Source organism: Vipera ursinii, assembly GCF_947247035.1.
Source record: "Vipera ursinii genome assembly, chromosome: 2".
Lineage (NCBI taxonomy): Eukaryota > Metazoa > Chordata > Lepidosauria > Squamata > Viperidae > Vipera > Vipera ursinii.
This window is the reverse complement of record NC_139513.1, coordinates 278,726,293-278,798,381: the sequence shown is the minus strand read 5'-3', so window position 1 is coordinate 278,798,381 and position 72,089 is coordinate 278,726,293. Positions and strand designations below refer to the sequence as shown.

Genomic DNA, 72,089 nt, shown 5'->3' with positions numbered 1-72,089 from the left:
TCCTCGTCCCCCGTCCACCCTGCCGGGGCCTGGCTGCTGCAGAGCCTACACACAGGGCTGGGTAGTGGTGGTGGGGGGGTGGGGTGGAAAGAAGAGAGGCACACATCTTCTTCTCCAGCCAAGCTCCCTTCCCGGCTATGGCTCATCGCCGAGCCCCGCAAAGGAACGACGAGGAGGAGCCGCCGCCGCCGCCACCGCCACCGCCGCGGTCGCCTCTCGCTCGGCTCCGGGCCCGCAAGCTGGAGAGCTTCCCCGCTGGAGTCTAAGCGCCGGCGGCCTCCGGCGGGAAGACAACCGGGAACCGGCTTGGAAAGGGCCAGCCCAGGCCGCTGGTGCTCTCGCCGGCCGAGGGAGAAAAGCAAGCCGCGCTCGCCTCCCGGCGCAGGCGCCGAAGATATAAGGCCGGAGACGCGCTCCCAGTTTTTCAGAGGCGGCTTCGGCCGGAGGACTGGCGAGCCTGGGTTCGCTGGAGCTCGGGGAGGCCTCGGGGCTGCTTGGAGCGTTTGGCTTGAGGTTTTTTTGAGCGCGCCCGCCTGGAAGGCGTAAAGAGCTGGTTGGCAGCCGCTAGAAAATGGTTGACTGAGCAAGGCCTCGGTCGGCGGTGCCTGGCAGAGGCGCTTTTTCCTTCTTCCCCGCAAAGCCGCCTCGTTTTGTCTCTTTCTGCAAAGCCCAGCAGGCCCACCGGGAGCGTAGGGCATTGCTGGCAAGGGTGTCCATGGGGTGACTTTTTCAGGCCCTCATCCTGCCCTCCCCAGAGCATCAGCCAAGCCTGTGCCCATTTGCTGGAGGCTCCCGTAAATTTTCACTGAGGATTTCTCTCAAGGTAACGCTGGGGTAGCTTTTTTTGCTGGCCCTCTCAGCCTTGTTGGAAAGACGTGAAGGTGGGAAGAGAGGATCGGATAGTTTGGAGTTGGAGGGGGCTACGGATATCACCCGGTTAAAGGCTTTTCTCAACACGCAGGAAAAGCAAATGGTTCTGAGAGCAGCCTGTCCAGGTTATTCTTAAACATTTCCAAAGATGGAGAACCCACATGCTCTATAGGAGATGTGATCATTAAGTTTTCCCTTATAGTTAAATCTAGGTAGCTACACCTTACTTCCTTTATTTCTGGCTGTGGTTCTTGGCCATCTGCCCTGTAAAACAGGAACAGTTTGTTAACCAAATAAGCTTTTATTTATTTTAAACATTTATATCGATGTTGAAGTACATTTTGGAGCTAAGAGAGATAGGCCTCAAATCAGATGTGGAAGACCACATGGAAGAGGTCACATTGTCTTAACATTGTTGTAGGCCCAACCGAACATATCTGTTATAATCATAAGGCATCTAGAGGGTGTCGGGTTGGGGAGTCATGTTATCTCTCCTCCCCATGACAAAGCATGAGCAAAGAGATACTATGACTTGGGTGCTTAGGGAATTGGGTGGTCTTGACCCATTTATTAGTTGCTTGGTGAATGTGATGATCAACTTTTATTTCCAGATACTCTGATCCACAGGACTGGAAACAAAGGAATTAAGATTCTAGATGTGTGACTTTGAGTCATCTGAATTTTGAAATGAATATTTTTGGGTGGATAGAATCTCACTCTTGACACGGAGCGATTGAGATTGAAATGCACTTAGGTAGAAGAGTTTGAGCCAATCCTTATTTGTCACTGCCTATTTGAGTTATTGAAGGGAAACTCTTTGTTAGACATAACCCTTTGGATAAGAATATGAGATAACAATGTAGTAAATGGGTGATGCCAGAACCTCATTTCTAGGTGGTTATGGCTGCACAATGCAAAGATGGTGAACAATGCAAATGCCAGTGACAAGATTGTTTTTCATGTTGATAGCTATAATAGGGGTGGTAACAATAATGTGGGAGCCACATATTTGGCATAATTCTAAGTTGGGCGTTTTTTCCATTCATTACTACCACCAACATGGAGAAGTTGCTCTGCAAACAGCAGCTGAATATTTGCAAATGTTCAAATAATTGCATTATTCCAGTCCACTGTACTGGTCCATCTAGCTTTTCAGTATGCTCTCCAGCCCTTCTTATACTGTTGTCTTCAAGCTGGTGTCCTCCAATTTCAGTTCCCATGGGGAATACAAGTTCAGGAAACTATCGGTTCTGATTGTCGATCTCCCAGTTCTTATAACAATGGTCTTTACCATCACATAACAGGAGATAACAGAGGCTGAAACTGGTCCTTTTGCTTGTAAGAGTGGACGCTTCCACTAATCTATAGGTCGATCAGAGGTTATGGTTATTCAGAACAATGTCTGTATACTTGTGAGGTGGAGATATTAGCAAGGGAACAGAAGGACAGTGGTACATAAAAAGGTGCAGCTTGCTGAGAAAGTGATAATCGTAAGGAAAATATAATGGAGAAATGTATGTCTGATGTCACAGTTGTTTGGTGGAATCATTGCCATTGCAGAATTGTTCCTCTATGGTTGATCACTATTGTGCGGCAGAACTTACTTGTGAAGGAGTTGGTTGAATCCAAATGTAGAGTCAGAAGGAGATTAGCATGAGGTGAATCTGGGCTTCCTTGTGAGACAGATCTCTGCATTATATTTAAGAATGTGAGAATAGCTTGTAGATCAGGCTTAAACCCTTCTAACCATCATTCCTTTTGATGTGGTAGTTTATCAAATGTATCTAAGAAAAGATAGGAGATCAGTGGAGCCTTCCTCTCCCATTGTTGCTACTCTGGACCTAATACTTAAAATTGAGCTGCCCTACGTCCATTCATCAGAGCCAGAGGACATTGACTGAACTGTTCTTTAAGAATATGTCTAATCTTCATTTGACGTATATAAAATAAAGGCCAGCATCAGATCTTGCAGTAGTCATTTAATAAGTTGATTACATGCTACATGAATAAATATTTCCTTTTATTACTTTTAAATCTACTTATTATCTTCATTGGGTGGCCTCTAGTTCTAGTATTGTGGGAGATGGGAAAGTTTTCCCCAGTTTAGTCTTTCTTTACATGTATAATCTTAAAAACCTTAATTTTAATCTTTGTATTTCTTTTTTCTAAATCAAACTTCAGTCATTCTATCTTGTCTTCAAGCCCCCTGATCATCTTGATTGTCCTATTCTGTATCTTATTCAGTTCCATAATATCACTCCTGAAATGTGGAGACCAGAGATGTGACACACAATAGGAAAGGAGGGGTCCGTTGAGGTCCTATTTGTGGGCTTCCTGAATGCATCTGGTGAACCACCATGTGAGGTGGAAAGCTATATATTTGATTGATGTACTGTTGGAGCCAACCACTAGTACTTGCATTGGCATCCTTCTTACAGAGACAGCCAGCAAATCAGTCCTGCCATTATAATATGACTGAGAAGTGAAGGGTAAGAGTTTATGGTAATTTATACTTAAATTCTCATAGGGAGCATTTGTGTAATGATGACAGAAACTACTGGATGGTGATAGGCAATTTTATCAAAATGGCGGATTCTGTTCTTCTGTTGAATGGCAGCGATTGTCAGGGATTGAGAAATTCTGGTTTTTTAAGATATTGAAGTGCAATAAACAACAGTTCCATCAGTATGATTGGTGGTGAGAGTAGCTGGAAGCTATATTTTTCCCATATTCACTGGGCCAAAATTCCCATAACAACAACCAGTAAATGACTGGAAAGCTGCCCAGAATGATTATGTGTAATCTGTAATTCTTGGAGGAGACAAACAGAATAAGACTCTTTTCTAGTTTAAAATCTGCCATTGAGGAGGGTTTGAATTATGGAAACGAGGTTTTAGTCTATAGAAATTAAGGAATCTTTACTGCTGTTAAGCTTGAATTTGGAAGCCATTTTAGTAAGGAGAAGAAGGAAGGAAGATCTCTGAATGATAATATGAATGCCGTAACTTAAGGATGCCAGGCAGAGATAAGGAATTTCTTCCAAAAGGAAGGAATTATGGTTAGGACTGGGAATTTTGAAAGCTGCTGTTCCAACACATCTAGAAAACACCAAGTTGGAAAATGGTGTCTTATGGGCATCTGTATTTTAATATTGCAGAAGGATGCGTCAACTTCTCATGGCACCTTGCTTCAAATTGCAGAAAAACAACATTTGCTGATGTTATCTAATATTATATAGAGACGAACCTCAATGAGGCACATGGAACTTTTGCATGACAGGGTGGACATCTTGTGAGGAAGGGGTCTTGCATAGGTGAAGAGAAGGCCTTGTGGTTGTAACAACTGTTGCTATGATACATGTAAGTTACTAGTGACTTGCAAGAGGATAGACAAGGTTGGCCATGAGCCCTTTGTGAAGAGCAAGGACTATTTTATAGCCACTCCAAATGTTCTACAGATGTGGGGTCTGAAAACATGGAAATCCAGCTTGTAAATGCCCCAATGTTGAGAGTGCATAGGGAAGTATGTCACTCAATTGAAGCATCTCCCTCTCTTGGGGAACAGAAGTGGAAGTGGGGGGGGAGTTTGCCTGCTCTTGTGGCCGAGTATCCTTCATGCAGCAAAGGAGATCCTGTGAGCATTAAAAAAAACAACAACCAACAACAACTGCAGTCTCTCTTTGTTAGCTTCAAGACATACACAGCTTTTCACCCAGGTTTTGGAAGGTAAGTTCTGGGCAGCAAAGAGAAAAAGCTAAAAATGTCAAATGTTTCTGTCTTTCTTTCTCTCAGTGTAAGGGGGCTGTGATTGAAATTGCAGGGGATGGGCTGCGGGGAGAAACCAAACCAAAATTATCTTCACACCAGAGACGAAAACAACTGAACCACTCTGGTTTTCAGGATTTGTTGGCAACTCAGCGAGGGTTGCCATAGCTTTCTACGTAGGGTGACCAGAACCGGCTGAAACTGGTTTGAGGCAGTTCAGCTCCTGAACACAATGCAGTTATTGAGATGGCTTCCTCCCGCCCTCCCTTCATGGCACCAAAAGCAGAGGATCTTGCAGAACAGATACCGTCCCCTAACAATATGTGAATGCACACTTTTAGACACACAGCTCTGGTATGTGGCTACTATAACAGTCATAAAGGTTTCTGTGTATGTATGTGCCTATTTGCAATGGCTGATGACTTTGGCTGGTTCATACCTTTAGAAAATAACAATGGTAATGCTATAAAAGAATGGACCGTGGCTGAAGTTTATCACCCTTATTAAGAAGAAAGAAAGAAAATTGTTTCCTTTGCTAAGTGGGACACTTTGATATCTTGGTGCTTGTTTTGTTTTTAAACAGCAAAATAAAAATGGGTTGGATTGCATTTCCCTTTTATGCATGTGGCTCAGGATTGCTACTTTGCTCTGTCTGTCTCTTTCTTTTTTTAACTGTGGTTGTATTGTGGATTTCTTTTGTGGGGAAAAAATGAAATCTGTGTCTGCGTATATCTATATGTGCAAAAGGCCAAAAAAACAGTGGTGTTGTAAAATTGCGCATGAAAGCCTTTGCAAAATAAGCTTTAAGAGGCATGCTCTTGTTTTGCTTTCAGGCCTATTGATTAGGGCTGCCTTTAACTCTTTCAGGTTTGCTGGGCTTGTGCAACCTTCATCGGCATCATTGGCATTTAAAAAATTGTCACAAGGCAAAATACACAAGGTGAGCTGCAGTGCTTCTTAAGGGTGTAACAATCTGAGCATGGGCATAACATTGTAACAAAGCCTGAACACAATGTGTGATTCCATACCGAGACACACTAGACTAGAGAATAACCAGTAGTCTGAGTTAAGAGAGGAAATGCTATTAAACTGATTTCAGATAACCTAGGATTAGAACTATTGTTTATAAAGACTTAACCACAATCAATCTTTTTTTTGGTACACCTTATAGGAAGACATTTCCTTGCTACTGTTAAATCATAAAGGAAGAGGGCCCCGTATGATAGTCATAAATTGGGGTCCATATAGCAGGGAGCTGTTTTGAATTACTTGATCATTAAACTTTTAACATCTTTTTCCTCCATCCTATCAACATGACTTCTTATCCCTTCTCTCTCTTTTTTTTTGTTGGCTCAAATGAGATAACCTTGCTTTGATCTGGAAGTCAAAGACGGTTTTAAGACAGACTGTACATTTTATACAAATTAGCATATGTACGTCTTCCTGACATCCTGTGAATTTTGCTAATTAAATAATCTTGCGCTGAACATTTTAGCAATCCAGAGGAGGGGATCTGTTTCGAAAGGTTTGCAGAACTCCAGTGGATTACTAGTAGGCTAAATTGCAATATTCTCACATTAATGACATTCAAATAGGAACCGGATGGACAGTGCATCAGCTGGTAAGCAATGTCTCCTCCTAACTCAAAGCTTCACAGCCTTAGATTGTGGATGATATTCGCTTTCCTTCTCTTAAAAAAAAAAGAAAAGAAATGTATACCTAGATAAAGAGCAGACATTTTGCATCTTATGCTGAAGCTGGAGGCTCCAGGGAAAGGGTGTGGGAACTAAGATGAAGCAGTAATGAAATGGCAAAGGGAAGAACAAAGGCTCTTAAAGAAGGTATTGGAGGACTTTTATTTTTGTTTGCATCGGTGGTTATTTTGCTAGAAACTGTGACTTCCTAAAACAGGAAATCATCAGTAACCCTGGAATTTTATGTGCATTGTGAAGTTACAGCAATCCACCCTGTCGTGGCTGACAATTGGCATTATGAATGTACAGTCATGGAAAATAATAACTAAGGATAGAGGACAAACAGTTGAGGGAAAGAAAATGTGCTCTGATGGAGTTTAATATTTAGGGTGTCTGTTGTATTCCAGCGGAATAAAGTAGACAATCTTAAAAGCCCTGGGAGTCTTTTGATTGGGCAAGTTCCATGGAAGCTGATGACAGGCAGGACTCGCTACTTTAGAGGGTGACACAAGCATTAAGGAACCTCTTTATTTCCTGATTTTGCAGCAGATGACATAAGGTATTTAAGGAATAAATTGTAGTGTATTGAAAAATTGCATGTGATGTGTTAAGCCTGAAAATGTTTGGTCTGGTGTTTTAATGTACTGTGCTTCTCAATTCTGACAGGGCATTGAATAGCTTGCATGAAGGAGCCCAGGATGCTGTGATACCATCTTTGTGTTAGTGTTTAATAATACCAATATACAATAGCTCTAGTATTTAACTGTGGATGTCTGTCTTAGAAACCACCAGTCCCTGTTACGTGGTGGGGAAAAATAGATGGCTGTTCTGCAGTGAGGCTTTTTCTAAGGGTCAGCTCCAATCCATGGGGGTGGGGGCAGATGTTCACCTACATATTGTAGGCTTTTTCTAAAGTTGTGAGTAACAGTGCTTTGTCTTGAGACGATATCCTTCAGTCAGCTTAGGTTTGGAAGTAGTATTTCACCATACATGCTTCGGGTTGTTTGCATGTTGCCTTCATTTGATCTTTCTTGCTGCAAAGGTTGCTTTCTTCCCCTTTCATTCAAACATGCTGGAAATTCTTTCCTATCACAGTAGAAAACTGAACAGATACTGTTTATGTTTCTTCGGCTGTTTCTATTTAAATTATACAAACATTGTAGAGAAGAAATTTAGGGGAGGGTTGTTGTTTTTTAAAGCCATGTAGGCCATTTTTTTTAGGCAGAAAATGCAGATTGATGCATAAGGACTGGCCTTTCGCCTTCTCCCAGTAGCTGATTCTGAGCAAGGCACAATAATTTAATGACAGCATGGGGAGAATCTGGCCTGCAGGCCCAATTTAGGCAGGTTTTGTGTCCTTTTCTGAAATGAAATACTTTTCCTTCCTTTTCACTGGATGATACAGTGATCAAAGGTTAGAAGATAGACATGGATGTTTCTTTGTCTTAGCAGGTTTGAATGTATTCATCATACGTCTTTATATATTTCAGGTTCTTTTTTTTTTCTTTTTTTGGGGAGTTACCAGGACTTGTCTTCTTACACAAAAAAATTGTCTATGGCTTTTGCTCTGTTTGCTTTAGCAAAGGAAATAAAGGAAACCACAACAGAATGTTTTTTTGGTTTGTCTTGTCTTCTTGACTACAGATCTAAAGCATTTCAAAGCACTCAAGGTGATAATAAATACACTTCCAAATTCTGTCCACCGGTGTCTTCTCCTAGGGCATTGCAGGCCATTCCAGAACATTCCCTGACTTTCAAGGTGTGGCTGACAGAGCTAGAAAGGAGAGAGATATTAGGACTCTCTGCCAAACTTAAGTTTGGCAAATAGGCAAAATTTTGAACCAGGAGGCAACATCTAGCTGACACTGACTGATCTAGAAATTTAAGCCCTGGCTAGTACTTCCAAGTAAGGGGAGATCCAGGACTGTCGTTAGACTGGAAAGTCAAGAAAACATCCTAAAAGAAAGCAATGGAAAACCACTTGTATTATACTGCCAAGATGAGTTTCTGTATATTTTTAAAGGCCAAAAATAAAAAAAACCCCTGCAATTTCCGTTTAGGATTTTGAACAGCTGGTCCAGGAATGCCTGCCCGATATAAGACGCGAAAACTTGAATGTACAAAACATTTGCTGCTCTCTTACCATAGATTACTGTTTCCATGGGAGAAAAGAAAATCCCAAGTACAAATTTATGCAATATAAGTATGTCAAGTGGAAGAGTTAAACCAGGACAAAATCTGAAGCAGTACTATAGAACTATATGATTTTGGTGATGCAAATCATTTATTTATGATCTTACTTTTTTACTTTCCCTGCCCACTTTGTATGCACTTATTTAGCTACCAGATTCTCAGAGCTACTTATTATTCCTTAATTTTAATGTTTCACTGGATCTCAGAAGATTGGCATGATGTAAATCTTTCCCTATTAGCAATTGAAACTAAAGTATAAAACTTTTTATTTTTCTAGTAACGGTGATTTTCCAAGACCCTAGAAGGATTGGAATAACATTGGCAACTTAGTTGTTTGAAAGACTAGGCTTGTTGTTGATATCCAGATAATAGAAAAATTGTTTAGAAGTCTGCATGGTGGTTTCTTAATTAATATGAAAAATATGTTTAGAAACTGGGAACATGGTTTGAGGCCCAGCGCATGTAGAATCTGGAGATGGATTTAGCTCATGTCTGCCTTTTGTTTCTTCAAAGCAGCACGTCCCAGATCTTACTATCCAAACAGGGAGAGAAAACTTGGGTTTTCTATTGCAGGTTGCATTCAGTGGAGATCCCCTGTTCTTGCTAACAGAAGAACAGTGCTATAACCAAATGACCATCGAACTCAGAATGCTGTTAATATTATAGCCTGCCAGCTCCTAAAGGAAAGGTTAGAAGCCTAATTTTAAGGCAAACCTGGTATCTAATCTCAACTCAAATTATATTACTGTGATCACAAATCAGCATATTGAAATAAAACAAAAGCAAAAAGATAAAAGTAGAATTAGTGATATGACTCCACCCTGGCAGATGTTTTCATATTTGCAGCCATAAAAATATTTGTCCATTGAGTTGATCTGCCCTTTATCTAGGATTCTATTATAAGGTGACAGGTCTTATAATAGAAGACCCTGTAATTTTCTTGGCAAGAGGACAGAAGAGCTTTCCTTGTTTTTCTTTTCCCAGTCTCTTGCAGCCCAGGTACACCCAACCCAATTCTGCTTACCTTCCAAACCAAGAGAAGATCTTATGGCATTGCCATCTGCTGAGGCATTCCATCGTGTGATTTTATTTTATTTTATTTTATTTAATGGTTCTGAACATCGAAGATGTATCGGAGTGGCCTTGCTAATGATCACTGATAATCTGGCCACATCTAGCTCACTTCTCAACTTCTCAAGTAATCCAAGCTATGGCTACTGTTATGATGTAATCCTTCATTCTCCACCATAGTTGCATTTTATTTCTGTCTACATCAGCTGTTTTATCACAGCTGAGTTCGCACGTTTAGGGAATCTGGGATGATTGTGGCTTTCTTCTGCTCATGGCTACAAGGGATGATAGGATTGCATTTAGGCACATCACAGGATTTCTCCACGAATCGGGGAGGGGGGATGGTTTCGGTTCGCTCACTTACCCGCTGCTCACCTCCAGCTGTGCAGCCTGGTTCCCAACAGGCCACGTACCATGACCAGTCTGTGGCCTGGGGGTTGGGGACCCCTGCTCTATAATACGGTGGACAGTGAGGTAAGCATTGTGGAACACCTTTCCTCTTTGGGATGTTCTTTAGACTTCTAGGTAGGAATTCTGGGAATTATCACAACACATGAGATTACAGAAGAACTAGAATGACAGTCTCAAGATTGAGATTTAACCTTATTAAAAATCTTGTGGATTTATTTTGTTCGTGTAAAATATTCGTACTACCACCTCTCTTAGTTCCTTTCCAAGCAATGTACAGAATTAAACAAGGCAGGTAGTCCTGGACTTACAAAGGTTCATTCAGTGTTGCAATGGCCCTGAAAAAAGGGACTTATGACCATTTTTCAGTTACGACCTTTGCAGCATCCCCATGGTCAAAATGCAGATGCTTGTCAGCCGATTCATATTTATGACCATTGCAGTGTCTAGTTTAATAGCAGAATTGTGCGTGCTATTTCTAGGGCAGAAGCATTCTAATCAATGGGAATGGCTTCGAGAGGCCATTATTTATAGATGCATTTAATGCCTCCATTTTATTTTTAGAAATGCAAAGGATAGTCAGTGATCAACACTGTTGCTGTGGTTGGGGAAAAACAACTGGTTTGGTCTGAAACAGTTGGAAATAGGACGCGGAAAGGTATGATGAAGGAGACCGTAGCTGAAAACACAAGACTGGAGAGAAATACAGCATAGAAAGGAAAGGAAGCCAAATATTAATCAGCTGCAATAAGTAATATTGTGATTAGTTTGGTTTTTGCTTAACATAGGGTGTGAATCTGGCCAATATACTTGTAAATCACGATATATGGCTTACTGGTGCCTGTGAATTATTTAATAAGCCAAGGTTAAACAAATTATGACTTAATTTAATATTGGTTGTGCAGCTTGGTGTATGAGTAAAAAGGTAAAGGTTTCCTCTGTCCAGTCGTGTCCAACTAGGGCAGACATGTCAAACACAAGGCCCGGGGGCCGGATCCGGCCCGCGAAGTGGTTTCATGTGGCCCGCGAAGCCATCCTGGATACAGTGAGGGAATGGCCCCTGCTGCCTTGGCCGAGGCCCAGAAACCCTCCTTCTGCCAGAGACCCTCAGATCTCTCCCACTCCTGCCCAGGCCCCCATAGGCACCCTTGATGCCAATGATGTAGAGCTGGCCACGCCCACCCAGTAGGCCACGCCTACCCTGGCCATACCCACCTGGCCCCTTGAGGACAACCGCAATGCTGATGCGGCCCTCAATGAAATTGAGTTTGACACCCCTGAACTAGGGCATAGTGCTCATCTCCGTTTCTTGGCTAAGGGAGTCAACATTATACAAAGACATTTTCCTGTCACATGGCCAGCAGGGCTATACGCCAAAGGCGCATGGAACGCTGTTACCTTTCCACCGAAGTGGTACCTGTTAATCTACTTGCATTTGCATGCTTCTGAACTGCTAATTGGGCAGGAGATGGGACAAGTAACAGGAACTCACTCACACCTTGCGTCTCGAACCTGGACAAGCTCAAGTCTTTAACCACTGACCCATCACTGAGCCCCTTGATTAGTACCAATAGTCAAATTACATTTGGAGTCTTTTCCCACCTATGGTTTGCCTCTACAGGTAGTCCTCGATTTACAACCACAATCGATCCCAAAATTTCTGTTGCTAGCAGGACAATTGTTAAGTGGGCTTTGCCCCGCTTTACGACCTCTTTTGCCGCAGTTAAGTGAGTCACTGCAATTGTTAAGTTACTAGCATGGTTGTTAAGTGAATTTGGCTTCCCCATTGACTTTGCTTGTCAGAAGGTCGCAAAAGGTGATCACATGATCCCTGGACTCTGCAACCGTCATAAATATGAGTCAGTTCCCAAGCATCCAAATTTTGGATCACATGACCATGCTGCAATGGTCGTAAGTGTGAAAAACAGTCATTTCTCACTGCCATTGTAACTGCTAATGGTCACTAAACCAATGGTTCTAAGTTGAGGGGTATCTGTATACAGTTGGAAATTCCTGGCTATTTTGACTGAATAAGACACAGCCCCTTTTAAGACTCCTCACTTCAGTCCTTAACAACTTTGCCTACAGGGCTTATTGGGAAAGTGAGTTCTCTAATCACAATACTTGAACAAATATTTTATAAGCTCCAGTAACTGGAGAGAAGACATTGAAGAGGAAAAGGGAAAATGCTACTTAAGTTTGCTTTTATCTTTTTCATTAAATAAGCATTTGTTTAGTTTCAACTTCTGCTGGTTTGTGCTTTAATTATAATACTCTTACTGTTATGATGAGGGTGTCAAAGGTGAAACTTTGGCAGCTACGTGCCTCTGCATTTCAACTTGCCTTCAGATTAAGGGAGGGAGGGAGGCATTACTTTCAAATGTGCAAATCACTTTTCAAGATCCTGAAGGAGTGTTGTATAGAACAAAGCCATCTTTATACTTAAACAGAAAAAACCCTTCTATTGTTCCATAGTCCAAGACAGGGCTTTTCAACCTTTTCACCCATTGTACCACTTTTAGGATATGGCAACATCCGAGTACCACCAGTCACCTTGCAAGGTGTCAAAAACCTAATGACCAAAAATGGGGAAAAATGTGATGAAGTACAGGTAGTCCTTGACTTACAACGGTTTGCTTAGTGACTGTTCGAAGTTACAATGGCACTGAAAAAAGTGCTCCTCAAGCCACAGCCGAGCAAGACACCTGCCTGCCCGCCCGGCGGCGCTCTTCCTCCTTTCCAAGGTTTTCAATGTTGTGAGCATTTTTGTTGAGGATTTGCAGCAGGGGTGTGGGGGGGAGGGGGGTGTTTGGTTTTTATTCCCCCATCTGCTGGGTGCTTGCAGCAGGTTTTGGTCACTTCACATGACCCTGGGACACTGTGACCATCATAAATATGAATCAGTTGCCAAGCATCTGAATGTAAATCACAAGAGCCTGGAGATGCTGCAACATTCCAGCTGATTGGCACTTCTTCTGGGCTCAACAGATGTGCTGGGATCAGTGCTGAGCTCCAGCTGAAGCCTGGCGCTGATCCTGGCGCTTCCGCTGAGCCCTGACAGCCCTGCAGCTCCAGCCGTCTCTCACTCAGGCTTGTGCGGTGCCTCCACCGGTTCAGCTCATTCCCCTCCCCCGCTACCACTTTTCTAGGATGGTCGCCTACCACCTGCCAGGTGCCAATGTACCACAGGTGGTACCCGTACCTCTGGTTGAAAAGCCCTGGTCCAAGACACAAGTTCAGTTAGAGCAGGGTTTCCCAATGTTGGCAACTCTTAAGACATGTGGACTTCAACTCTCAGAATTTCCCCATGCTGGTTGGGGAACTCTGGAAGTTGAAGTCTACACATCTTACAGACACCAACATTGGAAAATCCTGAATTAGAGATGAGATTTATTCAGTGAAATGTTAAATGTTAAGAAAAACTTCCAGGAATGGTAAGAGCAGGTTGACAGTGGAACTAATGGTTGAGAGAGTTGATGGGCTTCTTTCTATGGGGACATTTTTTTAAAGAAGGAGCTGGACAGCCATCTGTCACAGATGCTTTCATTTGAATTTCTCCCCGAACAAAAGGGGGACTCCTTCCAATATTATGATTCTAGTGTTCAAACCTAAACCTTGTGGTTATTGCTTAAGATTTGTTTTGCAAAGACAGCCTTAGACATCTAGTTAAGGTATGATGTATTAGCTGATATGAAAGTAATTATGAACCACATTTACATGAAGTGTATCCTGCTGTTCACAAAACTGATGGTGTATACTGTCTCAATATGCTATGGGAAACAATACATAAAAAGGTTGCAAATGATGATCAAATCCCTAGAGTTGGAACAGACTATTTAGGGCAGACATGTCAAACACAAGGCCCGGGGGCGAAGTGGTTTCATGCGGCCCGCAAAGCCATCCTGGAAACAGTGAGGGAACGGCCCCCGCTGCCTTGTCCCTGGCCCAGAGACCCTCCTTCTGCCAGAGACCCTCAGATCTGTCCCACTCCTGCCCAGGCCCCCATAGGCACCCTTGATGCGAACGATGTAGAGCTGGCCATTCCCACCCAGTAGGCCATACACACTCTAGCCACGCCCACCCAGTAGGCCACGCCCACCCAGTAGGCCACGCCCACCCAGGCCATACTCACCCGGCCCCCTGAGGGCAACCGCAATGCTGATGCGGCCCTCAATGAAATTTAATTTAATTTAATAATTTGATTTCTATACCACCCTTCTCCTGAAGGACTCAGGGCGGTGAACAGGGCAATACACAATAAAAATCGAATACAAAAATTAAAAAGCCATTAAACATCATGCCCATAAAATCAATACATATTAAAGTTAAAACTAGTTTTAAAAACCCAACCCCATCCCGTCAGACCAGGCCAGCTTGTTCAAAAAAGAATGTTTTGAGATTGCGCTGGAAGGAGCGAAGGTCGGGGGCCATCCAGAGCTCAACCGGTAAGCGGTTCCAAAGGTCTGGCGCGCCCACAGAGAACGCTCTCCCCCTGGAGGGTCACCAGTCGGCATTCTTTGATCGGCGGCACTCTCTGTCGGAGCGCACTGGACGGAGGGAAGTTGACGCCGGCCGCAGGTGTTGCCGTAGGTAATCCGGACCCATGCCATGAAGGGCTTTGTAAGTCATAACTAACACCTTGAACCTCACCCGGAGAGCAACCGGTAGCCAATGCAGCTCGCGGAGCAAAGGTGTAACATGGGAGTATCGGGAAACTCCCAAGACAACTCGCGCGGCTGCATTCTGCACAAGTTGGAGTCTCCGGGTGGACCTCAAGGGCAGCCCCATGTAGAGAGCATTACAGTAGTCTAGACGAGAGGTCATGAGCGCATGAGTGACTGTGCGCAAGGCATCCCTGTCTAGATAGGGCCGCAACTGGCGCACCAGGCGAACCTGGGCAAAGGCCCCCCTAGTCACAGCTCCAATATGCTCTTCCAAAGAGAGCTGTGAGTCTAGAAGGACCCCCAAGTTGCGGGCCCTATCTATGGGGGGTAATAGCTCACCCCCCATGGCCAATGATGGAATAATCGGAATTTCCCGGGATGCCGGCACGAACAGCCACTCAGTCTTGTCAGGGTTGAGTCGAAGCCTGTTCCTCCCCATCCAGACCCGGACCGCCTCCAGGCAACGGGACATCATGTCGAGGGCATCGCTGGGGTGGTTTGGGGTTGAAATAAAAAGCTGGGTATCAGCATATTGGTGATACCCAACTCCAAAACCACGAATGATCTCACCCAGCGGCTTCATATAGATGTTGAACAGGAGAGGCGAGAGAACCGATCCCTGAGGGACTCCACAAATGAGAGGTCTCAAGGTCGATCTCTGCCCCCCTGCCAACACCGACTGCGAACGTCCCAGAAGGTAAGAGGAGAACCACTGGAGAACTGTGCCTCCCACTCCTAACCCTCTGAGATGTCGCAGCAGGATACCATGGTCGATGGTATCAAAAGCTGCTGAGAGGTCTAAAAGGACTAGGACAGAGGAGCAACCTCTGTCCCGAGCCCGCCAGAGATCATTCACCAGCGCGACCAATGAGTTTGACACCCCTGATTTAGGGCATTAAATCCAAGCTCCTGCTTAATGTTGATTTCTAAATTTAAAGTATCCCTCACAGAAATCTTTCCATGTTACTACTAAATCACAGTTGATTAATTTAACCCCCTTGAAAATTAAAGCAGATTAGTTACCCCTGTTGATTTTTTAAAAAATAAATAAAAAAATAAACAAACCTTATTCTAGTTTAGTGTGTTATCTAAATTCAACTGCCTGTCCAGATGCATTTTTTTTCTAATCTTCTCTTTCAAATAAAACAATTCCATTTTTGTAGCATTTCATGTATTGTTGGAACATATACAGTACTCTCCTGTCAAGATCCCTAGTTGAAAGCATTAAATAAGAATAAACCAAGATGCGTGCATTAGTACTGCATTGCAGGATCTTACAACATCTTAAGCTAGAGTGGCATCTATTATTAAGTATATTGGCCAACCTGAGCTGCCATGGCAATGCTAGATGTATCCTTAGTATGTGTTCATTAGCACCCCTTTCTTTCAAGTTAAAAATGAAACTTAGCAAATGGTTGTATATAAGTAAGACAACCTGATTTTCATAACATTTATAATAAAGCCATAAATCCATGTAAACCTGAATTTTGTATCCCCAACAGTCTATGCAGTAACATATGCTTTATGAACCCCACTGTCTGGGTCCTTTGCTAGTTACCAAAAAAAAAAAAAACCCCAAACCACCCAGGAGTCTGGGTTCTTTTTCTGACTAACACATTTTATTAAAAGGCAGACGTGCAGCTCAGATGTACAGAGCGCTGAGCCAGATTTAGGATTTACATTGGGCAGAACTGTGAGGAAGGGAAGGAGAAAACAGGTTGGTGATTCATATGCAGGTTATGTGTGAGATAGATTACAAGTACATTATCAATTAGCAATTGTAGCATGTTAAAAAAAAATCCATTGTGGCCCTTGCAGTGTTTTGAAACTGCCTTAAACATTTTGCAGTTCAGCAACCATCCACCGAGTGGCCCTATTAGAGTCTAAATTTTTCCAAAATTACCATTTTGAAGTCTGCCATACAGTAACCTGGGAGAATGGATATTCTTTGATATTCCTTTATTTGTATTTATTGCAATAAATAAAAGAGCCTTGGTGGAGCAGTGGGCTAATGCCTCCTTAAGTAACACCAGCTGCCTGCAATTAGTGCAGGTTCGCATCCCACCAGGCTCAAGGTTGACTCAGCCTTCCATCCTTCCGAGGTAGGTAAAATGAGGACCCAGATTGTTGGGGGCAATAAGTTGACTTTGTAATAATGCCACGGGGGGGTGGGGGGTGAAAGCCCTAATAAAGCAGGCATATACATAGAATGAAGGCTATTGCTAAGCACATTGATTTGTGCTTTAAATTGTAAGCCGCCCTGAGTCTTCGGAGAAGGGCGGGATATAAATGGGATTTAAAAAAAAAAAGACTGTATAACTTGACTTTTTCTGATCACAGCAGTTTACCAGAAAGCCACCCGCTACTCTGTCATGCCCTCTGGAGTGAGATGCTGTCTCGGCTTCTGGTCAGGAGGGCACTCTTCCAAAAGAAACCATGTATGTTTTCTAAAAATATTTTAATATCATGGGCTCAGAGGGCATTGTAAATAAGGCACCTAGAGGATCATACAGGTCTGTTGAGTAGGCTGGCCTGCCGTTTATTTAAAAACATGAATTTAATTTGAAAAACAGATTAAAAAGGCAGGTGGGCAGGGAGACTGGTAGACACTAGGAGTGGTCACAGGGAGCACATTGGCACTCTGGATAGTACATGAAGGAAATCCCAGATTTCTTTTTTTCAAACTCTGCTTCAAGGAAAAAAGAGAAAAACACTGGTTGAAGTTGACCTTTGTGTTCATTTTAAAGGATACTTAAAATGTGTGTGTGTGTGTGTCTGTGTGTAGTTGCAGTCTGACCCAATTGTGCTTTGAAGCAACCGAGAATATAAGTAGATCCTGCTTGCTTTGAGTAAGATGTATTGCTCTGTTCTGTGGCATATTTCCAATTTTGTAAGCTCAGAGAATGCTAGACCGAGGATAAATACTTGCTTGCAGAAGACATGAGACTTTCCTGGTGAAAAAACATGGTGTCCACTGAGGATCTAAATCGGGTGTCAAATTGCCGGTCTGCGGGCTGGATGCGTCATCCGGAAGCCGTGCCCACCCCATTGCTGGCAATGGCAAAACCGTTCCGATACATTGCACGATGTCACATGACGTCGCAAGTTTATTTTATATCAGACATGTCAAACACAAGGCCCGGGGGCCAGATCCGGCCCGCGAAGTGGTTTCATGTGGCCCGCAAAGCCATCCTGGAAACAGTGAGGGAATGGCCCCCTCTGCCTTGGCCCAGAGACCCTCCTTCTGCCAGAGACCCTTAGATCTATCTCACTCCTGCTCAGGCCCCCATAGGCACCCTTGATGCAAACGATGTACAGCTGGCCACGCCCACCCAGTAGGCCATACGCACTCTAGCCACGCCCACCCAGTAGGCCACACCCACCCTGGCCATACCCACCCGGCCCCCTGAGGGCAACTGCAATGCTGATGCGGCCCTCAATGAAATTGAGTTTGACACCCCTGTTTTATATTTTTTATTTTAATTCCATTTATATCCCGCCCTTCTCCGAAGACTCAGGGCGGCTTACAAACTTAGCAGTAGCCTTCATTCTATGTATATACCTGCTTATTAGGGCTTTTCACACACACCCCAAGCGGCATTATTACAAAGTCAGCTTAATTGCCCCCAACAATCTGGGTCCTCATTTTACCTACCTCGGAAGGATGGAAGGCTGAGTCAACCTTGAGCCTGGTGGGATGCGAACCTGCACTAATTGCAGGCAGCTGGTGTTACTTAAGGAGGCATTAGCCCACTGCTCCACCAAGGCCCTTCAAATTTGACATGTCTGATCTAAATTATGACAAATCTGTTTCAATTTTTTTAAAAAAAATCTTTTGAAATGTTGTGAGCTAGCCACATAATCTCTGTAGTCCTTTGTAAGATCTTCTGAAGTATCAGCTGTTTTTAATTGAATATCTGTTTGATGTAAAACAAAACGAAAACTATTTTGGAATTGTGACGTGGCACAAAGTCCCCCAGAGGTGTCCACTGTTTGCAGTTGAATATTGCAATAGGAAGGAGAAACAATTCTCACTCCATTCCAGTTGCTTATTTTCAAGTCAGAGCTTGCATTGCTGGTTGTTTCTTGCCCTTTTCACCAGCAGTTTTAAAACAATTGTTGCAGAAGATGGGTGCAATAGTAGGAAAATGTTGGGCGATTACAAAGTTACTGCCATATTATCAGGATCCTCAAAAATTCCATAAAGCAAGCAGGGCAATTGTACAATAAAATCTTGCGTAGAAATGGTTTTACTGAGGCCTGGAAACTAGACTGCGTGGTCCTGTCTAAGGACAATGTAAGAAAGGTCTCGTAGGGCTTAATGAACAAGATAAGAAGCCATCCTATACTGATCTCCCATGATTTCTTACCTTGAGATCAATTCCACTGCAGTTAACAAGAGCATATTTCCACATGGAGAGGATGGGACTACAAAGCCAACAAGGTTGCTTAAGGCCTGTTGCCTAAGCAACCCTCATTTGCCAATGTGACAAAGCTTCCATCTTTTCCACAGCAAGTTGTAAAAGAAATAATTGAGGAAGAATTGTAGAACTAGATCTGTACAATGCTAATGCATTTCAGACAATATTGTTTTTATGAGAGGGAAAAAAAGCAATTATTTACTTCTCCATGTTTGATTGAATACAGATAGTTCTTGACTTACAGCAGTTCCTTTAGTGACTGTTCAAAGTTACAACCCCATTGAAAAAAGTGATTTACAAATGTTTTTTTTATACTTGGGCCATTGTAGCATCCCCATGGTCATGTGATCAAAATTCAGACACTTGGCCACTGGGTCATATTTATTATGGTTGCAGTGTCCTGGGGCCTTGTGATCCACTTTTTGTGACCTACTGTTCTGTACCAGCCTGCTACCGGCCCTGCAGAAAAGGCAGGGACAACCCCTTTTACAAGAAGGCAAGAGGCTGGAATTACGCCTGCCAAATTTATTACTACAAAAACAAACGGAACAAGACAAACCAAGAAACAGGAGCTTTAAGAAACATGAACCATCCGAGCAGTTGCCTTCAGCAAACCAGCCCTCCCCACACATTCCCCTTATATAGAGTTCAGGGCGTGGCTTCTCTCTGCCTCCTTCCGAGAAGCCCCATTGCCTTCCTCTGTTTACTCCTAATTGACTGCCTCCTGCCTCGGGCGTCCTTGAACAGGGCCAGCTGTGGGTCATCTTCATCCACGCTGTCAGGCTCACACAGCTGGGTCTCCGTGGTGACCAAGTGGGAGGGGCCTGGCTGAGGGCTCTCATCAGCAAGATCTTCAACCCCCTCAGCAAGGTCTTCAACACCCCCCTCCTCCTCCTCTGAGTCGTGCGACCCAACTGCCGAACCCACAGGCTGACCCTGAATCACAACACCTTCTGACAAGCAAAGTGACAACCCTGACGACCGTGTTACTAAGTTAACAACTGCACTGATTTACTTAACAAATGTGGCAAGAATGATTGTAAAATGGGGCAAAACTTGCTTAAATGTCTCAGCAACAGAAATCTTAGGGTCAGTTGTGGTCTTTAATCAAGGACTACCAGTGTATTGATGCAATTGTTTGGAAATTCTGTTTGGGAAAATATTTCCCACATTCCTTGTATGTAGTCACAGTACATTGGTGAGGTGTGAGATCTTCCATGGTCATGAAGTAACTTGAGAGACAAGGATTGGTTGAACTTGGTATGGATTGGACTCTGTCTATTCAGCAACAGCAGTAGCACTTAAGACTTATATACTGCTACATAGTGCTTTACAGCAGGGGTCCCCAACTTCCAGGCCATAGCCCACTACCGGGCCACGGCCTATTTGAAACCAGGCTGCTCAAGTGGTGTGCAAACTCCCCTCATGCAAGCGGTAGCCACTCGTGTTGCCAGCTTGCCCTTGCATGCAGAGCTCCCCTTGCATGCGAAGGTCCTGCCACTCGGGGGGGGGAACTACCCCCTCTCCTTCCCGCTGGGCGCCAAGCCAGAAGGGTTGGCGACCGCAGTTTTACAGCACTAATCTATTTACAAATTCAGCCTATTGCCCCCAACAATCTGGGTCCTCTTTTCACCAACCTCAGAAGGATGGAAGGCTGAGTCAACCTTGATCTGGTGAGGATCGAACTGCTGGCAGTCGGCAGAGTTAGCCTGCAATACTACATTCTAACCACTGCTCCATCCAGTTTAATCAGATTAATTCATTTAAAGATTTATTCAATGAATATGTGAATTCATTAAGTAAAGCAGATTTCTTCCCTCCACTTTATTTTTTTTAACTGTGAAAGTGGGGAATGAAAGGTCATATCTTGCAACCAATGATAAGAGTTCACTGATTCCCATCTCTGGTGACTGGATCTCAACATCATTTGATTCTATATTGGTTAATAGTATTTTGGATGGAAGGATTAGTATCCAAAGGTATCTGGGCATTGTACAGTTAGTGCTCAATGTATAATCACAATTCAGCCCAACATTTCTGTTGCTAAGTGAGACACTTGTTAAGTGTTATGCCCTATTTTACAGCCTTTCTTACCACAGTTGATAAGTGAATCACTGCAGTTGTTATGTTAGTAACACTGTTATTAAGTGAATCTGGCTTTCCCATTGACTTTGCTTGTTAGATGGTCACAGAAGGTGGCCACATGACCCTGGGATACTGCAACTGTCACAAATGCATACCAGTTGCAAATGTCCAAATTTTTATCATGTGACCATGGGGATGCTACAACAGTGGTAAGTATGAAAAATGGACATAAGTCACTTTTTTTCTGTGATGTTGCAACTTTGAAAGGTCACTCAACGAACTGTAGATCTTAAATTAGTAACAAGATTGTTAAGTGAATCTGATTTCCACATTGACTTTGTTTGTCAGAGGAGCGCAAAAAAGATCACATGACCCTGGAACTTTGTAACTGTCATAAATACGAGTCAGTTGCCAAGCATTTGAATTTTGATCACATGATCTATGGAGGATGCTGCAACAGTCATAAGTGTGAAAAATAGTCATAAGCCACTTTTTTCAGTGACGTTGCAAGTTTGAAAGGTCACTAAACAAACTGTTGTAAGTCAAGGACTACCTGTACGGTGTTTTGGATTTGATTCAGAAAAAAGTGATTCATCAAAATAGTATATGTGTCTCAAACTCTTTAAATGAGTTGGGCTCAGATGGGTCCCCTTTGCAGCCGTTGCTACAATTTTTGGAATTGGATCTAAACTACTGCACAGCCTTAATACACACACATGCAAATGACTAGCATGTGGGTATATAAAAGGATTTTATTTGATGGGTTATTTTATCTTTTTGGCATTTATAAAGATCATCCTTCGGTAAATGTAACTATGATAATCTCTGTTTCGCAATAATAATTGGAAAGAGTGAGTTACATACCCACTGCAGCATTGCAAACGGACTGAAGTCTTTTTTTTTCAGTTTTTCAAGATTACCAATTGGTTTTGTCAATATACCTAATGTAGGGAGAGCACATTCAATAAAAAGGCAAAAAATATTGGAGGAAATATTTTTGTTCTTAGATATTGTAATGGAAAATTTGGATAAAGCAAGAAGGAGTGATGGATAAATTGAGCCTCATAATTTGCAGTTAATAAGATTTTTGAGTCACCTGGCATGTACACTGTTCATTCCAACCCTTCATTTTGCCTATGATATTCAGATGTTTATAACTCAGATATAAGTAGGTTGCTCAAATAATCTTGCCAAGCCAATTTAAAATTACACCGAATCACTAGCAACTTGTTTACCACAGTAGGTGCTTTCAGAGCATAATAAGCTGCAATTTATAAAGATAAAAGAGAAAGAGAGGAGATAAACTGTTTGTTCATATTTCTTCCCTACCAGCTATTTTTGCTTCTACAGTATTTTGATTTAGCATTAGACTGAACTTTATGTTTAAGATGGATTATGATTTAGTTTGAAACAAGGATTTTTTTAAGCAAAATTTAAAATGTGCCTGAGCTTTTACAGCTGGATGTTTTGAGACGCCAGTATGGTTCTCATCTCCAAACACCATTTGTTCCCTCTGGTTTACAGCAGAGATCATCACCTAGAGCAGGGGTCTTCAGACTTGGCCCTTTTATGACTTGTGGACTTCAACTCTCAGAATTCCTCAGCCAGCCTGTCTGGCTGAGGAATTCTGGGAGCTGAAGTCCACTAGTCATAAAACGGCCAGGTTTGAAGACCCCTGAACTAGAATCACTCCCAACGCATGATCATCTCTGTGGAACCCCCAATTTAAATATAAACTATTTTTAATAGCAAGAGCAGGCAAAGTTTGCAAATCTCAAATGAAAACATCCAGGTTTTCAAGATACCATGTGTGAATGCATGAGATTCCGTGCATTGCCAAAACCACACCATGTTTGCAAAGGATTTTGCAAGAGTTTCACCCTTGTTAGTATTTAGTATTTTGGTGCTCATACCTGGAGTGTTTTTGCCAAATCCTGGTTTACAGTGATAGTCTGCCATTGCAGTTATCTCCTTGATGTGGTTTAAAAATGCTTTATTTGTGTCAAAACAACATAGGCAGGCAAAATGTCCCAGCATTGAGTATTTTTACCCCAAAATAAACTGTTCTGACTTTGGAATAAATTACTGCATTCCAAGTACAGGAAGTGCTCAGTTTACAACCATTTGTTTGCCAACCATTCAAAGTTACAATGACACTGAAAAAAGTTAGTTACTTTTGTGTGATCATCATTTCCAAATTTCCCAGCCAGCTTCCGAAGAGCAGAGTCAAAGGGGAAAGCCATATATTCACTTAACAGCTGCAATGATTACTTAGCAGCTGCAATGATTCCCTTAACAGTGATGGCAAAATAGGTCATAAAGTCAGACTTGACTCACTTAACAAATGTCTTAGCAATTAAAATTCTGGTCCCATTTATGGTCGTATGTTGAGGATTATCTATGTTAACAAAAGTGGCCAGATCTCCAAATGAACCAATCCATGGGTCAGCACCTTTGCGGAACACTCAGATTGGTTGATTCCAAGGTTGGAATAATCCATTCTAGGATTGGAGCATTCCATTATATTTTACATGCCCCTACTTAATACCTAGCAGTTCAAAAGCATACAAGTGCAAATGTCATGGTTCCAATAGGTGAGACCAGTAGAAATAAGAACTCCGAGGTAATTGCTTTCCTCAAAGAGCACATTTATTGGCTACATAGTATCGGCATAAACAAAGGTGAAACCAAGACTGAAATTCCCCCCCCCAAGGTTACAAAGTAAAAAGTTAAACTCCCCACCCCTGCAGTATATCATAAATCACAATCCCCAATTAACTACTTTGGCGGGCTTTGTAACGGTAGCTTTAGCCCACCAAAACTTAGGCACCTTGACCTTGGTTCCCACAGAACAGTTTATTGTTATATCTAAGCTAAGAGAATACATCACTGTGGCAACCGAAAATGAAGTGAAGATGGCTACAGCCAAATTTGTATGAAGGTTAACAGCAAGTAGTTAATTAATAGATAGCACTTTGGTGGGACAGTAATAGCGTTCCATGTTCCTTTGGTGTGCAGCCATGCTAGCCACAAGACCACAGAAATTGTCTTCTGGCTCCCTTGCCCAAAAAATGGAGATGAACCCTGCACCCTAGAGTGGGACATGACTGGACAGGGAAACCTTTTCCTTTATACTTAACCCATTGCTGCCCACTGCTGAGGTTGACTTTTGAAATTAGACATAAAATCCTAAAATTAAATTATCATTGGATGTACGGTGCTTTTTTACATGTGCATGTATTAAGTTAGGGACGCGGTGGCTCACTGGGTTAGGATGCTAAGCTTGTCGATCAGAAGGTCAGCAGTTTGGTGGGTCGAATCCCGAGTGCCACATAACAGAGTGAGTGCCTGTTACTCGTCCCAGCTTCTGCCAACCTAGCAGTTCGAAAGCACGTAAAAATGCAAAGTAGAAAAATAGGGACCACTACGGTGGGAAGGTAACAGCGTTCCGTGCACCTTTGGCATCTAGTCATGCCGGCCACATGACCACGGAGATGTCCTCGGACAAGCGCTGGCTCTTCGGCTTTGAAACAGAGATGAGCACCGGCCCCTAGAGTCGGAAACGACTAGCACGCATGTGCGGGGGAACCTTTACCTTTACTTTATATTATTCTGTATAAGCTTCTTATTAGCTAGCTAGCTATATTTTATTTTTATGTCATCAGTATGCAGAATTATATATTTTTCATTGTGGATATGTTGGTATAATTTGAATGCATCCATATTAAACATAGTTTCCATTTTTGTATGTAGCATAAGGAGGATTTGGTACATACAAATTAATCCCTCTCCCCCTTCATTTGACAAAGGAATATCTTTCAATAATTTTTGTCCCATTGCTGGAACATACATTGTCATTCTTTCTTTGGTATTCATTGGACCCTGAATATACTTATTTAGAACTATTATACTAATTTCTGTTTCTGTTAGGAATTTTTCTCCTGAAACTTTTTTCCTGTACAAATCAGACATTATAATTACGATTCTCCAATAGGTGTTTTCTTGTCTCATATTCCTAGAGAGGGACACAAATTTCTTTTTTGTGTTAGGATGCTGAACAAATTGAGCTACCCTGAGTATTGAGTACTGAGTTTGAGTTAAATGTTTTAATAGAATTTTGTGATACTGTTTTAAAATATTAAGCTCAGTAAAGAACGTGGATAAGAATTTTTCAGTGAAATGCATACAGTAATTTTATTCAGATACTCTGTGCTAATTACCTTTTTCATTCGATGCAATGTGGTGAACTCATTAAATAGAGCTAAAATTAGTAGTTTTCATCACTTTGATGATGTAGTGCTGATATGTTTTATCTGTATAGTATATTAAATATTTCTGGTATGATTAGTTAAAATTGTAACAGTTTCCATAGTTGTGAGTTTTCAATAAAAATTAGAGAAGTTAGACCATTCGCTAATGGATTGGAAGAATAGTCAGTTAAAAAAAAAAGCACTTAAGCTTTATTTCCATTGATAGTTTTAAAAATGTATTTAAAAATGGAAGATTTGTTTAAAAAAATCAGTAGGGTACTGTTTGAAGCATTGATAGTGCTTTGAAAGAACAAAAGGTGCTGATATTAAACATATTTTGTTTCGTTTTGCAGATTGACTCCTAAAAAGCTAACGTGACCATGGGAGATATGAAGACTCCAGACTTTGATGATCTGCTTGCAGCCTTTGACATACCAGATATGGTTGATCCAAAAGCGGCTATTGAATCTGGCCATGAGGATCACGAGAGCCACATAAAGCAGAATGTCCATCCTGAGGACGATTCCCATGCACCATCCTCATCTGACGTCGGTGTTAGTGTCATTGTGAAAAATGTGCGGACAATTGATTCCTCTGAAGGAGCAGAGAAGGACAGCCACCATTCCACAGGCAATGGGTTACACAATGGTTTTTTAACAGTATCAGCTCTAGAAGGTTATAATAAAGAGGAAGGTAAATTGCTCAAAGACGAGGGCTCCGTCTCGGAAAACACACTAAAAGAGTCTGCCTTTAACCAATTTAGTCCTATCTCAAGTGCTGAAGAGTTCGACGACGATGAAAAAATTGAGGTTGATGACCCTCCAGATAAAGAGGACCTGCGTGGAAACTTCAGAACAAATGTCTTAACAAGGTCTGTCTCCCAGCAGGGCTATGAGAAGTTAAAAGTACTTGGAGGAGAAAACCTGATGAAACATGAAGTCGCAGGTTCAGGTAATTCTGATAAACCCAAGGTGTCTAAAAGAGATTCAGAAACGAACCCATCAACTTTAGGTCACTACGAACCCTTTAAAGCTAGGAAGATAGATGATAAGTTGCTTAAAGAAAATTCCGAGAAACTACTTGAAAACAGAGTAGTCGACGGGAAAATAAATACGGAGAAAGGAGAAGCAACTCTTACCAATCATTCCCAGGCTAAAGCAAAATCATCAGCAAAACTCTCTTCCTGTATTGCTGCCATTGCAGCTCTAAGTGCTAAGAAAGCAGCCACGGACCCTGGTAAAGACCCACAATCCAATTCAAGGGAATCTTCTCCCTTGCAGAAAGATACCAGTGAAAGCCCCCGGGCCGTGGACAAATCCCCCGAATGTCAGAGTCTCATTGACTGTGCAAAAAAGCCCTCTGTCAAACAACCTGACAGTCCCAGGAGTATATCAAGTGAAAACAGCAGCAAAGGTTCTCCACCATCACCCGCGGGCTCAACACCAGCCATCCCCAAGGTGCGCATCAAAACCATCAAGACGTCATCGGGGGAGATCAAGAGAACGGTCACCCGTGTGTTGCCTGAAGTTGATTTGGACAGCGGTAGGAAACCAGAGCAAGCAGCTTCCATGGTGGCTTCTGTGACATCGTTGCTATCTTCCCCGACTTCTGCTGCAGTTCTTTCTTCTCCCCCCAGGGCTCCTCTCCAATCAACGGTGGTCACCAACACTGTGGCTTCTGCAGAACTCACTCCCAAACAAGTCACCATTAAGCCTGTGGCAACTGCTTTTCTTCCCGTATCGGCTGTCAAGACGGCAGGATCACAAGTGATAAATCTGAAACTTGCAAACAACACCACGGTGAAAGCCACCGTCATATCCGCTGCTTCGGTGCAAAGTGCCAGCAGTGCCATCATCAAAGCCGCCAATGCTATACAGCAGCAAACAGTTGTGGTGCCCGCCTCGAGCCTTGCCAGTGCAAAACTTGTGCCAAAGACAGTCCATCTTGCCAACCTTAATCTACTGCCTCAAAGTGCTCAGACCACCTCTGAACTCCGCCAAGTGCTCACCAAACCTCAACAACAGATCAAGCAGGCAATAATTTCTGCAGCAGCTTCTCAGCCTTCTAAAAAAGTGTCTCGGGTTCAGGTGGTGTCATCTTTACAGAGCTCTGTCGTTGAAGCTTTTAACAAGGTGCTCAGCAGTGTTAACCCTGTCCCGGTTTACATCCCAAATCTTAGTCCTCCTATAAATGCAGGCATCACTTTACCCACACGTGGTTACAAATGTTTGGAATGTGGTGACGCCTTTGCCCTTGAAAAAAGTCTGACCCAACACTACGATAGGAGGAGCGTGCGGATCGAAGTCACCTGTAACCACTGCACAAAAAACCTTGTTTTCTATAACAAGTGCAGCCTTCTTTCTCATGCTCGGGGTCACAAAGAGAAAGGGGTGGTGATGCAGTGTTCTCATTTGATTTTGAAGCCAGTTCCTGCCGATCAGATGATAGCTTCTCCCACAAGCAATAGTTCTATTACATCATCCATTCTTCAGAATTCCACTGGAGTGGGCACCCACACCATAACCAAGATACAGTCGGGCATAACTGGGACAGTTATATCAGCTCCTTCAAGCACTCCTGTTCCACCAGCCATGCCTCTAGATGAAGACTCTTCGAAGTTGTGCAGGCACAGTCTGAAGTGTTTGGAATGCAGTGAAGTTTTCCAAGATGAAACGTCTTTAGCCACCCACTTCCAGCAGGCTGCAGACTCAAGTGGACAAGTACAGTATCTTATGTTTACATTCCAGTATTTTTGCCATGTGCAAAAAATTTTTGGATGGGGGATTTTTCCTAGTTTTCTTTTAAGCATAACTTTCTTTGTAGCAAAGCAGTGGAAGGATAATTTTAAATTGGGAGGAATTGTTTGGAAAGTAGTTATTGCTTTGAAAGAACGAAAGTGGCTTGGAGTTCCTACTTAGCCCTTTATGCCTAGTGCTTAATTCATTTAGAATATAAGGATACAGTTACAGGTATCTCTTTAGATCTATACTGAGAAGTCAGAATTGAACTATAATAGCCCAGAAACTAAAATAAGTGTAAAGCAGTAAAAACAGTGTTTCTCCTTAGCCACTTTAAGAATTCTGGGAGTTGAAGTCCACATATCTTAATGTGACTAACTTGAGAAACATTGCAGTAAAACATTTCTGCAGATTAGTGCAGAATCGCCTAATGAAAGTTATAGACTAAACCCATAACTATGGAACTAACTCATTTTCCTTGTCTCTGTGAGTTTTGTTGGGATCTGGAAATGGAGTGAATTAGAAAAAAGATGCTACCATTCTCTCCATGCCTTTTTCTGCATTTCTACAGATTGTTCTTGTTACTCCAAGCAACTTTTTTTTTTTTTTAAAAAGGATGGCATTGGTGGGAATAAGTATTATGTAAATTACAGGTCAGGCCTTATTATATGACTAGTAGGTTCACTTGCAACATTCTCCAACATGGTAACCTTAGATTATCAGATATTAGAGCCAGTTTGGTCTAGTGGTTAAGGCACCAAGCTAGAAAATGGAAGTCAGTGAATTCTAGTCCCTCCTTAGGCATGAAAGCCAGCTGGGTGACTTTGGGCCAATCACCAGGAGACTGTGAATTCTAGTCCCTCCTTAGGCATGAAAGCCAGCTGGGTGACTTTGGGCCAATCACCAGGAGACTGTGAATTCTAGTCCCACCTTAGGCATGAAAGCCAGCTCAGTGACTTTGGGACAGTCACTATCTCTCAGCCCAACCCACCTCACTGGGTTGTGGTTCTTGAGAAAGTAGAAAGTAGGAGGAAGAAAGAGCATTAGATATGTTCACCATCATGTGTTATTTATAAAAATAATAAAGGGAATATATATATATATATATGTATATATATATATATATATATATATATATATATATATATATATATACACAGAAAGGGACGCGGTGGCTCAGTGGGTTAGGACGCTGAGCTTGTCGATCAGAAGGTCGGCAGTTTGGCGGGTCGAATCCCGAGTGCCGCGTAACAGAGTGAGCGCCTGTTACTCATCCCAGCTTCTGCCCACCTAGCAGTTCGAAAGCACGTAAAAATGTAAGTAGAAAAATAGGGACCACTCCGGTGGGAAGGTAACAGCGTTCCGTGCGCCTTTGGCGTCTAGTCATGCCGGCCACATGACCACGGAGACGTCCTCGGACAAGCGCTGGCTCTTCAGCTTTGAAACGGAGATGAGCACCGGCCCCTAGAGTCGGAAACGACTAGCACACACGTGCGAGGGAACCTTTACCTTTACCTTTATATATACAGAAAGCAACAATTCCTATAAATCTTAAAGACACAATAGAAATACACCGTTTGGGGAATAGCTGTGTTAGAGGTTTTGTTGGTATGTTCTGTTTTCTTTAGTAGCAACCATCATTACTTGAATATGCCATGCTGGACATTTTCAACATGGATGAATATGAGGGAATGAAAAGCAGAGTGACAGCAAAAGGCAATTCATTCCTTGCTGAGATTTAAAGGTTTTTTTCATGTGACCTTTGGTTCTGACAATCAAGAGTTACTTAACACATTTTCTGTTCTTATAAGTGCTTGAATTAATGTTAGCAAATCTTGCTATTTGCTTAAGTTGCATAATGCAACCTGATTTATGGGAACTTTCCAGTTCATCAATCAAGTTGAGGCAACCTTTGCTTTTTTCCTCCCAGTCAAGCTTTTTCTATAAAGTTTCTTTATTCTGGCCTTTAGTCTTTTCAGCCATATTTTTGCATGAAGTCCATGTAAACAGTATGTCTGTTGTAATGTATAAGCTTGCCAATTTTTTTTTCAGAAATTAGAAATTAATAGTTTTTGTCTCATTTACATGGCAGATTTTGTGCTTGGCTCATCATCTCCTATACTAAATGGGATAAATGGAGTAACTCTATATCCTCTGCCAGTGTGGGCTTTATATTAAAGGTTTATAATGGTGGTAACAATACATACAAAAAATTCCACAAGCTAATATATGTTCTTCCAAAATAATTGACATTTCCCACTTACTGACAACGAAAGAAGAGATAAGCCCAGCTATCTACCTGTGCACTTCATTTCTTTAAACCTTCTCTGGCAATTGGCTGTCCAAGTAAAAATGTAGCACAAAGTTTTAAAAAGAGGAAAGTACTGTTAGATGGTATATATGCAGAGGGGGAAGAAAACCATCCAAGGCCTCTTTGTTTGTCTCAAAGGCATTTTTTTTTTATTGAAAAGTTTTAAAATACAATTTTCCTTTGAAAAACCCCCCTTCCCCCTCCCTCCTCCCCTCCCTACCTCCCCCCTATCTCCCCCCCTCCCCCTCTCCCTCCTCCCTCCCCTGCCTCCCCCCCCTCTACTTCCCCTCCTCCCCCCCTCCCCCCCCCCGACTTCCCAGAGCAAAATACAAGGTATATATCTAAAAAGCAATCATAAACAATCATATACTAACAATTATAAACTCTAAAATCCATCACTCTCTAGCTTATATAGAGTAAACCAATCCTTAACAATTAAATATGTATAAAGAACTAAAATAAAAGAAAACTAGCATCATTCCCATCTATGTTCTTCCACAATTCACTATTACCTAGACATATTCTCACTTACACATCACAAGCACCTATCCCTATTAACCTCTCTAGCCAAAATAGGCTATAATAGATAGTTCTTACACAAATTAACCCGCATTAACCCACAAAACTTTCTTCCTCTTCCTCTGTAGTAAATTGTCCATTAATTCCAAATTGAACATTCTGTTACCATACATATCATCCCAAAACTCTTAAAAACACAACTACCACTTGACTATAAGTATATTGTGGAAGTTCCATAGATTTCTACTGGTCTTATTTTTTAATCTTTTTTGAGCGTTTTAAGGCAGCACGCGTCACCCTCTGTTCTCTAGGATCATCCAAAAGAGTTGCAGCTTGATCTCCTCCTGTACCCTTCTCGTCTATCTGTCCATCTTCATCCTCTTGATGTTCTCCTTCTCCAGATCCCTCTGCAGCTTCCAGAAGTGTTGATGGGGTTGCTTTTAAAACATTGTTGTAAAAATCATGCGCTTGCTTCACAGTACCCAAACAGTACCTTTTGCCATCATACATGAAGCTCAACCCAGCTGGGATCTCCCATCTGAACCTTATATCTCTTTGCTTGAGCTCTTGCACAAGAAATATAAAGTCCTTCCTTCTCTTTAAAATCTTTGGAGGAATTTCTTTTAGAACCAAAACTTCTTGACCAGCAATCACAACTTTAGTATCATAGGCAGCTTGTATAACTTCATCTCTAATTTCCCTTTTTACAAAATAAACCACCACATCTCTAGGCAACTTTCTCTGCTTAGCAATCCACGAATTCACACGAAACACTTTGTCCATGCCTTGTTTTATTTCAGATGCTGGATGGTTCAATACCCCCTCAAAAGCCTCAGAAACCAGCTGCTTTAAATCTTCCTTAATATTCTCTTTTAGGCCTCTAATTCTAACAGCAAACTGCATCTGGTAAAATTGAGCCAGACTCTGTTCGCTATCCATTTTGTCTTTTAAATCTTCAATTTCCAATACTTTTGCTTCTAATATAGCATTCTTTTGAGTCAAGTCTTCCACTTGATCATCCAGCACCTCCACACATTTAGCTACTTTATGCACTGAGGACAAAATGTCTACCTTCATCTCTCTAAGTTTCTGCTCCATCCTTTCTTCCATTCTCTGCTCCAATTTCTCCAATTTCTCCTCCATCTGTGCAAATTTAACACCCATTGACTCCAAAATTAACTGGGTATGTTTTTCAAGATCCTTCGATGTCAATACATCAGGAGAATGCAACGCCTGCAGTAATGATTGTTGTTGCACCGGAGAATTTCCAGCACTCCGAAAAGTTCTAGGGGGAGGTTTAGCCGCCATCTTTTACTTACAATTGTGACGCACTTTCACTTTAAGTTTTAAGCAAAGTCCATCAAGCTTGAGAGTAAAATAAAATAATCCTCTTCATCTCTTCATCTTTCCCTCTTGTACTGCTCTGCCTGCTCTTTTCCTTTCATAGTCTCTCCTTCAAGCAGGGATGGTCGCAGACGCCTGGCTCTGCTCCATAAAGTCCGGAGCAGAGACGCTAGCCAGCTGGGAGCAGCCCAGGCTACGGGGGAGTTCAATCCTTCAGCCGCCCAAGCTCCAAGCTCAGGCGGCCCCGGAGAACTCGACCCCTACCTGGGGGCTCACCCCCTCCTCTTCTCCCGAGGAGGGGGCTTCAAATTCACCCGAACAGCTGATCGGCGCTGTTTCGGGCGAAAAATCACTCAGCTGAGCCGCGGGCAGCCCGGGAAGGCTGTCTCCGGCGCCGCGGAGCCACCGGAAGTCTGTCTCAAAGGCATTTATGTTTCTTCCTGGTGAAGAAAAAGAATAAATATTCTGTTAGAGACATTCAGTCTGAAAAGTTTTTATTCCAGCTTGTTGTAGGTGTGGAGGAATGAGAACAGTTCCATTTAGAAGAAGCATTCCTGCAATTTTTCACTAGCATTCCTTGATACTATATTTATTTATTTATTAAAATTATATAGCCGTCCATCTATCAACCAACTCTGGGCAGCTCTCAATCAATATGTAACATACATAAAATCTATATAAACATCACAGAGCAGCTTGCCACTAAGGGAAAGCAGTAATTAATGAAAACCTAAATCAGGGGTAGGCAACCTCAGCTCTTGTATGACTCATGGACTTCAACTCCCAGAATTCCTGAGCCAGCTATGCTGGCTCAGGAATTCTGGGAGTTGAAGTCCATGACTCATACAAGAGCCGAGGTTGCCTACCCCTGACCTAAATATTTAGAGTAAGGAAGATAATTAGTGATACATCACTAGTGATTCTAGTCATGGCCAACAAAACCTAGCCAATAAAATATTGCCTACACTTTTCCTTCTAGTAGAGTATATAAGGATAGGTAAGGTAGTGCTCCCTTAACTATAATAATTGTGGCTGGAATTTCTGTCGCTATGCAGTGCAGTCATAACACTCGACATCATGTGAACATGCTGCTTAGTGACAGAAACTCCAGCGCTTCCATACACCGTTACTAAACAAATCACCATGGGTTATTAAGTGAGGATGTCATATCATCGGCATTTGTAATCTCCTGCCAGCTTCCCCAATGACTTTGCTTGTAGGAAGTTGGCAAAGGAAGCCACAAATGGGAATCACACGTTTGGGGAGGTTGCTGTGTCCGACATAATTATGAGGACTGGTCATAAGTACCACTCATTTGGTGTCATCGTAAGTTCGAATGGTCACTGAGCAAGTGGTCATTAAGTGAGGACCACCTGTATTTTTCTCCTTTTACTCTTGTATAACTTGAGCTAGAACGTATTCTACGGATACGTATTTTCTTTTATCAGTTACCCATCTTCTGCAAGGGATGAATGCCTGAGTAAACTTGACACTCCAGAAAGCTAAAAAAAAAAAGCAAATAGACATGCTGATATCCTGATCAGAGGATTCATCATCTGTGTTGGACTGATTGATGTGCAACTATGAAGGGCAATTGAGAAAAAGGGCCTCTTAATATATGCAAAGAGGGAGTTTAGATCAATTCTACAGGGGACTCTTTCACTAGAAGGCTTTTACAAACCTCACTCTCAAAAGAAGCTGCGGAAACTCATTTAGAATTTTAAAGCCTTTAAAGGAGAGATTTAGAAGTTATGATACAGTAGTATTTCATTTCCAAGCATTAATGCTTATAATAGCTGGACCCATGCTATTCAAGATTTTAACAATTACCTTAAGGACTACTTTGGACCGTATGACGCTCTTGAATTTCATTATGACATTGGAAACTGCTTTCAGATCACTGATCACTGTTAATATCATTGGAAGGGGAAGTATACATGACAGAGTCATTTTAGTGGTGGTGCCAGAATTGTAAACTTTTGTCTCTGGACAAATCTAAAATGCTGTTGATCACACATGAAAGCTTTTATTTAATTTTATTTTGGAAGATCATTTATGGGCAACCCAGCTTGCATTTTTCATTTTCTTAATATTGTACTTTATGATTAAAAATAAATTTCTAAATCAATTTAGATTAAAAGAATATTAATATTAAATGGGACATATAAATAAATTACCAAATCCTTGTTTGCGTTTCTCTGCCTTAAAAAAGGCAGAACAGTAACAACCCAGAGAACATATCAATATAATACTTAATCCCTCAAAGGATTACATGCTCCCAGTAATTCAGGAGGAGAGTGATATAACTATAACTACTGATAATTAAATACGACTCATTAGCATGGCTGCGTTTTAGTTAGTGGAATAGATTGTATGATTAATTTTGTTAATGTACATGGATCTGGTATCCTGGCTTGTTATGATGCTGCTACCATATTCCACAAAATGTTCATTCGTTGCAGTTAGACTCTTCAGCTCATTCTATTGATTCCCTGAATCAAGATCCCCATTTGGTCATCCTGACTGGGAAGTAGGAGGGCTGAAATCCACCCTTTGTAGATTACCAGATTGCAAAAGGCTGGGATACAATCCTTTTTGGATTGTTAAATCTGCGTAGCTTATCAAATGTTTATGGAATAATTTATAAATAGAGATAGGCATTGCAATCAACAAACATTACTCTGGAGATCATTTCATATATATATATTTAGTACTTTTGATTTCTTTTTGTGTCAGTAGATGTAATGGAATGTGCGGATGACTTTGGGGAACAGGGAAAAGATGCTGGCTAGGAAACAAGTAGATAAGAGAGCCAGGAGCCCCCAGTGGCTTATTGCTCAGAGAATAAAACAAGTAGTTAAAAATGGCATCATCGGGAAGTTTGTATTTTCAGACTTGCAAGATTCTGCTAATATAATAAAGTAGAATCTCACCATGTGTCCTGTGTGATTTACCTACGAAGGCTGACTCAATCTTACAAGTCTCCTACTCTTTTCTAAAAAAAAGAGGAATTTCAAGAATGGCATCCAATCCTCAACCGACCCTGCTAACATAACTGCCCTGTCTGGCAGTTATGTTGTTACAACATGAATAGCAAATAGAGTACAGACGACTAGCTTACAGAATGCCATGATACAACTAACACAGCAACTGGAGAAGAATTTGCCTCAACCCACAGCATCACCACAGATCAATTAATGTTTCTGTGTCCCCATGGCAGCTTGCAAGAGAAACCTGGAGAGGACCAGGATCAATTCCATATTTTCGTTGCCCGGTGTGAGATGCTGATGTCAGGCAGACCAGTGGAGTCTCTCACTGATCACACAGCAAAGTAACTTTTGTGCTGAGGTTGGCTGAAGGAAGCAGCAGCCAAGTGGACAAAACTGTTCACTGATGGGAACAATCCAGTGTCAAGATTTCATGTGTGAAGTCAAAGGACACCTTGGAAATCCCATTTAGAGAACAGCAGCTATTTGAGAGATTCTAAAACTCAAGCAGAGACAAAGAGTAAGGAAATATGTTTCAGACTTTAAATTACTCGTTGGTGAGGTAGGGAGAAATGACTTAGCCCGGATGACCAGTTCAGAGAAGGGCTGACAGATGATCTGAAAGGTGAGCTGGTGAGGCAAGACACTGCAAATACCCTGGAAGAGCTCTATCAGTGTGTGTTATAATTATCGATGCCCAACTGAAAGAATTGAGGCAGGGGAGAAATGGTAAGGAGAAAAGAGCCTACATCCTATCTTCCCCCCTCCCAATGACCTCAGTATACAGCGTGGGAAAGCCCATACAAATTGGAGCAACTAAGATATCCCTGTCATTGGGAGAGAAGCAAAGAAAAAGAGATCAAGGGCTATTCTTTTACTGTAAGAACCCTGGACACATAGCCAGTTTGTGCCCAGTAAAAGCACCAGCCACAAGAATAAGATGCAGAACTTGTAAATCAATGGAGGACGAAGCCAGCAAATGTCCAGCTTGATCCCAGAAAATATCTCATGGGAAACTTCACCAGCCCACTCCTTGAAACTTTGACGGGGCTATCTGCCATTTAGGGAACTGTAGGTAGCTGAGGACAGGCAAGCATACTTTTATTACTCCTGTTTTTATTACTTTAGATTCCAGGAGTCAGAGGGAGCTTTCGGCTGTCATAGATTGTGGGGCAACAACAAAGTTGCCTGCTCAAGCCCTAGAATGCCCAATGACTCTGGAAAGTTTCAACAGGCTGTTACACAGTTCCGTGGCCACTGACAAAGATCACACAGAATTCCCACCACTTTATGTAACTGCATCCTTGCAGGTTCCCATAACCATGGAAATACAGTAGCTTCAGCTGCATGACCCAGTTGTAAATTGGGAACAAAGGACTTTCTCATCTGCTTCCCCAAGTGCCAACAGTATTGCTTACTAGAAGTGAAAGCTTATCCTCTCATCCATCCCTCCACTGCAGCACAAGGGAGGATTAGTATGCAGAATTCACTATTTTACCTGCCCCCCCCCGCACCTAGATGCATGGTTGCACTATCAGTTTGAAACCAGGAGCCCAAATCTTAGCAAAGAGACGGTTCCCCATGTCTACATGTGAGCTAACCATAAGGGAATATCTGTATATTAACATTAAAAAGAGATTATCCATCTTTCCAGTTCACCAGTTTCAGCACCCGCAATCTTTGTCCCAGAAAACGAGGAATGGCAGCCAATCTGAAAGGGAACGCGGGGGCCCAAAGGAGTACCATTCATGACTACAAAGATCTGAACGGAATCACAATTAGAGACCATTATCGACTCCTGCTTATCTCAGATCTACTCGACCAGTGACAAAAGGCATGCGTCTTTACAAAACTATATTTTGAGAAGTACTTGCAATCTAATCAGAATGAAAGAAGAGGATGAATATTTAACAGCATGATACATAGTTGAAAGTTTGAATACACAGTGATGCCTTTCATCTTGGATAATTGTGGAGCTGTGGTTTTTTCCCCCCCTATAACTGCGAATGACATTTTTTCAAACATTTTTGATGAATATGTAATTGTCTACTTAGACGACATCTTAGTTTCTTTCAAAGATCCCTCCTTGCCTCTAACTCCTGTGAGCAATCTACTGCAAATATTACAGGACAATAACCTCTTGGTTTGTTAGAAATTAAATTAGGAAAAAAGTGCATTCAGACTGATTCAACTGGATTATGTGGATTATGGAATATCTGCAGAAGATGCACAGATGGATTCAGCAAAGGTGCAGTCTATTCTATCATGCCATCTCCCTTTATATTCTCCCCATATAATGCAAAAGACGTGCAGTACTTCTAGGCTGTGCTAATTTTTACCAGAAATTCATCCCTGATTTTGCCGATCTTGCAAAACCGTTATCACAGCTTCTGAGAATGGGCCGGCAGTTCTCCTGATTAACCCAAGGCAAGTGGCGTTTCAAAAGTTTAAAAAGCTCTTTGCTTCTCAACCCCTGCTCTGCCATCCTGATTCTTCCCCCCCACCCCCTGCTTTTTTATTGTGCACACAGATGCATCAGATGTGGCAATAGCAACGATTCTACTCCAAGCAGAGAAGGAAGGAGAGGGGAATTTATTTCCATGTGTATTTTAGTCAAGAGTGCTCTGCTCAGCAGAAAGGAATTAAGACATTTTTCAACGAAGAGCTACTGGCAGTAAGCAAAAATGCCTTTCCACAATGGAGAATCTGCTGGAAGGAGCAGCCCATCAATACCAGACTGTACCGATCATAAAAATTTAAAGGTGGTGCAGAACACCAGCAACAATCTTGCAGCCAAGCAACTTTGAATTTCACCTTAAGGCAGATTGACAGAAAAACGCTGGGAGCAATAAAGCCAGTTGTTGATTTTTGACTGAAGGTACAGCAGAAGAGGATTCATACTCCAGAGCTCAGGTAGATGAATTCAAGGAAGCCCAACAAGATGCCGTTTCACTTTTCACAATGGCAAAAGGGCAGGTATTGCACAACGGATGTTTATATATGGCTCTTCTTCCAAGGGAGGTAGTACTACAGCTGTGCCACAATAACAAACAACAGGATATGGGGATATTCAGAACCTAACAAAGAGCCCTCAGAGAATTTTGGTGGTCCCGCATCCATGGAGATATAACAGATTATGTTTCCTTTTGTCCTGTATGTCAAAAAGCAAAGCCAATTCCTGGTAAGTCAGCTGGATTGTTTCATCCGCTAAACACTACCAAACCACACACACACACTGGAATACTGTTTTTCTAGATTTCACTGATCTTCCTTTGGGAGGGAGCTATATTACCATACTGATAATAGTGGATTTATTTATCAAATTGGCCCATATTATTGCTTGCAAGGATCTCCCAGTGGCCGAAATAATAGCTAAATTTTTGAATATCTTTAGATATAGAGGATTAGCCAATCATACCATAACTGACAGCGATTCATTTACTTCCAAAGTTTGGAAGGCCTCTTGCAATTGTTAAATATATAAATTCATTTTTCACCTGCCCATCGTTTGACCTCCAACAGAGAAGCTGAAAAGGCTAATCAGTTATCGGAGCAATATTTAAGATGCTGCATTTCTTACCAGCAAGACAACTGGACGGATCTCATATCTCTTGCTGAATTTGCTTACAACAACGCTGCATACTCCTCTATTGGTGTGTCTCCAGTCCAGGCAACACGTGAATTCCACCCGTTGGTTTTACCAACATCCAGAAAAGAGAATGCTATTCCTCACACCACAGTTTTCTTTTATGAGAAGAAGTACAACTCAAAAGTACAACTCAAACTGGCATGCAAAAAGCACCAGTTGCACATAGACATAAGAAGGGTAGAATTGCAGAAGGAGATTTAGTGTTGCTTTCTTCAAAATGTTTAAATTCTGTGAGACCTTCCAAGAAATTAGACTCAAAATGTAATGGTCCCTTTCCAGTAACCAAAGAAAGCAACCCAGATCAGGATACAAAACATGAGAGTGGGGAGATCAACAGATTCCCGCAGGAGGGATAACTGCCACCTTAACTCGAGCAGATGCTTTACAGGACACCTAGTGTGCTTGTGAGAGTTGCCTGGAGAAGATAGAAGTGATATTATGTTCTCATAACACACAACCTATTTCTCCTGGGAATTTGGGAGGGAAGGATGAGTCTAAAGGTGAAGGTGATGTAATGGAATGTGTATATCACCTTGAGGAATGATGGGAAAAGATACTCCCTAGAAAACAATCAGACAAGAGAAGTAGGAACCCCAGTGGCATAACAATTAGAGAAAAAAATTAGGAAGGACCAGCCCTAATGGATCAAGGACCTGTTCCCAAGCTATGTCAAAAATGGAGGTCTTCATGCAGTGTACTCTGTCAAATCAAAGATGGTCTCATTCCCTGTCTAGCATACATTTGTAACCATTTCCACTGTTCTTGCTATATTAGAGTGTTGTTCCACAGTGAACAAATAGTATGGATTCAAATTTTTGGCCCCTCAAGCTTCCTGGCTCTACTGCTGTTTCTTGATCTTACTGTCCTCTTCTGAGGAAAGAGTCAGTGATGGGTGGAAGGAGTATGCCTGAGAGAGATCGATGACATCCATTCTACTTTTCTGGATTGCTATGTGAAGAGTGGCAAAATACTGGAGAAGATACTGTAAATAATTATTGCAAAACCTCCTCTTGGATGAGAATTGTCCAGAGGGACACTTTCTGCTATTCTGAGGTCATAGGATCATCTTATCAGCTAGATCCATTCCATAAGCCCTTCCATTCTAGGCGCCTGTGTTGTGTCCCTAGAATAGTGGTGTTGACACTACACCTAATCACATCAGGTGAAAGTCTAGCAGCTCGTGGTCAGCTTGATTTGAATAATCTCTATTAGCTTTTTGTGAGTCGTTACATGTGTTGCACACACCCTGCCCATTTGGTTAGCTGATGGTTATATGTATTTCAACAGAAAATGGGTTAATCAACTTACACATTTTATTTCAATGTATAACCAATATATAGTAGAATGGAAAGAAACAAGGGAATAAACGCCCAACCCCAGGAAATTCCAGTTCCAAATAATGGTCATTCAAATCCAGTGGTGCTATTAAATCTGCTGCCACTACCCTATAGCCTCTTTTACACAGTACATTTCATTCAGTCAACCATTACCTGAGTCAGAGCTACTTAGTACTGATTCTGGTAGCATTTAGCCACACAGCTTGGATCAACATTTTGCTGAATCCGTCTCTGCTCAGTCCAGAAGGCACCTAGTATCTCCTAAGACCTTTCCCGAGAAGAAACCTGGGAAATTACATGCTATTATTAGCTCCTGCCACATTGTCTAAGCAAGATCAGTGTCCCAGGTTTGGTGGTACAAACAGCTTTGTAGCTGCCAGGATTCTGCCAGTGAGCTGTGTAATGAATTCTTGCTTTTTCAACTACTCTCCATCTTTCTTGACTGACTAGTTGGGATTTTAAAACCATTGGGTTATGGTTTGGACAACATGACTGGTCCCTACCAAACACAGGTCTGCTTTGAATTAAAATTAACTCTCCTGGCCACAGCTCTCTGGGTTGTGATGTTCACATGTTATTAGTCTATGCTAGCTCAATGAATTTTTTTTTTTAACCAACCTAGCCGTTAAGCAGCTGTACTGGGGATATTGACTTGAGGGCCTACCTCTTAAAAAGACAACTTGAGTAATGTTCATTCTCCTTTTTGTTATTAGGCCTTCCTAAATAAAATTCTCAAGTCTAAAGAGTTGATTGGTTAAGAAGGATATGAGACAACAATCCTTTTTTCTCCCCAGAAATCTTTTATTGTGCTTCTTCAGAAGAAAGACAAAATCAGCACGAAGATGTGAATCTTCGTGATGCAATTGTCACCCCTTTTTGTGTGCATTGACATTGCATGCATGTTAAAAGGAGGAAGGCATTGCATTGTGATGCTGCTCAATCCACCATCTTGTCCATTTTGATTCCTCTTCCTCTTCTGCAGAAATAGCTGCATCCGGTGTTTCCCCCAGCTGGTAAATGTTTAAAAATTCTGGTTTAGTTAAAAAAAAGGATGATCAAGGCAGAAGCCACCAACTGCCTTTTCACTGTTAGTAAAAGTTGTCTTTGAAGCCAAGTAGCTAGATAGCTAAGGCATATTAATGGTTCTGGTCTAAGATGGAAAATAAATGGGAAATTAGGGGAATGTGCATGACATCCACCCTAACTGCGTCATAATTTCTAAACCTTCTTAAATTGAATAATGATGGCAAAGCCAAACAGAAATAACTGCTTTTGAAATACAAGCACCCACAATATGTAAACTCATTTCTGTTCTGCGTACTTTTTATTATTGCCCAGAGACCTCCATCTGTTAGTCATTTTATACTCTCCTTCTGGACAAGATTGGCCCATCTGCTCATGTGCAGTGCAGTCCAGCAGTGGACTGTCTGTACTCCAACAACACCATACTTTCTTTTATAAATTGATATAGAACCATGTCTGTTGTGTAGCAGGTTCTTTGGTGCAGGAAAGAAGGCGAGGCGAGTGAGTTCAGGCAAACTCATGGTTTATTGATTGCAGAATGTGAACTGAGAACTGAGCTGTAACTAGCCACAATTTATAGTCTAGCCCCTAGGTGGCAGCCAATAGGTTTGAAGCAAACATTGCCACCTAGGGACAGCCAATAGCAGCACTGGAGACTTGTAGTCTGGGTTGCTGAGAACCGTTAGCTGCTCCAGCTACCCACCTGGTATTACATTTGAGCCCAATACATAACACCCCTCCCCTCTTAGATCAAACAATATTGTAACACAAGTTAGTCTTAATACAATTATCAAGACTCATTATCACAACTACCTTAAATAATAGTAATAAAAAAACTATAGGTTACAAGTTAACTTATAGCATTTGAATGAATAGGCTTCATTGCCAGCACACTAGACAATTAACATCATAGCATCTGAATGAATAGGCCTTCATTGACAGCATACTAGACAGTTAACATCATAGCTCCAGTTTCTGTAGTACAGTGACAAGTTACAATACAACAACATTATAGTTCTTTATTTTACAGTGTAATCAGCAAGATATGAAGGAGGCTTGTGAGCCCTAGTGGAACGCCTCGGAGTTCCAGTCACTTTGTGGTCTACCAGCTTACCCAGTGGGCTGGGTAGACCCATGTCCCTTGATGCTCCTGAGTCAAGGGGATTAGATGCTCTCTGGCTGGCCTCCAGGTTGGCCCACTCCAGAGTCAGACTGATCAGCAGAGTAGGCACAGCGGTTGCTGAAATTCGGTTGGCTTGCTCCTTCAGGGGATCCATGTTGCATGTCCGGACTCCCCACTTCTCCCTCTGGTTCCTCATTGGTTATGAAGGAAAAGTCCTGAGAGTGTGAACTGAGAACTGAGCTGTAACTAGCCGCAATTTATAGTTTAGCCCCTAGGTGGCAGCCAATAGGTTTGAAGCAACCATTGCCACCTAGGGACAGCCAATAGCAGCACTGGAGACTTGTAGTCTGGGTTGCTGGAGAGCCGTTAGCTGCTCCAGCTACCCACCTGGTATTACATTTGAGCCTGATACATAACAATGTCATTAATGTTTGTTTTGAAAAAAATATAACAGACATATCTGTAAGTCCTTTTTATCAGTTGATTTGCTACAACAGTTGGGACTGTTCTAAAAAATGACCCAGAAACATTTTAAATAGATAAAATAATGAGGGTTACACCGGTACACCGCTTCTTGTATATTGTAGCTCATTTGTATCTCATTTGGCTGAGAATTTTGTTCTGCTGCATCCCTAGCCAAAGAAGCAAGTTGAAGAAGACAGGGTATGCATCTTATTGTGTCATTAAATCACCAATAGTCCTTATATTTTCCTCAGTCCTGGTTTCTGTCTGGTTGTAATGAAATATTGATGTGATTGCCATCTATGGGAGAGGACTAGAAGATCCCCAAGATCCCTTCCAACTCTGTTATTCTGTTAGAACCCATAGCCTAGGGTTTTCTTTGGGTTCACCTCCTACATTGTGGATTATCTTCCAGTTGAACTGTAATTGGTCACTAGTGTGCCTATGAAACTAGATTGTTAATCTCTAATATGGACATAGAATTATTAGCTTCCCCAAATTGATGCTTCTTGTGTTACCCTTGCCAGTTTGTGGCAAATTTCCTCTGTGGATATTTTGTTGGAATATTTAATTGTTATACCAGAATGCAGTATTTTTCATTGGACTGAGCATGATCTTGATCTTTGTGAAGAGAAGCAGAGTGCTTGAAATCAACGCCATCATGACTAGTTCTAAACCAACTTGGAAGGATATACTTTAAATAATTATCTATCTTGGGAAAGTTGAGTTTTTTATTTCTATCAAGATGGGAATCAGACTGTGGAATCCTTGGTGCTTTCTGAGCTTGGATGTTTGCTTGCAATGTTTCATTACATGACTAAATAATATCATCAGTGGTAGCAGAGTGTGGGGTTTGTTCCCTTTTACAATGGTAGTCAAACTGACACTTCCCCCTGGTTTTATACACCATTCAAAATAGACAATTTAAAAAAGCTAAAAAAGAAAAAGACCAGAACACATCTATTCCAGGAACCAACAACCAGATATGCAGGGTAACACCAGACAAACAGTCAAGCAGAAAACTATACTATAATCAAGGGTACCAAGGAGAAAATCACACCCCACCAATACTGGCAGGGCAGCTACTTCATATAAATAGGGAGCAACCCACACACACACTACCACTGATAATGTTATCTAAGTGCATAATGAAACATATGGGAGCAAATAATCAAGGTCAGAGAGCACCAAGGATTCCATAGCTCAACCCTGAGCTACATATATTCTCTTCTATCGGAATTAGATTATTTGAGCCTTGAGAGAAGGAGCAGCAGGTTGAGAATACTGATTTAAATCATCACAGAGAAAGGTCTACTGTGTGCCTCTCTGTGATGGCCAAAAATCAGAGAGCTCCTTTTTAATAAATTTCATTAGAAGGCATAAACTTTTTTGAGTTGCAGTCTTTTGTGATGGGCTAATTTACTCCACACATCATATAATTTTCCTCTGGAAGAATGTAAAATAAAAGGGGCCATGCCAGGTTCCTAAAGTAGTTCAAGTCCACATGGTTTATTTATCTAAAAAAATGATTGGGATGATCTATATCATATCTAAACTGTAGTAAATTCAAATGGTTGAATGCTGAGAAGATTGGAGCTGAAAATGAGAGAAGTTAACAGACAAATCATTGACTGGCTGAGGGTGAGCTTGAATCTGGATCTTCATTAAAATGTAGAATTCAAATCCCATTTCCCATGTAGATAGCAGGGTGACTTGGAACAAATTGATTTTATTAATGTAAAGCAGGGGTCGCCAACCCGTGGGCTGTGTCCCAGTAGTGGGTCGTGACCTGTTGGCCATGGGACACCCCCCCTACTCGTGTTAGTGCCATGGCCATGAGACACGAAAAAGGGCTGCCGCCATGCCTTGGGGTGTGAAAATGGACCACCGCGCTGCATGGCGTGAAAATGGGCCGCTGTTGTGCCTCGGGACATGAAAACAGGCTGCCGCCATACCTCAGAATATGAAAATGGGCCACCTCCGTGCTGCGGGGTGTAAGAATGGGTGCTGCCACGCCTCAGGGTGCAAAATGGGGCACTGCACCGTGCATTATGCGTGTGCTTGCGGCCCCGTGCACGCATGCATGTAAAATGCTTCCCCCTCCCTTTCCCTGCAGTCTGCCAACTGAGAAAGGTTGGTGACCTCTGATGTAAAAGGACATCAGTACGGTTTAGATCCGTGCGCCTTTGGCGTCTAGTCATGCCGGCCACATGACCACGGAGACGTCCTCGGACAAACGCTGGCTCTTCGGCTATGAAACGGAGATGAGCACCGGCCCCTAGAGTCAGAAACGACTAGCACGCATGTGCGGGGGAACCTTTACCTTTACCTTTTACGGTTTAGATCAGTGGTCCCCAACCTTTCTGGCTCAGCAGACCAATGGAAGTGGTGGCAGAGGAAGAAGAGATGGTTTCATGAGCGTGCACGTTGCTTTTCCAAATGCAGCTGTGTGCGCGTGCTCGCCACATTTCCGTGGGCCGGTTCCGAACGGGCTGTGGCCTGGCACCAGGTTGGGGACCTCTGGTTTAGATTATCAAATCCCCCTTTTCTCAGAGATAGAGTATAAACCAACACAAGTAAAAGAGTTCTGAAAAGAATAAGAGATTGAAGGGAATAAGCAAGGAATCTAAAAATATCATGGAGGTTTCGTGATATTTGCAATATATCATCAATTATTTACGAATAGTTGAATATATTATATCATTTTAAAAGATTAACAAGCTTCCAGAGATGGGTAAGCTTTGAGCTGAAAATAAATATGAAGAACTACTAGGGTCAGTCATGACAGACTGAAATAAGCTATAATACATTGAATTGATACTGTATTCTCATTCAAATAACTTACAGAACTAAAATACAGACTGTATGCAGAAAACCCCACATTTTGGATGAGGTACAAATCCATGTATTAAGTTACCGTCCAGAAATGGTTTCTATTTTGAATTGAATTCTGGGTCAGCTTTATTTTTAAGGTGCGAAGTTATTCTAGGCCTTCACGCTTACTCCCACAATGTTGTTAACCATCCTTCTAGGTGGGGAATCAAACAATCTTTCCGGTCTAAAGCATCCTGGAATTTCAATATGAAACATACGTATTCAGTATACTTTGAGGGGATGTATGGTTTAATAAAGTTGAATAAAAAGGATGGCAAGTTGGTGGGAATTCTGGCTTTAGAAATAGTTTCATTGTAGTCTGGATCATTTTTCAGAATTGTTGAGCTTTACAACACTGCTACCAATTATGGCAAATGATTCAGAAGTGTCTGAATTGATTTTTTTAAAAAAAATGTTGTACAGTATTATAAATCCATAGAGGAATTTACTTTTTCCCTAAGAAGTCTATTTTCTTTTTTCTAAACCGAATATTAGCAAACTGTATGTCAGACATGTCAAACACAAGGCCCGGGGGCCAGATCCGGCCCGCGAAGTGGTTTCATGTGGCCCGCGAAGCCATCCTGGAAACAGTGAGGGAACGGCCCCCGCTGCCTTGGCCCTGGCCCAGAGACCCTCCTTCTGCCAGAGACCCTCAGATCTGTCCCGCTCCTGCACAGGCCCCCATAGGCACCCTTGATGCGAACAATGTAGAGCTGGCCATGCCCGCCCAGTAGGCCATACGCACTCTAGCCACGCCCACCCAGAAGGCCATACACACTCTAGCCACACCCACCCAGTAGGCCACGCCCACCCAGGCCATACCCACCCGGCCCCTTGAGGGCAACCGCAATGCTGATGCGGCCCTCAATGAAATTGAGTTTGACACCCCTGCTCTATGTCATCCCTTTGAGGCAGTCCAGCAGAAAACCAAAATCATTGGTCCTAATACTACATTTGTTATAAGGTTAGAGTACTGTAACAGTATTTTGCAAGTCTGAAAGTACTTTCTCCCCCCCCCCCAATCCCTGCCTTTACATTCCAGAAAGCTAGTCCTTTCTGAAGCCAGTTTCTATCTATTTGCCTAACAAAGATTATTGTGAATTGAAATAGTAGAATGAACACAACATGTTGAAAGTATCTATTGCTGTCTCCATCACTATTTCTTATATGGGCTGATCTAAGAAATACCTGATATCTCTTGTCTGATTGTTGTCTAGCGGGGGTCTCCAAACTTGGCAACTTTAAGACTTGTGGACTTCAACTCCCAGGATTCTTCAACCAGCCGTGCTGACTGAGTTGTTGTGGGGGTTGAAGTCCACAAGTCTTAAAGTTGCCAAGTTTGGAAAGCTCTGTTCTAGGCTGGAGCTCCTCCTCCTCCTCCTCCTGTCTCCCAAGGTTATTCTCACAGCCCTTTACACAGTATAATACTGCCACAAAAAAAGCAAATGCAGTTTTGGACTACGTTACTAGAAACATACATTTTAAAACTTGAGGAATAGTCATTCTACTTTGTTCTGCTTTGGTAAACACCACACTTTGAGAAGACTTTAGACAAACCTGAATAGGTTTGGGATCTGAGGATGATCAGGAGACTAGAAACTTAAGTCCTGCAAAGAGAGATTCAAGGAACTGTGTAGGCTTTGTATTAAGAAAAGATAACTATCGTGGGTAATGATAGGAATGTTCAAGGTGCTGGTTATTACCTATAAAGCCCTACATGGCCTGGGTCCGGGTTATTTGAGGGAACACCTGCTGCCGGCATCAAATGCCCTTCGCCCAGTGCGCTCCCACAGGGAGGGTCTGCTCAGGGTTCCGCCGGTGAGAGATTGCCGGCGGGTGACGCCCAGGGATAGGGCCTTCTCAGTGGGAGCGCCTGCCCTCTGGAACCAGCTGCCGGTGGAGCTGAGAACTGCCCCCGACCTCCAATCATTCCGCAGGGGCCTGAAGACCTGGCTCTTTGAGCTCTCGGGCCCAGGCTGAGGAGAAATTTTTAATTGGGGTTTTAATTGTGTACAGGGTCAATTTAATATTTTTTAATTCGGTTTTAACTTTTGTATGTTGGATTTTAATTCCCTGTAAACCGCCCTGAGTCCTCAGGGAAAGGGCGGTATATAAATGTAACTAAATAAATAAATAAATAAATGTCTGAATGAATGTCATTTAGAAGAAATTCAAGAAAGGTTTTCTGTAGTTCCACAATGTGGGATGCAGAATAATGGGTTTACCTTAGATTAGAAGAAGGCAGATTCTTTTGAATGTTAGAAAAATTCTTGAGCAATTCAGCAGTGGAACCAAACCCGCAAAGTGGTAGATAAGACTTTATTGGTTGCAGTCAAAGGGAGGTAATATAAACAAAAGAAGGGAGATTTGTTCCAAGGAATTTACAATCTAATTTCATCTTAGTGGAAGAGAGAAGAAGGTAGAAAAGGAAAGGGTAAGAAGTGAAGACAAGTGAAGAAACCCTTGTACCTTACTGATTGTAATGTGCAAGTTGTTCTTAATCTGGATGTGTAAAAGGACAAAGAAATTGTAGCAATTGTAGGCAATGGCCATTTTATTGTTATTATTTTAAATGCTGGTATTTCCTAATGTGATTTTATTTCAAAGGTTTCTGGCAACCGACTCGTAACCAACTCTGGACTGGAGTATTTGTGCCTATGTTCAACGGCTGATTGTTGAAATTTTTTTTAATTCTGTAGAAGACCTGCAGTATCTGCCAGATGTTGCTTCCAAATTTGTGCAGTTTTGCATCACATCAGAGGATACATCAGCATAAATCTCCATATACATGTCCTGAATGTGGGGCCATTTGCAGATCAGTCCACTTCCAAACTCATGTCACAAAGAATTGCCTGCATTATACAAGAAGAGTTGGATTCCGGTTAGTATGATGATGATGATTTAAAATTATTCAAATATATACAAGAATCACACTCTTTTGGGACTGGAAAGGAAGTGTTCCTTTCCTTTGTCACTATCTTGATCACTATCTCGTATCTTGTTGATTAAGGGGGTAGAAGCATCATGGGAAATTTTTCTCATCAGAAAATATTTTATACCTTCCAGACCAAACTAACTGCTGTCTCACAAAGGATCAAGTTGCACAGGTAGTCCTTGAGTTACAACAGTTCATTTAGTGACCCTCCAAAGTTACAACGGCACTGAAAAAGTGACTTACGATTGTTTTTCAGAGTTTTACGACCATTTTATGACCTTTACAGGATCCCCATGATCATGTGATCAAAATTCGGACACTTGGCAACTGGTTCATATTTATGACCATTGCAGTGTCCGAGGGTCATCTTTTGCATCCTTCTGACAAGCAAAATGAATGGGGAAGCCAAATTCACTTAACCAGGTTAGTAACATATCAACTGCAGTAATTCACTTAACAACTGTGGCAGAAAAGGTCGTAAAATTGGGCAAAACTCACTTAACAGATGTCTCACTTAACAACAGAAAATTTGGGATCAAGTGTAGTCGTAAGTCGAGGACTATCGGTACTTATAACCTTTCTTTTTGCTTATTAAATAGTGGTTCTCTCTGTAGTATGAGTGTCATGGTTCCGACTAATGAAACACTTCAAAGAACCTTCAGGCATTGTTTATTCTAAAAAGTCTATAATAATGAGAACAAAGCATCGGCACAGCATGTTGAGATGCCAAAATCTGAATTCCCCTCCCTTCAGCACCTAATATTTGGCACAGTTCCCTCCTCCAATTAGCAGTCATCATTCACATTCTCCAATCAGTTTGAAAGGCAAAGCTTCCCTTCCATTCTATTACACGCCATTTCTTATCTTATTAAAAACAACCAGGGTAACATTCTCCTCCCCACAGCTTCATCTAATTCTAATAGCAAAACAATTTAAAGGAAAAGGCTGCCTCTTATATTGTCAAAGCAAAAACATCCAATGTTTGCAGCGCTGACAATGAGATTTCAAGATGTTTACTCAAGTTAGTTTCTTGGAACAGCCTCAACGGCTGTTTATCTGATCATAGCCTTGGACTTTTCCTCCTGTTCTTCAGGGTCATTCCTTATACCCTCTACACTTATACAAACTTATAAATTATACCACATTTTACACACTGCTTAAGATTTAAGGCAATGATTGTAAATGATGGTAAAGCACCACAATTCTCCAACTGAGCTAAAGTATCACAACTCTTTGCCTAAATGCCCTGTGGAAAATTTTGGCATTGAATTCCATCTTAAAGGCAATAAAAATAGGGCTGTCTACATCTCAGAAGGGAATGTATTCCAGAGTGTAGAGCAGTGTTTTTCAAACACAGCTTTAAGAGGTGTGGACATGCTGGCTGGAATTAAAGTCCACATATCTTAAAAGTTGCCAAATTTGAAAACACTGGATGTAGGAGGAAACACTGCTTTTCACTTCCTCACTTCGCATAGGTTGGAGTATTCAGCATCTTTCCATGCATACTGTAGTAGGGACTGATCTTGCCAAGAAAGATAGTTCAAAATGTCATGTATGAAAGCTAGTTTGCTTTTGCTTGATCACCACGTAGCGCTCATAAAATATAGTAAGGCTTCCATTGTCTCATATTGCACCCTGAGAACAGGGAATACAAGTTTTCATAGTTTAATCTAAGCCAATTATGACATCTATCCCATTGCAATTCTGTGGCTCCATATGACGGTTATTTTATTATGGTTTTATCATAATATATTATCTCCTATATTGTATTGTTCACATATCTTATATATACATTTGCTGATGCATTATTTTACCGTACCCTAAATAAAAAAAATAAAAAAATCTAAGCCATAGTTTAATATCATGTGTGAATAGCTCAGAATTTTGAAAAGCAGTTTCCTGATATGGAAGGAAAGATGTATTGTCTTATCTTTTTTTCCTTTTAAATTCTACTGTATTTATCTTCAGTGTTATATTTATTAAGTTGTAATTATTTTATTAGCTGTGCCCTGCTGCTAGATATAAAGCTAAATAGCAATATTTAAAACTTTTTCCTGGCTTCTGTGGATTCTCTCAGCAAGCCTCTGACCAGGCTCACCCAGCTGTGTCTTTACATTTTGCACAAGGAATGTCAGGGAACTTCTTCCATGTGATACAGCTGCCAAAGAGCAGCTGCCTTGGCTGTCTCTACTTTTGTACTGCCGGAAAGAGAGTTGTAGATCTTTTAAAAATTATTATTTCTTGTGAATTTATCTCACTTCCAGGATGTCTCTGTACGTAAATCTATGTTTCATGTAGGAAGGTAAAATCTCTTTCCCTATGGAGATCTCAGTCATCCAAGTTGTCCCAAAGGTGCTTTTTTTCCCCAAGAGGCAACTTGACTTTCTCTGTTTTCCTTAAAGACATTTCCTTAAAGACATTTCCTTAAAGACATTGAGCCTTGGTGGAGCAGTGGGCTAATGCCTCCTTAAGTAACACCAGCTGCCTGCAATTATTGCAGGTTCGCATCCCACCAGGCTCAAGGTTGACTCAGCCTTCCATCCTTCCGAGGTAGGTAAAATGAGGACCCAGATTGTTGGGGGCAATAAGCTGACTTTGTAATAATGCCGCTTGGGGTGTGTGTGGAAAACCCTAATAAGCAGGCATATACATAGAATGAAGGCTACTGCTAAGTTTGTAAGCTGCCCTGAGTCTTCGGAGAAGGGCGGGATATAAATGGAATTAAAATAAAAAATAAAAATTTTGCTTCTCATCGAAGAAGATGTGAAGAACTGAAGAAGCTTCTAGGATGAGAAGCGAAACGTCTTCAAGGAAAAACAGAGAAAGTCTGGTTGCCTTTTGAAAAAGCACTTTTGGGTCCTGCCCTACGCCATCACCCATTGTTTTCCTTTCGGTTACAATAAGAATATTTTCCAATGTTTATTGACGAATTCATGCTTTCTTTTCTGTTTCTGCTTGAGCAATATTCTGTGCCCAGTTAGAAATCTGTGTAGAGAAAAATTGCAGTATCATTTACAACCTCTATCCTATCTTTCTTACAGCTGTGTCCACTGCAACGTGGTATATTCTGACGTGGCTGCACTCAAGTCCCATATTCAAGGTTCTCATTGTGAAGTCTTCTACAAGTGTCCTATTTGCCCAATGGCATTCAAATCAGCACCCAGCACCCATTCCCATGCCTATACACAACATCCTGGAATCAAAATAGGAGAGCCTAAGTAAGTGTTCTTCTTGTCAAATTCCAGAAATTATTGAAGCTCAAATGTATGCTTATTTTCTTAGGAAATGTATCCTGTATAAAATGGTGGGGCTTTTTTAAAAAAAACATGCTATTTGAGAAGCAGGGACAGGCAAAAGCACTTAGTATAGGTAGTCCTCGACTTTACGACCACAATTGGGCCCAAAATTTGTGTTGCTAATTGAGGCAGTTGTTAAGTGAGTTTTGCTCCATTTTACGACCTTTCTTGCCACAGTTGCTGCAGCTGATAAGTTAGTAACGTGGTTGTTAGGGGAATCTGGCTTCCTCATTGACTTTGCTTGTCAAAAGGTCACAAAAGGAGATCACATGACACCGTGAGACTGCAACTGTCATAAATACGAGTCAGTTGCCAAGCATCCAGATTTTAATTATGTGATCATGGGGATGCTGCAAAGGTCATAAGTGTGAAAAATGGCGATAAGGCACCTTTTTCAGTGCTGTTGTAACATAGAATGGTTACTAAATGAACTATTGTAAGTCGAAGACTATCTGTAATTCATATTGGTAGAGCCGAAGGGTGCGCGCTGTGCCTTTTGGACAATGCAATTGCGATATAAGATGTATAAAATGTGTATAAGATATTTCAGGTAGAAAATAAGCTCCTTTTGCAAGGTTGGAGCAATCCATCTCAAGCTAAAAAAAAGTTCTGAATTTGAAGGTTTTTGCCCCTCCATTTAGATCAGGCATGTCAAACTCGTGATGTCACGTGATGTCGCACAACGTATTGCGACTTTGCCAGCAATGGGGTCTGTGTGGTTTTGGCGTGACACATCCAGCAGTTTGACATGCCTGATTTAGATGCTACAAATGGGGGAGTTGCACTAAGAGTGTTCTTCGATTCTGGCTCAGGGCAATGCATATAAGAGTGATTATTTTGAGAGAATTTCTGTTAAGCCAGAATGGTTACTTCCTTTCCCACTATGTGTGGATGGCCTTTCAAATTGACATTTGGATCTGATATATTGGGTTATGTTTCCACCATACTATTTTGTGTGGGAGTTAACTTCAGTGAACCATTTTATATCCTGCTGAATTCAGTTATGGACTATTTACCCTTGTTCCCCACTCCCCATCCCTGGCTTAGCTATTAGCTGCAGTTGTAATTGGAGAGTAGGCAGAAAGAGGGAAATCCTGTTATGGTCAAATCACTGGACCAGAGAGAAAGATCATCCTGAATTACACTGTTGGCAACAATTGAACAAAAGAACAGGAAGCTGCTGTACCTGGAGGATAAATGACATTCTTTAGAGCAAGGGTGCCCAAACTTGGCAACTTTAAGAATTCTGGGAGTTGCCCAGAATTCTCCAGCCAGCCATTTTTATACACATAAAAAATAGGGATGTCTTCAATCACACAGTGGGAGCTATCCTCTTGGTTATTTTTACTACCACTGTTGTTTCACGGATGCCCCTGAAATCCTAGACATCAGTTCCCGTTCAAAGGAAGTGAGTTAAATGCTAAGAAAGAAATTTAAAACTTGTAATAATGGACCCCAAAGACCCTGATACTGAGTGTGACAAAGGAAGCCCATATTTCTGTGAGCAAAAGAAGTGATGGCCTTTATGGTACACAACTGGAGGCCAAAGCAACTTTAAAATGATGGCAACATTTTGAATATCTGGCATCAGTTGCTTCAGTTAGACTTTGTTGAGGGATTTCCAAATGTAGGCAGCCCTTCTTTCACAGTCATGGTTCTAAGAACTGTTCAGAGTTACAGTGGCACTGAAAACATGACTTACAACCGATCCTTGCACTTGCGTCCCTTGCAGCATCCCGATTATGGTCATGTGATCAAAAGTTAGAAGCTTGGCAGCCGGCATGCATTTATGAAAGTTACAGTGCCCCAGAATAATAGGATCGCCATTTGTGACCTTCCAAGCCGGCCTCCGACAGTCAGTGAGGGAAACTCGAGTTGCTTAATGACCACATGATTCATTTAACAGCCTCAACGATCTGTTTAAAAACTGTGGCAAAAAAGGTAGCAAAATTGGGTTCAACTCAACAATTGCCTTGCTTAGCAACAGAAATTCTGAGCCTAATAGGTGAATGGGAAACACCTACGGTTAACTGAAATGTTTGTTCAATGACCTGTTTTCAGTGTCTGCATGATGGTAATCCATTTATTACTCTGCTTTGACTTACAGGTAGTCCTTGAATTATGACCACAACTGAGCCCCATATTTCCATTGCTATGCAAGACAGCTGTTGAATGAATTTTGCCCCATTTTACGACTTTTCTTGCCACCGTTGCTGGGTGAAGCACTGCAGTTGTTAAATTAGTAACACGGCTGTTAACTGAATCTGGCTTCCCCATTGACTTTCCTTGTCAGAAGGTCAGAAAAGGTGACCATGTGATCTTGCGAAACTGCCATCGTCATAAATATGACTCAGTTGTCAAGCATCTGAATTTTGATCATGGGGATGCTGCAATGGTCATAAGTGTGAAAAACGGTCATAAGTTGCTTTTTTCAGTGCCATTGTAACTTCAAATGGTCACTAAACAAATTATTGTAAGTAGAGGACTGCCTGTATTCCTGATATTGCACTACAGTGTGGTTGGCTATGTTTGCATCACAAACTAGCCAACCACACTGTAGTGCAAATAATAAAAAGACTTAATGAGGGAAGAGGGTTAGTAAGAATGATTTGGATGATATCCCCTCCTTCATTTTGATTTCTATTGCACTCATAGCTTTGAAATTCACTGCATTTTCTGCACATTATCTGTGCAAAGCTGTATTTTTGTTAAAACTCTTTTATAGATTCCTTGACTGTTATCTCTATACCTCCTCCCATAACCAAGCCTATATAGGATGAATTTTATAATGTTGCTACCTTAAGCAGTGCCTGGTTATTGTTTTTCATGAACAGCCTCTGCTATTCTGGTTTGTTACTTGGACCTTTGTTTTAGACTTTTGAAAATAAAGAACAATATTGGACCTATTGGTAAAATGTGATTATCACTTGTTGTGATCCTGAGAAATTATAGAATGCACACTTCTAGAATTGGAAGATACCATAAGGAAGATCTGATTCAAGTTTTCAATTTTTTTTCATTTGGCCATGTCCCTTCCTTCTGGTCACAGCATCACCAGATGCTTTCTGCAGCTCTTTAGGAGTTTGAGAGACTGAATTGGAGCACCAAGTTTCTCAGACATTGGTCACCCATGTTTATGAAAATTTATGTTGCAGTAATATATATATATATATATGTGTGTGTGTGTGTGTGTGTGTGTGTGTGTGTGTGTGTGTGTGTTAACTTTAACAGGAAGTTTGCATTATTTTATCAGAGAAGCCAGACTGCTTTAAATAGTTAACTTCTAGTCATTTAGAATGCTTTTTCATTTTAAAAAAATAAACTTAACCTAAACATGTTTGCTGGTACCATCACAATACTTTTGATAGCTCTTGACCTTGCACAAATGTTTTGCCTGAGGAACAGTGGCTGCTTCAAATGTTGTTCCGGGCAAAATATCAGTGTGTGCCTTAATGGTAAATGACTGGCGACACCTCCTGATTAACAGCAAAATGATTTGTGTTTTGTTGCCTCTGGCAATTCACACTGAGACTCTTTGAATGTCATGGAAACTTCCTTAGAATGAATTTATAACGCAGGGAATGGATCATACTCATTAGCCTCTTGTCCAATATCACTGTGCTCTTCCGGATATGTTCCTGACCTTTATATATTAGTAGTTGAAAGACCTGTAAGGAATGTCTGTTTGAGCAAAGCTGTGCAGATATGGAACTAATATGGTTAAAGTGCATTATGGCAGATAGTCTGGATAGGTTCAACATTGACTCAGCCTTCCATCCTTCCTAGATCGGTAAAATGAGGACCCAGGTTGTTGGGGGCAATATGCAAGTAATGCCTCTACATTGTGAACCACCCAGAGAGTGCTGTAAAGCAGGGGTCCCCAACCCCCAGTCCATGGACCAGTACCAGGCCGCAGCATGCCAGAAACCGGGCTGCATAAACAACCAAAGCCCCATCTGCGGGATGCAGGCAGGACACAAAACCACTCCCCCTCCGGTTCGCGGAAAAAGCTCTCTCCACAGAACCGGTCCCTGGTGCCCAAAAGGTTGGGGACCTCTGCTGTAAAGAGCTATGGGGCGGTATATAAGCCTCAAATGCTATTGCTAAGGTGCAACGGTGAGGGTCCAAACTGAGGCAGGACTAAAAGGCAGGGTTCCATTCTTCCTCCATATAGTTCTCCAAATCTGGAGGCAAAGTGAATTTCTGTCAGTATGAATCCTAATATAACAAGCACAAGTGAGATCATTTCAGTCATGTCCAAATATTCTGTAAGTATTTCTTACTTTGAAAAAATGCATCAGAATAAATTGTAATATATCGATTTGGGGGCAAAGACTATACAGTGTTGAATGTGGCTTGGTTGTTGTTGTTGTTGCAAGTAACACTTTTGTTTAGTCATTCTACGAACTAAAGGACTGCAGTGGGCAGTCGTTACTTCTTCAACTCTCTTTGGTTTTTAGAATAATATACAAATGTTCCATGTGCGACACAGTGTTTACCCTGCAGCCATTGCTGTATCGTCACTTTGACCAGCACATTGAAAACCAGAAAGTATCTGTCTTCAAGTGTCCAGACTGCTCACTGTTGTATGCACAGAAACAACTCATGATGGATCATATTAAGGTACAAGTCATCCACTTTTACTTGGAAGCAACACTATTGCATAAAACAATAAGGGTTGATAATTAATAATAGAGAAGTTATCAAGGGTAGAAGTCAGAAGGTGGGAGATACTCTGGGCTTATAAGGTGAGCAAACTCCTGAATTTATCAGTGCATTCAGATAAAAAAGATGAGCGTCCCTCTCCATTACCATAAAGGTAAAGGTAAAGGTTCCCCTGCACATGCGTGCTAGTCGTTTCCGACTCTAGGGGCCGGTGCTCATCTCCGTTTCAAAGCCGAAGAGCCAGCGCTTGTCCGAGGACGTCTCCGTGGTCATGTGGCCGGCATGACTAGACGCCAAAGGCGCACGGAACGCTGTTACCTTCCCACCGTAGTGGTCCCTATTTTTCTACTTGCGTTTTACCATATCAACTACTAATTCACTGTTCCAGAACAGGACTGAAATTTGTAGGTTTTTTTTCAAGCTCTGAAATGCCTTCAGCTTCAAAACTTCAAATGGTGTGACATCTCAGAGATAATTTAGTGTCACGATTTTGATGATCCTATACCAGGGGTAGGCAACCTTGGCTCTTTTATGATTCGTGGACTTCAACTCCCAGAATTCCTGAGCCAGCCAGCCAGGAATTCTGGGAGTTGAAGTCCACGAGTCATAAAAGAGCCAAGGTTGCCTACCCCTGTCCTATACTATGATATTAGAAGACCTTATGCAATGGGACCAAACCTTGTGTAAGATTTCAGCTTACACAAAGTCTCATGTGATTGATTGTCATTGCATAAAGTCTTCTAATATCATGGTATAGGTCATCAAAATCATGACCTTAAATTATCTCCGATTGATTGTCACATGAGATTGATAAAATGCCCAACTATTTGCACACAAGCCCATAATAAAAAAAGAAAGTCACTTGAATCTTGAATATTCCATTCCTTTTAAATAGGAGATATAATCTAATTGCCTTCCTTTCCTCCTTCCACAGTCTATGCATGGGACACTGAAAAGTGTTGAAGGACCACCGAATCTCGGTATCAATTTGCCATTGAGTACAAAGCCTACCATCCAGAATTCAGTCAGTCACAATAAAGAGGACTCAAAATCCATCAATGGGACAGAAAAAGCAGAGAAGAATTCCCCCACTTCTGTGAAGAAGGCAGAACCCAAAAAAGTGTCTAATCCTGGCTGGACATGCTGGGAATGTGATCGGCTGTTTACTCAGAGAGATGTTTACATATCCCACATGAGAAAAGAGCATGGAAAAGTAAGTTGTTGAGGGATCCTTGGTGCTCTCCAATCTTGCTTGTTTTCTTGCAGACGTTTCATTACCCAAACTAGGTAACATCAGCAGTGCTAGTAAGTTGTTGCTCTAGCATCCTTCTATATGTGGGCTCTATAGGTAGTCCTCCATTTACAACAGATCATTTAGTGACAGGTCAAAGTTACAACAGCAATGAAAAAAAAAGGCTTATGACAATTTTTAACACTTACGACCCGTTGCAGCATCCCCATGGTTAAGTGATCAACTTGGCAACTGTCATGTGTTTATGATGGCTGCAGAGTGCCGGGGTTATGTGATCACCTTTTTGTGACGTTCTGACAAGCCAAGTCAAAGGGGAAGCCAGATTCACTTAACAACTGCCTTACCAACTTAATTACAATGATTTACTTAACCACTGTGGCAAAAAAAGGTTGTAAAATGGGACAAACTCACTTAGTCTCCCTTAGCAACAGACATCTTAGGCTCGATCGTTAATGTAAATTGAGGACTACCTGTATTTCATGACATGCTTAACGGAGTCTTGAGATCCTTGAGGCAGGATACATGTGTCACGAAAAATCTCCTGTCTGCACAGATGAACTGTTTATCTCTGACCTCGTTTGGACTAAACAAATTCCTTCCAATCAACTAAATCTCTCCATATGAAGGAAGCGACTTATCTGAATATTATTTGGCTCTTCATTCCTGGGTTTACAAGAGACCAGCAAAAATGAATTATTTGGGCAACTCCCAAATAGTCTCTCCTGTTTCAGTCTCTCCCTTTAACCAGATAGGAGCGGGGGGGGGGGACCCCTCCTGAATCTGAGCAGTGCTGACCACAATCCTATCACTGGCTTTTAAAATTTCTTCTGTTTGGGGGAGAAAAACATGAAAAGACAGGAAGTGAAAAGACAAGTACAACTTCCTTTGAAGCCATTGTAAGAATTAAAGAACTAAAAAAAAGGCTGCTGCACGATAGGTCAAGAGATCTTGTGTTGTTTGATGCATCACACAAGACAGTGAATTTGTTGACTGGTGAGTGGGTGGCTAGGGGATGTTCATGTACCATGAGCACAACCAGTATAAACATTAGAGTCAAGCTGCTTTTTAAGTTGGTGCTGAATTAGTGTTAGTGAATTATATTTCATTCTTAGTAGCTGTCTGTTGCTGAATTGAATCATCTGTGAGATGTGTCGATTATACCTGTGTGTTGCCAAAGCCTCAGAAGATGACTCTTTTGGCAATATTGAAGAAACTGTGAAAATCTACCATTCAGTAAATGAAATTAATTATGTTTGTTAAAAAAAAAGTTTGCCTGTGCATTTTTCTCCTGCATTCCTTATTAGTGTACACACAAGTAATAAATTAGCTTCAGAAATAAGTCTGCAGTTAACTACCCTTTCGCCATGTTTAAGAATCTAGGATTACAAGTTCCATTATGTTGAATTATATTAAATTGTATTAAATTACAGAATATCTCTCCAACATGATAAGTGGGGTTTTGTAGGGATGCATTTATTCATTTATATTATATGAGGCAGATGGGAGGTTAAGAAATACAAAATGAATGAATGAATGAATGAATATTTGTTGTAGAAAGCCCTTTTGGTCTAGCGCCATGGTGGCAGACCTGTGGCACTCAGAGCCCTCTCTGTGGGCACGCACACCGTCGCCCCAGTCCTAGGCCTTCAGCTGGGTTTTATAAAATCTTTTCGCTTTAGCCCTCCGCCACCATGTTAAAAAAAAAAGTTCAATCAATCAATTTTAACTTCTTGCGGGGAAAAAAATCTCGCAAAGTTGGAATTGATTGATTGAATTTTTTAGTCCCACCCAGTCTGCTGTTACCACCGCAGCCACGCCCACCCAATGGGCCACACCCTCCCAAATGGGCCACGCCCACCCGGCACCCAACGATACATAAGTGGGTTTTGGGTTGCAGTTTGGGCACTCGGTCTCTAAAAGGTTTGTCATCACTGGTCTAGTGGCTAAGACACCAGGCTAGAAACCAGGAAGCTGCTCTAGTCTTGCCTTAGGCATGAAAGCTGACTGCATGACTTTGGGACCCTGCATTTATGGGAAAAACATTAGAAAAAAAATCATTATATAATTTTTTTTTTATTCCCACCTGAAAGAAATAACTTTGGGGGGCTGGCAAACAGCACAAAAACATACATACATGCACACGCACACACAAACACGCACACATATGGATGAATGGATCCAACATAAACAAAACACGATACAATTGGTAATTATCATTAATGCAATCATCATGGCATCTCAAGAATTCACAAAACCAAATGCACATATTGGCTTCAGTAATATCCTGGCCCAAACACCTGAAGGAAAACAGGGTCTTCACAGCCTTACAGAAAAGTTAGGGCCATCAGGATCTGTGAGAATAGGCTTGTATTTTTGGCGTTATTATTAAAATGTACGTGCTACATGACTGTAAGTACTTTATAAATTATTTAAAATATTAAAAATGACACAGAAAGAGAAGGGTTGTGGTTAAAACAACAGCCACAGGGCACTCAGTGATTAAAACTAGCTACTCTTCTATTAATGAATTAAACCTGCTGTCTTTCTTGACATCACGTATTAGTCACTGAGAATGCAGGTCTGTTCCCTTTGCTCAGTAAAACAGCCTCATATAAATAACAGCTTCATTCCGTGGATCAATTCTAACATAATAGTCTGCCCCTGAGGCATGATCCAAGTTTAGGGTTTTATAAGCATCACAACCCAGGTTCTTGTGTATCTGCGTGCTACAGCACAATGCACGTATGAAAGGCCAAGGTTTACATCACAATACAGATAGTTTTCAGTTAATGACCATAATTGGGACTGGAACTCTGCTGCTAAACAGTGCAGTCGTAACATGAAAAATCATGTGACCGCCTTGACTTGTGACGATAGTTCCAGTTGCAATCATTAAGTGAGTCACGCCTGGTTGTTGATGTCACATGACCACAACTTGTGATTTCCTTCTGGCTTCCCCATTGATTTTGCTTGTTGGGAGCTAGGAATGACGGCCACAAATCATGGTTGTAGGATCCTGCAACCATCATAACTATGCGCCAGTTGCCAAGCACCTGAATAACAATCATATTAACATGGAGTCATTACAATGGCCACAATTTCGAAGACTGTCATAAATCTTCATGTTCAGCATTGTTGTAACTTCGAATGGTTGCTGAGCAAGTGGTCACTAAGTAAGGACTAACTGTACTGGCCCCTATGGATCTTCATGCTTGGTAAACAAAGAGGTGTCACACATCTATAAGATTAAAAATACATCCTTTTGCATGCATAACATTTTCTCAGTTGTCTGTCCATTAGACTGTTGGAAGTGGGAGCCTCTAGGATACAATAAAAGTTAAAGGTTTCCCTGTCCAGTTGTGTTCGACTCTAGGATGCAGTGCTCATCTCTGGTTTTTGGCTGAGGGAGCCAGCATTGTCTGAAGACATTTTCCATGGTCATGAGGCTAGCATGGCTATACGCCAAAGGCTAGATAGGCAGGAGTTGGGGCAAGGAACGGGAGATCACTCTGTTGCATGGTGTTCTGGTTTTGAACCCAGACTGCACTTTCCAGCTGACAATAGAAAGAATTAAAAGGCACGTTCTTTTACATCTGTGGAAATCCACTGCTAAGCTTGTAAGCCGCCCTGAGTCTTCGGAGAAGGGTGGGATATAAATGGAATTAAAAATAAAAAAATAAATCCAATTGCACAACTCTGTTGTCGAAGCTAATCATGTGCAAGAATTAAGGAACATTTGCTGAGTCCTGGGAAATGGTAGAAAAGCCAGGTATACAGCATATACATTTGGAAGATGTATATTCAAATGCTGAATAGGAGCAGCAAATTATGTTCGCCTTTCCTGAGCAAGCGGGGTGTAAGGGAGCTGATTCATAAATTTTTGTGATGATACTCAGTGCATTACCCCTAGGCAGGAGTAAACCTAATAAAAATAATGCCAGTTTTGCTGTCTGAGAGGGTTGAGGAGGTATGGGAGGAAGAAAGCAGAAAACGACCCGTGGGAAATCTTGTGAAAATGAAATTGGCTCCAAGATGTTAGTAGTAACAGAAGCAGCTTCCTACAGATCTGACTGGCTGGGTGGGAGATGCTGCAATGCAACCTTCCTCAAACTCCAGGTATGTTGGACTGCTGCTCTCATCATCCTCAGCCAGGGCACCTTTGCTGATCAGGGCAGGGTCTTACCAGAATTGCTCTCCAGCTACTCCCCAGAATAATTGGTTGAAGTAAGCTGGCATGATAAAATGTAGATTAGGTTTCTTTCCAAAGCTATTAGCGAAAAGGGTTGCACATCTGCGGGCAGATGGCTGAAGATGCATGCTTTTGTTGATTTGCTAGCAAGCAAAACTCTCCTCTTCCAGAAGCTCAGGCAACATATTTCTCACAAAAACAGTCCTAGAGGTAGGTTGAGCAGGCAAAGGCAACCGCTTCTAAGTCCTCCAGCTGAATTTCTGTGATTGAGGGTAGTTGGAATCCGGATCTCTGTCCCCACATTATACTCCAGCACCTTAACTACTGCACCACTCTGGCTGTAGAAGATATGGTGTGTCAGGATGGTGGTTTCCAACCTTCAGTTGCATGGTGGGTGCTCTGCTTGCGAGTGCTTTGTTGAAAGAGATGGGTGTTGTTGCTTTCAGGTTGCTTCAAGGCCTGGAAGATGCCTGATGTGAATCAAAGGAATGGCCTCCAATCAAAGGAGGATGAATCCCTAGGACAGACGGGGGTGGTGGTGTGATCTGAAACAGGGCTCAGAATGTAAATCTGCCCATGGGTTGAGCTGTCCCTGTACGGCCAGGGTATCTCAGTGAGCAACATTTTAAGGAGTGAAGGCCCCTCCTCCTGAACTGAATCCAACATCCAGTCTTGCTTTTCTTCAGATGTCTTTCTTCTCCGCCTCTTTCTTCTTAGACAAATGCAGTCCTTTTTCTGCAGAGAGGGAGGGAAGTAACCCTCTGTACCAGGGGTAGGCAACCTCGGCTCTTTTATGACTCATGGACTTCAACTCCCAGAATTCCTGAGTCAGCTATGCTGACTCAGGAATTCTGGGAGTTGAAGTCCATGAGTCGTAAAGAGCCGAGGTTGCCTACCCCTGCTCTATACTCATGGGAAAAGCTTTCTCTTACCAATCACATGTTTTTTATTTAAAAAATAGGGGTATTTTCATGAATTAGAATCCTATCTCGACCCTGAGCTGGGGAGAGAGATGGTGGGTGGGCTGGGTGGACTGAAAGGTAGATCAAATGACCTCAGAGTTCTCATCCCAGTTCAGGAGGGGAACTCGTCAAGGCACACTCCAGATATCTGGATTGGGGGGAAAAATTAAATATCCTCTATTTCTGGTAGTACCAGGCTAGTGAAGGTGGTACCGTGTGGTTGTAACAGCAGTCCTTTAGATGCCCCTGGAAACTCTTGAAGCTGGGCAAACCATAGATGTTCTTCAACAGGTCAGTCTCCAGTCCTCTTAGTTAATTAGGTAAACCCTCAACCGTTATTTGCCTTGGGCTCATTTATATTTACCCCGGGGAAGGAGGGTTGTGTAGATTTTCAGATTTGATTGTAGAAAGACACTTCAAACTCTCCATGCATACCCAGATAGTATCTTTCAGCACCCACTTAAATTATACACGTTTTCACAGGATTGCACGACTGTCTGGGTCCCCAATCAAGGCTCAACATTAAATCACTTACTTCCAGACTTTCCATAACTTAATTGATCACCTGCTGTATGCTAGAACTTGACAGAGGTCTCACATAACTGTTTTGGCCACACAGATCCGGAAACTGACTCTACAGGAAGACTGTAGAATAAAGAAGTATTGAAATAGGCCATATAGCAGAAGTCTGCACGTTTTCTGGTTCTCAAGTTTCCTTTCTCACCTCTAGAGTTTCAGAGGTGCAACCTGGAAAAGGGTGCATCTGTGTCAGGGAGTTACAGAGAAAGTGTTGCATAAGCATCACACGTGTTGAATTTAAAGCACTCTGCCTATAAACCTAAGAGAATTGATTATAGGAATCTGGGGCAAAACACTCTGGCAGAAGATCTGACTTCAAAAAATGGAAAAAAAAGATGGCTGGGTGGATCCCTGTGTTGACTTACATTTAACAACTGGGGTTTGTGTTTTTGTGTTCATGCCTCTGCTTTTTGACATCTGGTCTATATTAATGTCACTTCTCCCTGACTTCTGTGGGCCTGGGGAAGCAGTTGGAATTGGGCAGTGGGTCACCCCTGTCATTAAACAAATGCTGCAGTTGTTAAGTGAATCCATTGTCTGCAATGGACAATTTTGGCCAGAAACCAGAAGTAAATACTGGTTTTTATCAAAATCGTCCTAAATTGTGGCATGTGACTTGCAGGGCACTACAAACAGCTTTAAAAGTGAGTCAGTTGTTGAGTGCCCAAAATGCTATCGTGTGACGTTGGAAATGGCTATCAGAAGTTTGACTTTGGTTCTTAAGTATGTAAAGCTTTTACTGCCCTGTACACCGCCCTGAGTCCTTCGGGAGAAGGGCGGTATAGAAGTTCAATTAATAAATAAATAATAAATAAATAAGTAGCCCTGGGGAGATCCGTTGTAATTTCAACTGGGCACTTAGCATAAATCGAGGACTATCTATAGGTTATTACAGATAAGGGAGAAGTTATTCTCGTCATTTTCAAAAATTATCTGTGTGCATCTCCCTCTAGTGGACCTGGTGGAATTGGACACTGACAGGACTAACTTCAATCCTATTTCAGAAGTGTTGTGTTAAGTGTTGTGTTAAGAACTTAAATCTTCACACAATTGATTGCTTTGCAGTTGTGTCCTCCTAGGATTGCTAAATTGTTTCCAAGAGTCCCTGTTGTTCAGAATGCTCTCCTTAAAGCTTCAATCTGAATCCCTCTGTTGACGTTTCAAGCTATCTGCTCTTTCTTCAATGTTTTATTTTCCTTCATTAAAGCAAATGAAGAAACATCCTTGTCGTCAGTGTGACAAATCGTTCAGTTCATCGCACAGTCTTTGCCGTCACAATCGTATCAAGCACAAAGGCATCAGGAAAGTTTACACCTGCTCGTAAGTTCTGCTTTTGAAAGTTTTTGTTTATGTAAGCTGACAAACATTCAGCAATACCACATAGTAACAGGCCAGGCAACTGTCAAAAGTTTTCCCATAGATCTTCAGATTTGCAAAATCTTTGAATAATCATTGTGGGTGTCATTCGTATGATGCTACCCCCAGTGGGTCCATCAGATCTTTTATCTTGTAGGCTTACCTCAAAGTCATGGAGAAGGCGAACGTTCACTTTTCATGCATCTTGGTTAGGTATTGATTTCATCTTTGGGTATAATTTGGATGGCACAAGACACATTTGATGCTATCTGTTCATAGCCTGCTCTACGTTTTCTTCAGGCACTGCCCGGATTCCAGAAGAACTTTTACCAAGCGATTAATGCTAGAAAAACATATTCAGCTGATGCATGGCATTAAAGAACCTGATGTGAAAGAAATGGCAGAATCCACTAACATGGGAGAAAGTGAAATCAAGGAAGACACGAAGGTGAGCTATCCTGTTTCTCATGGTGCATCGTTGTGGGTTATAGTTCTGTAGAAGCATATATCTTTTTTTCTCCTTTAGAGCAACATTCATAGGAAGTCAAAAATCAAAACATTGGTCATAGCAGTGTATCCCTTTTGTATATGGATCATAAAGATAAACTCTAAGGGAGGAAACTTTTATAGAAGGTAAAGAATAACCAAAAGCTCTAGAAAAGCAACCCTCTCAATTCCTATCTCAGGTCTCATTTGTTGCTTCATTATCTATGATCTGACCTTGGGACTGAGCCCATGGATTAAAAAGGTCCATGGTTCTCCTCCAAGCACAATATACCAAGCACCGAACTGGCCCTTGGGACTTTATGGCTTTTTCAGATTATTCAGAGCATGTTGAAATCATATAGTCTGCAGGTGGGAAGGGTTTCCTGTTCAGTATATATTAGATATAGCTGGTAAATATCTGCATAATGGAACATTTGCCATCTTTTGTGCCTGCTTCCATTTTTCTGAAAACAGGCCAGAGGCAAGCTGTGCTTTGAGAACTAGCTTTGCTGGAAACAGATGTCTCTCAGGTCTACTCTCCAGGTGTATAGGCATCTGAGGTTTAAAAAGGTTGTTGTGTGGATCCATCAAAGTCCATGTAGTTTCCATCTCTCTACAACCTGAAACCTATGCCCTGATCTCAAAGCTTTTGGTACAGGCCAAAGAATTCTTTCAAAGCATTGCCACTGAATTTTCATCTTCGAAACCAGCAAAAAGATTTAAGTCCATGGGGAGTCATCATATGAGCTGTATCTAATTAAAATGAAATCAAATATTGTTTTATCCCTGGCCCCTTCCATTTGTTTTTGTCCTGATATAGCAGACTCATGGACTGGGGAAAATGTTGCGCATCCCTATTTTAGAAATGTGTAATTGGGGCACATCCTGCTGCTCGTCTGGTACCATTTGTTTATTACCTTTGTAAAGATAGAAAAAGACATTATTGTGTCTAATAATTGATGAAATACCTGTCCTCTTAATCCACTATGACTTCCTTCTTAAAGTCACTCTGGAGCAGGGGTAGGCAACCTTGGCTCTTTTATGACTTGTGGACTTCAACTCCCAGAATTCCTGAGCCAACATAGCTCAGCATGGAAACCTCTCCCTTTCCCCTCAGCATGGCTGGCTCAGGAATTCTGGGAGTTGAAGTCCACGAGTCATAAAAGAGCCAAGGTTGCCTACCCCTACCCTAGGGTGGTCACCATCTTCATAATATATGAAAGTTCATTCTATACATTATACCGCAAATTGGACTTCTGTCTCAAACTTCATTTCACTGACAAGAACTCTGTATGAAAGTGACTAGCCGTGTTGTAGTTTGTCTCTTTAATGGACTTGTTTAATGTTGTTCTCAACTTCTTCAGGTTCCCAGTCCAAAGCGTAAATTAGAGGAGCCCGTGTTGGAATTTAGGCCCCCTCGAGGGGCCATCACCCAGCCGCTGAAGAAGTTGAAAATCAATGTTTTTAAAGTTCACAAATGCGCTGTCTGTGGCTTCACAACCGAGAACCTGCTTCAGTTCCACGAACATATTCCCCAGCACAAATCTGATGGCTCCTCCTATCAGTGCAGGGAATGCGGTCTTTGTTATACGTCCCATGTCTCTTTGTCTAGGCATCTCTTCATTGTCCATAAGCTGAAGGAACCTCAGCCTGTTTCGAAACAGAATGGCTCTGGAGAAGACAGTCAGCAGGAGAACAAGCCCAGCCATGAGGAGGAATCCGTGGATCGATCCACCTCTGACAGGAAATGCAAAGTGTGCGCAAAGACCTTTGAAACAGAAGCTGCCTTAAACACCCACATGAGGACCCATGGGATGGCTTTTATTAAATCCAAACGAATGAGTTCAGCTGAAAAATGACCTGCAACTTTCTTTCATCCCATAAGCATCTTCCAAAAGCAAAAAAAAAAAAAAAAGAGGGGAAAAAAAAAGAAATCAACCTTTCTACTTCAGAATGGAGTTGACTTTTTCTTTGGGGGAATATAAAAGATTTACCATACCGTAAATTTTAACAATTCTCTCCCAGGCTGTTGCAATAGATTCTACTCTATTCTATATTTCAATTTATCTTCCTCACCTCATAATCGCTATAGAGATTTATAAGTAGTCATTCGTCATTCACTCCCTTGAAAGACAGCGTTTAAAAAAAAGCAGTATTTGAGTCTAAAAGAATTTGTATATATTTAAACAAAGAAATTTCATAGTCTTTGTTACATGTTTGTATTTGTATTTAGTGGGATTTCCCCCCCCCATGTTTTGTTTGTCTTTCTTGCTTATGTCTTTTCTAACAAACGGATTGTTTCAAAGCAGAATTCTTAAAAGTTGGAGCAATACTTTAGATTTATTAAGCTGCTTCAGAAGTGATCCTTTTCTGAGATTGTCTGAGCAGCTTTGGAAAAATTCCCACGTGTTCCGTTCTCGTACTCCCTGGGAAGAAAAAACCCCAATGAAATACTTCCTTCCCCACCAGCATTACCCCCTCCAGAAAACTAGGTCATGCTAACCCAGGAAAAGACAGCCATGGGGTAGATATCCTTGGATTCCATTCAACCAGAAATGTTTTGATATTGCCAACGTTGTGCTGAAAATCAGCTCACGCATTTCCGAATGAAAAGTCAGAAGAATTGTGTGTCTGAGCAATATTGGAAGAGAAGGGTTTTTAAAAAGCAAATAGATTTTTTGTTGTTGTTGCAAGTCAAGGAGCAGTTGTAGTTGGACCCACAAATGAATAGCCCAATTCTTATAACTAGGAGAACTAAGAATCATTTAATATGACCTCTTGCTTAAACATTTCAGGTGTTTGTGGAAAACCTACTCAATTTAAGGATTTCTCTATAGAGAAAATTCTGAGTACAGTATTCAGTCCTTGAGCATTAATCTTCTGTGCAAGAGCTCCGTTGGAATGAAAAGGAGTTGAATCAAAGCAGTGCAGGGCCTGGGGTTGGTTCCCCAGTGGTGCTGGCAGAGAAGAAAAGCCTTGGAGGACTTTGCTATGTGTTCTTTTAATCACTGTCTGTCTTCATAGTCCTCTGTTGTGTTTTCAGGGGCCTCATTGAATGTTGCAGGACCTTTTAAAGGCCACTTGAAGATGCTTTTTCAGTATTTTAAGCTTGTCTTTGTCTGTTACAGTATATAAGATGCAGAATAAGCTTAATCATTTTAAATGTGTGGTACCTACAGTCAATCAAGTTACAGTTAAGGGGTAAAAGAAAGTCACGTGTCAAGTCAGTCTTCTTGAACAGCAGTTTTTAGAGGATGTCAAGCATTTTTTTTTATTTATAGACACGAATTAAATCGTAGAGGTTTGAACACAAGGAAACAACAGCCAATCGCTGGCCATCAACACCCCAATCAACCAATAGGAATTCACCACATAAATATGATGCATGGAATAGCCCAAAGCATAAATTCTGGTAGAGAGAAGTTCTCTGAGGTACTGCTCCAGCACTGGTCTGAAAGCTTGGAAAATTAAAACCTCTGGGGCGGTGATCGATCCATATTGGATCTTGTGTAGAGATTTGAATTGGGGACCATCTGTATGCAATACCACTGATTTATGGGCTATCTCATAAAGATTTGATTTAATTGCATATTCAAGGATGCACTCATAACTGGGCACCGTAACGATGGAAAATCTCTCCTGCAAGAGGGTGCTAACTGACATTGGCCTTCAGTGGCCTTCAGCTGTTCTTCTTGGCAAATTTATCCTGTAAAGCAGGGGGTCCCCAGACCACAGCCCATTCGGAACCAGGCTGCACAAGCGGCAGGTGTGTGTGCGCCTGCTGTTTGTGCAAATGGAGGTTCGCACACGAGCACACTCCCCCTGCCCATCACTGCTGCCCGTCCACAAAGCTGGAAAGGTTTGGGACTACTGCTGTAAGGGACTTGTAAGATCAGCCATGAACTCACGTTTGTAATTCTAGTGCAGGGCTCCTCAAACTGGGCCACTTCAAGACTTATGGATTTCAACTCTCAGAATTTCCCAGCCAGCCATGCTGGCTGGGGAATTCTGGGAGTTGAAGTCCACAAGTCTTAAAGTGGCCCAGTTTGAGGAGCCCTGTTCGAGTGCTTTGTTTTAATGCGGTCAGAGGCGAAGGGATCTCTTTAAAGCAGGGGCTCCTAAACCTTTTGCCATCGCACCTCCTCTAGTATATATCTGAGCGTGCACATCTCTCAAAATTAAACAAACAATGAAAACAATACAATGAAATTTGGGGGAAATTGGATTTACTGCAGTAAGGTACAACTAAAAGGTTCTTCACATCTCCCCTGGACTCTGCATCTCCCCAAAGGAGGTACACCTCAAAGATTAGGAAAGCCCTGCTTTAAAGTATTGTCTTGGGGGTTAGGTGTTTGTGTGTGGGGGGGGCAATCAGCAATGATGTCTTACAAAATAGTTGGCTAAACCAGCAGCCCCCAACCTTTTGGGCACCAGGAACCGGTTCTGGTGGATAGAGATTTTTCTGCAGACTAGAGGGGGTGTGCTTTTGTATGCCACCTGCATCCCATGGATGGGGCTTCACTTATTTGTGCGGACCGGTTTCTGGCATGCTGTGGACTAGTGACGGTCCACGGACCTGGAGTTGGGGACCCCTGGGCTAGACTATTTCCTAGTGTTTCCAAACCCTGCAATTTTGTGAACCTTTGGTGTACTTTGAGGGGGGGGGTTGTGTGTGTGTCTTACTGGTTTTGATATGAATTGGGCCTTTTGCTGCCTTACGAATGTGTATAGATAATTCCAGGCTATTCAGAGTATTTGAACCTCCTGCCTTGCTTCTGATCCCTTGGAGGCATTTGGGTTATTGCCACCATGCTTTGAATTTGGAGTAATTCTGTGTAGTTGTTTCCATCGAGGTTAACTTTCTGGGTAAAGCTAACCCTGGCTGAAAATGTCTTCCAGTTTCCTGAAAGTGTTATCCCCCACAGCAGTATTTCTGCTTTGTTCTTAGGCTGATTTATCATGTCATTTGGTGGTGTTTTTGAGCTTGCATTAAAGCAGCAGAAGTTTCTTCTCTAGTCTCTGACCTCCCATTGGAGGAATGTCCTCCAGCTGTCTTCCCTTGGCTTTTATTATGGCAAATGTGGGAAGTAAGGCAGACTGAGATGGAATGGGTCAACTCACCATGGACAACTCGCCGCGGGACAATTCAACTATTCAATGTAATCATTTAAACTAATTTTAAAAATATTTTAATGTTTGTCGTTCACATTTCCTTTTGTTCCTCCTTTGGCATGAGCCTATTCCACTGTTTTTTCTATATTAGTGTAACTCTTCTTGTGGCCAGTTGGCCATGTTGAGTTGGCTGTGGCGAGTTGTCGTAGACCCGCTTGAAACACTTATACAAATAATTGCAAATGGATTGAAGCTCACCCAACTGCTTTGACCAGGATCACTACAAGAATACTTGTTTGTTTTTCATCAAACTTAATGAGAACAGTGGGGAAAAATGCAGAAGAAATTTTCAGCATGGCACTAATTACAAAGAAGGGGATCCAAGATCTTTGGGTCTCTCAATTGAGTGTCCCATGATATATGAGCAAATTTAAGAAATTGCTAAAGCCTGAAAGTCGTGTGATTGCCAAGCTGATGGATGAAATGATTGCTATTTTAGAATAATGAATTTTTCAGGATATACATTAAAGAAATGTTAGTTATAGGATTGTGTGATGCAGGGATCATGTTGCATCATAGAAAGAGAAATAAAAACCATAAAGCACTTGAAATGTAAAAGCTGTTATACAAATAATGATAAATAAATAGTTCTAGCCATCTAGTGGCCTCTGAATTTGGAAAGATTATATAAATTCTTTTGAAAAAAGACAATGTACAGACTATATATACATCGTATAGATTAATATTCTAGGTAATATTAGGAATTATAAAGTGCTTTAGATTATTCCAAATGCTTCGTGTATATTATCTGGACATTTCTTGCATTCCTGTTAGAGATAATTGTCGTTATTTCTATTATCCCACTGAGGTGGGAAGCATTGAGTCAGAGCCAGCATCTTGTCTAAGGACACAGGAATTCAGAGTCAAGGTTACATTTGAATCTGGGATTTCTCAGTTCTTCCATCATTACAGCATATCCGCTCTTTTACCAATTTGTGCTCCGGATCTCATGGGATTCAAAGCTTCCCCCAAAGCTTCCATAAAAGTGTAATCTGCATTTTAGACAGTTCCTATGTAGGAATTCAGTTCCTAAATATGGTACAGTATGTGGTGGACTACAGTGTTTAGACCAATTGAGGTCACTCTTATAGATTCTTTTTCTTCCTAATGTTTTCCCGCAAGGGCAGAGTCTGCTTTTGTTTTCAAACAAGAGTTCATCCATTGGTTGCGACAGAAATTGACTGACCAGCTTGTCACTCAAACCTCACATCATAGCTAAGATAGAATGGCTGGTCCAAAATCACCCACCCAGCTTTTATGTCTAATGCAAGACTCACGATCTCCTGAGCCTGGTGCCTTAACCACTAGATCAAACTAGCTCTCAGTCACTCTTCTGGATGCATGTTTGTGATTCTGTTGGTTATGAGTCTACAAACAATCTACAGGTATAAGATGAAGGTAGCTGAAACA

At 41.7% G+C, this 72,089-nt stretch overlaps 1 protein-coding gene across 4 annotated transcripts; it reads left to right on the top strand.

Moving 5' to 3' along the window:
* Positions 1 to 25,800: 25,800 nt before the first annotated feature.
* ZNF532 (zinc finger protein 532) lies at positions 25,801 to 67,745 on the top strand (the record flags this gene model as incomplete). 4 transcript variants are annotated; one of them, XM_083354791.1, is made up of 8 exons in its annotated part: positions 25,801 to 28,140; positions 48,487 to 48,668; positions 51,764 to 51,940; positions 56,479 to 56,641; positions 57,618 to 57,896; positions 64,873 to 64,985; positions 65,322 to 65,469; positions 66,872 to 67,745. In XM_083354791.1, the coding sequence occupies 8 exons, from the start codon at positions 25,801 to 25,803 to the stop codon at positions 67,364 to 67,366; spliced, it is 3,897 nt and encodes a 1,298-aa protein (XP_083210917.1). In that variant the 3' UTR covers positions 67,367 to 67,745. The 4 variants fall into 4 exon arrangements, with proteins under 4 accessions (XP_083210917.1, XP_083210918.1, XP_083210919.1 ...); XM_083354792.1 differs by lacking the exon at positions 51,764 to 51,940; XM_083354793.1 differs by lacking the exons at positions 48,487 to 48,668; positions 51,764 to 51,940; positions 56,479 to 56,641.
* Between the last annotated feature and the right edge of the window lie 4,344 nt (positions 67,746 to 72,089).